Source organism: Hyla sarda, chromosome 7 (genome assembly GCF_029499605.1).
Source record: "Hyla sarda isolate aHylSar1 chromosome 7, aHylSar1.hap1, whole genome shotgun sequence".
NCBI classification, from domain to species: Eukaryota; Metazoa; Chordata; class Amphibia; order Anura; family Hylidae; genus Hyla; species Hyla sarda.
The window spans coordinates 66,947,282-67,019,370 of NC_079195.1; the positions used below are offsets into that span (position 1 = coordinate 66,947,282).

General features: G+C 44.5%; 2 protein-coding genes across 2 annotated transcripts in view; one reads left to right on the forward strand and one right to left on the reverse strand.

Annotated features, from left to right (window-relative positions):
• Positions 1-7,998: 7,998 nt before the first annotated feature.
• FFAR4 (free fatty acid receptor 4) lies at positions 7,999-60,188 on the forward strand. Its single transcript, XM_056529553.1, has 3 exons — positions 7,999-8,704; positions 55,110-55,238; positions 58,167-60,188. The coding sequence occupies exons 1-3, from the start codon at positions 8,171-8,173 to the stop codon at positions 58,563-58,565; spliced, it is 1,062 nt and encodes a 353-aa protein (XP_056385528.1). The 5' UTR covers positions 7,999-8,170; the 3' UTR covers positions 58,566-60,188.
• Positions 60,189-62,853: 2,665 nt separating this feature from the next.
• Positions 62,854-72,089, reverse strand: part of RBP4 (retinol binding protein 4) — a 12,279-nt gene continuing 3,043 nt past the window's right edge. The window contains exons 3-6 of the mRNA XM_056529482.1: positions 69,644-69,780; positions 67,960-68,066; positions 66,306-66,518; positions 62,854-63,159 (exon numbers count right to left, since the gene is read on the reverse strand). Of these exons, the coding sequence (XP_056385457.1) occupies positions 63,143-63,159; positions 66,306-66,518; positions 67,960-68,066; positions 69,644-69,780 (474 nt within the window). The 3' untranslated portion in view covers positions 62,854-63,142. The remainder of the gene's footprint in view (positions 63,160-66,305; positions 66,519-67,959; positions 68,067-69,643; positions 69,781-72,089) is intronic.

Sequence of the window (72,089 nt, forward strand, 5' to 3'; positions counted from 1 at the left end):
GTTACCACCAAACAAAAAAAAAATGGAAACACTCCTTTGGATAACGACTTATCCTGGAGAGAGGGAAAATGCAAGTGTGTGACTTAATAAAACAAAAGCAAAATCCTTAATATAAAAACACTGAAATGTATAAAAAAAAAAATTAAATAACTAAAACAAGACCTGTATATGTTGCCCATTCTTGTAATGACATTTACAACTGTCTGAGAGGATATACACCTAGCGTTTTAGAGCAAGAAATATTGTTGATCATAAACAAAGAGAAATATACTTACAGACCAATACATTTTAAAGGGGTATTCAGCCCTTAGACAATTTATCAGGGGATATGTTCGTAGTGGTCCCGCTGCTGGGGCCCCCCATCCCCACCACGATCTCCGTGAAGCACCTGGGTGTGCCGGTTGCTGCTTGTCTTGGAATTGCTGGGTTTCCGAGATGTGATGTCACACCACGCCCCCTCGCATGACTGCCTCAGCCAGCACATTGTTGAAACACGGTGGGGATTGGATTACTCTGTTAGAAATTGCAGGCATTGCAAAAGTACCTCCACCCACTCGAGGAGGTGATTGGTCTCAGGCACTGTTCATGCGCAAAGCGTTTTGTATCTTGTGATTGGATTTGCGATTTCCATAAGGCCTGAATTACCACAGTTATTTGGCTTACATGTACTGAGGTCTGTGTTTTTTTAATTTTTTTTATTTGGTTCTTAGTATTTCATACACCCTGTTCCAAATTATTATGCAAATTATATTTTTCTTATTTATCCAAATAATTGATGTAAATAACAGTCAGCATAATTCTCGTTTTCAACTTGTTAATTCTTGTTATCAACTATTAAGAGTATAATTCAAATTTTATTGAACAAACCACCTAATGATAACAGTATTTTTTAAACATAACTTACAATGCACTGTTCCAAATTATTATGCACAGTAAGTTTCAAAACACTTTATAGGTTGTAAAGAACATTTGTTGTGTTTGCAGCATATTTACTGAAATCAAAAGCTATTTCAATCAAACTTTTAACAACATATTTTAACTTTTTAAACATTTTAACAGGTCACATTACATTTTAACATAGGAGCCCTTATTTAATAGCAGATTCACAAGTCTTGCATCCGTTGAACTTGTGAGTTTTTGGACAGTTTCTGCTTGAATTTGTTTGCAAGATGTCAGAATAGCCTCCCATAGCTGCGGTTTGGATGTAAACTGCCTCCCACACTCATAGATCTTTTGCTTGAGGATGCTCCAAAGGTTCTCAATAGGATTGAGGTCAGGCGAGGATGGAGGCCACACCATGATTTTCTCTCCTTTTATCCCCATAGCAGCCATTGAGGCAGAGGTATTCTTTGCAGCATGATATGGTGCATTGTCATGCATGAAGATGATTTTATTACGAAAAGCATAGTTCTTCCTTCTGTTCCGCGAAAGATAGTGGTCAGTCAGAAACTCCACATACTTTACAGAGGTCATCTTTACACCTTCGGGGACCATAAAGGGGCCGACCAGCTCTCTTCCCAAGATTCTTTCCCAAAACATTACTCCACCACCGCCATGCTGACGTCGCAGCCTTGTTGGAACAGGGTGGCCATCCACCAGCCATCCACTGCTCCATTCATCTGGACCATCCAGGGTTGCACAGCACTCATCAGTGAACAGGACTGTTTGAAAATTAGTCTTCATGTATTTTTCTGCCCAATACAGCCATTTCTGTTTGTGAGCATTGGTTAGTGGTGGCTGAATAGAAGGTTTATGCACATTTGCAAGACTCTAGAGGACTCTACACCTTGATGTCCGTGGGACTCCAGAGGCACCAGCAGCTTCAAATATCTGTCTTCTGCTATGTAATGGTATTTTAGCAGCTGCTCTCTTGAGCCGATGCCTGGATCTGGCAGAAATCTTCCTTAATGTGCCTTTATCAGCACAAACCCGTATGTGCCCTGAATCAGCCATAAATCTCTTTCTAGTGTGATGATCACGCTTAAGTTTTCGTGAAATATCGAATGTTTTCATACCTTGTTCAAGGCATTGAACTATTTCACTCTTTTCGGCAACAGAGAGACCCTTTTTCTTCCCCATATTGCTTGAAAATGGTGTCTGCTTAATAATGTGGAACGTCCACCTTTAGTAGTTTTTAGTAAGTGTGTTAACCCTTTAGGTGTTTCACAGGAATAGCAGCAAAGTGAAGGAGAAAATTCAAAGTCTTAAATTTTTACTCACATGTTCTTGTAAACCCAGTTTTTGAATTTTTACAAGGGGTAAAAGGAGAGAAATCTTCCTAAAATTTGTAACCCAATTTCTCTCGAGTAAGGAAATACCTCTTGTGTATGTCAAGTGTTCGGCGGGTGCAGTAGAGGGCTCAGAAGGGAAGGAGCGACAGTGGGATCTCGGAGAGTGAGTTTTTCTGAAATGGTTTTTGGAGGGTATGTCCCATTTAAGAAGCCCCTATGGTGCCAGGACATCAAAAAAAAAAAAACATGTGGCATACTATTTTGGAAACTACACCCCTCAAGGAACGTAACAAGGGGTCCAATGAGCCTTAACACCCCACAGGTGTTTGACGACTTTTCGTTAAAGTTGGATGTGTAAATGACATTTTTTTTTTCACTAAAATTCTGGTTTTCCCCCAAATTTTACATTTTTACAAGAGGTAATAGGAGAAAATGCCCCCCAAAATTTGTAACCCAATCTCTTCTGAGTATGAAAATACCCCATGTGTGGGCGTCAAATGCACTGCGGGCGCACTACAATGCTCAGAAGAGAAGGAGTCACATTTGGCTTTTGTAAAGCACATTTTGCTGAAATGTTTTTTTGGGGGCATGTCCCATTTAGGAAGCCCCTATGGTACCAGAACAGCAAAAAAAAAAACACATGGCCTACTATTTTGGAAACTACACCCCTCAAGGAACGTAATAAGGGGTCTGCTGAGCCTTAACACCCTACAGGTGTTTGACGACTTTGGATATGAATTTTTTTTTTCTACTAAAATGCTGGTTTTTCCCAAAATTTTATATTTTCAAGCATGGAAGTACCCCATATGTGGACATCAAGTGCACTTTGGGCACACTATAATGCTCAGAAGAGAAGGAGTCACAATTGCAAATGTTGCTGAAATGGGAGGGGGGGGGCATGTCGCATTTAGGAAGCTCCTATGGTGCCAGGACAGCAAAAAAAAACACATGGCCTACTATTTTGGAAACTACACCCCTCAAGGAACATAACAAGGGGTACAGTGAGTCTTAACACCCCACAGGTGTTTGATAAATATTCATGAAGTGGGATGTGAAAATGAAAAATTAGATTTTTCTTACACGGGTTACCCCAAATTTTTCATTTTCACAAGTGGTTAAAGGAGAAAATGTCATTGTAAATGTGTAAATACATTTCTTTGGAGTAAGGACATACCTCATGTCTGGGCGTAAACAGCGTGCACACCGGTCTCAGAGGTGCCGGAGATCAGTCAGGGTCCTTGAGCTTTGGCTTTCTCCTATGGAGCCAGAACAATGGGACCCCCCCTCAAGGGGCATTACATGGGGTAAATAACTGGGGTACACTAAATAACTAAAATGGGGTACAGTGGGACTTAAAATTATAAAACAGATTATGTTCCCAGAATGATGACCCAGAGCATAGCCAAAACAAAAAAATATGCCCACCCCAAACCCTATGCTCTGAATCATCATTCTGGGAATGTGACGTGTGTGGCCGTCCCTAACCTGTTGTCTCAAATGCACACCCCGCTCAGGTGGAGAGAGCGCTGCGCATTTGAGGCAACATAAAAAGTCCCCGATGATAGTGACCCATGACCCATTTTTTATAAAAAAAAAATTACCCCCAGAGGTCTTATCAGTTTTTTTTTTTTTTTTTTTTTATTAAACATTTTTTTGGGCAATTTAGTGGCTTTACGGGGTTAAAACTTGGAATGTACTCTAGACTTGGTACATTGGGGTCAAATTGTGGAAAATTAAAATAAAGAGGGAAAATTTAGTACTCCATGGAAGTGTGATACTCCCTGAAGCAATCCTTAATGCAGAGGCCCGGATGATCGGGGCAAGTGTCACATTGAGTGATGATATCCTTCCGAATCCCCCTCCTGTAACACACTCTGCATCTTTTCTGGGCTCGTCCCTTCTTTCCAGTGTGGGGGACCTCACCTGGAAAGTGTTGGCCTGGGACAATCCTGGCACCTATAACTTCAGTTCCTTGGGAAGTCCGGCCTGCTCTTTCCCGGTCGCCAAAGATCAGGACCTTTAGGACTTCTTCTTGGAACTGAAGATATGTCCCTGTGTTGCCAGCGTACTGGGACAGTACAAAAGAGTTGTACATGGCAACCTGTACCATGTAGACCGCAACTTTCTTGTACCATACCCGTGTTTTCCGCATGGCGTTATATGACTTGAAGACTTGATCAGAAAGATCAACTCCCCCCATTTACCGATTGTAGTCCAGAATACAATCGGGCTTGAGGACCGTTGTTGTGGTACCTCGCACAGGTACAGGTGAGCTGCCGTTACCATGAATAGTGGTGAGCATAAGGACATCCCTCTTATCCTTATACTTGACCAGCAACAGGTTTTCATGGGCAAGGGCACGGGACCCTTGGGAATAGGTGTCTTAACAAAATTTAGAGGGAGGCCTCTCTGGTTTTTTGGCACGGTCCCACAAGCGGACGTGGATCTGGCGCCAAGGGATGTGAACAGAGGGATGCTGGTATAAAAGTTGTCCACGTACACATGGTAACCCTTATCCAGCAATGGGTGCACAAGCTCCCAAACGATTTTCCCGCTAACACCCAGAGTGGGGGAACAATCTGGGGTTCAATACGGGAATCTCGTCCCTCATACACTCTAAACTTGAGAGTGTACCCGGAGGTACTCTCACAAAGTTTATAGAGCTTCACGCCATACTGCACCCGCTTCGAGGGAATATACTGGCGGAAGATGAGTCTCCCCTTAAAACTGATAAGAGACTCATTAACCGAGAGCTCCCTGAGCGGTACATAGGCCTCCAAAAATTTGGCCCCTAAGTGATCGATGACCGGCCTCACTTTGTAAAGCCGGTCATAGGTGGGATCACTTCGGGGTGGACATGCCGCATTATCTGCATAATGCAGGCATTTCCAAATGGCCTCGAACCGCCTCCGTGCCATGATCATACTGTAAAGTGGAGTCTGGTAGAAGAACTCAGACAGCGGCGGGAGCTGCGGGAAGATGCTGTTAACCCCTCCCCTGCCGGCTGGTATTGGCTGAACGATCGTGACCCGCATCGCCGGAATAGCCGCAAATCGCATGTGTGAAATCGCCGACATGGGGGGGGGGGGGACATTTGCACGGGATGCCTGCTGAATGATTTCAGCAGGCATCCTGGTCCGATCCCCGCCCGGCGGGGACCGGAACTGCCCATGACGTAACTGTACGTCTTTGGTCCTCAAGACCCAGGGTGTCTGAATGTAACGTTACGTAGAAGATGTCCCCGCTCCAGTACTGTCTGACACTTGGCTTTTTGACAAGGTCCATATGCAGCAAGAGGCTCCAAAATGTCCTCCTTTCTGCTGCATCAATGGCGTACCATTCATTGGACCTGGCCAAAAAAGAATCAGGGTGGTGGGCGATAAACTGCTGGGTGTACAGATTCGTCTGCTCCACCATGTGATTGTCAAAACTGTCAGTGAAAAAATTACTGAAATAGTCAATTTCAGTGAATCCAGAATTGTCAATCCTGATTCTGGAATCGCCAACAAACTCCGGAACCCGTGGCTGATAACCCTCTGGGGGTCTCCAGACAGGTTCAACGGAAGGGGGATCCAGTAAACTTGTCTGGGGGGGGGGTCGGACTCCTAGTACCAACGGCATCACCACTCACACTAGCGCCGGCCACTGGGCCACTATCATGGGGGGTGCGTGGCCTCGCCTGGTGGTGTCTCCGCCGCCGTGCAGGGGGCTCATCATTACTGCTAGATGATGATGAGGACGATGAAGAACACAGAAATGTTGGATCTTCATCGTCCTCACTGGCAGATTCGGAGTCGGAAGCAAGAAAAGCGTATGCCTCCGCTACCGAAAATGCCTGGCGACCCATCACCTTTTTTCTACAGTGGCGGGGGGGGGGGGGTATGTATAACGGTATGTGATTAGAAATCACACACTGTTATATGGGGGGAAAAATGCTGCAGCCAAAAAAAGCCTGAAAAACTGCAGAAGACCCTTGGGGACCTATTAGGGGGTCGGAGGGGGGATTTTTAACTTTTTTTTTAACTTTTTACCCTACCTTTCCCTGGGCTGTATGCTTTCCCTGATCTATGGGGGGCTTCTTTTCTTCTGTGGGGGCTCCGATCTCTGCAGAGGGAGGTCCCTTGCTTCCTCCAGCAGCTCTGACAGCTGACTGAACTCAGACAGCGGCGGGAGCTGCGCGAAGATGCTGTTAACCCCTCCCCTGCCGTCTGCTATTGACAATAGCAGCGATCCTGGGGGGGTGGCGAAATCGCCACCTCCCCATAGATACAGTGGGTGATAGGGGGCGTATCATACACCCCCGATCACCTTGTATCTCTGGGTCAGCAGGTCACACGTCACCCGCATCGCCGGAATAGCCGCAAATCGCATGTGTGAATTCACATGCGATTTGTGGCGATTGCCGACATGGGGGGGTCTAATGACCCCCCTGGGCGTTTGCACGGGATGCCTGCTGAATGATTTCAGCAGGCATCCCGGTCCGATCCCCGCCCAGCACATGGCGGGGACCGGAACTGCCTTTGACGTAAATGTATGTCTTTGGTCCTTAAGACCCAGGGTGTCGGGACGTAACGTTACGTCATGGGTCCTGTAGAGGTTAAATTGGGCTCACCTGGCAATCTAATTATCACAGGTGTCCAAGATTGTTTTCAGTGATCAAAAGAGCCCTGAGACACAATGCCATCCATGAGTTAAACTGAAAAACAAAATATTTAATCTTTGTGACACTTAAATAGAATTCTCATAATAATTTGGAACAGGGTGTATTGTCAAATAGTGTTAGTTTATTTTGTAATATTTTGATAATTTGAACATATATGGGCTTTGTTTTTATTTCCTTTTTTTTCTTTTTTTTTTTTTTTATACATTTCAGCATCATTTATAGTTATGATTTTGCTTTTCACTTGGTATTTGTGCTGTTTAGCAGCTCATTTATTAAAGCCATACACTTGCATTTCCCCCCTCTCCGGGATGTGTCGTCATCCAAGGGGGTGTTACCATTTTTTTGTTGCTTGGTGGTAACACCCCCTTTGAAAAAAAAATTATTTGGTTTTTCAAACTTCCATGACTAAGAACCAACTGTCTCAAAATGTGTCAGCGTTTCTGTATCGTTTTTAGATATTCATTTTTTTTGTATTTTTTTGTATTTTAAAATGATCCATTACATTTTTGACTTAATGTAATGAGTAAGGCCAATGTATATACAAAGTTGCACAACTACATTTATTCCTTATGTAAACGGTAAAACTTTACTCAAAAGTGGATGTACTCTTTAACCTTTCCATTAAGGGAGTGAGACTTAAAAGCTAAAAATCAATTGAATCACACAAACTGCTGACAGTTGTGTCAGGGCTAACTTTCATGTTGTGCATGCTTTTAAGGGTAATTTTAATTTGTTACTTTTAAATTTTTTAGGGGGGGGGGTAACTTTAGACCATTTGTCAACAATTTTTCTGAAATAGACAAACTCGAACTGTTGCGCTGGTGACTTCATTAAGCAATGAACAGATGAGAAATTTATCAGAACAGGAAACACTTGTATCTTTTTATCTTTGCTTGTGAACACAATAGCAAGCAATTTTACGAGACTTTTACACTGTGCAAATATTGCATGTTACAGGAGACAATGAAACAGTTATTATTTTCTAATACAAGCAAAAGGCATCATAAAACTACAACACCTTCATCTTTGTTTTAGATGGGTGGATATTGACAAGAATGCTGTGTAACTTCCTTGTTTCAAATCACAGAGGGAACGACTGGCAGCAGGGCAGGACGGAGCTGTCCCTCATCACTTCAGAGCCTTCACCGCAGCATTCATCCACAGCAATGCCAACTGGACCTTGGGGCGTCATCACATGTCAAACCCCCTGACATCGCTAGATGTAGTCGCAATTCATGTGCTTTATTTCTGACTCCGTTTTTACCCTTTCTCTACAATGGGCTACATGATTGTGTCATGTCAGCCTGAAGAAAACTGCACCTTCTCATATTTCAATTTTTACTCGGAGTTTGACAAGACGTTGGCAGTAAAAGTGGTGGAGACCTTAGTCCTCTCCATAGTGTTCACATTCTCATGCTTTGTAAATATTTGTGCCATTGTCTTGCTTGTCAGAAAGAAGAAACTGGTCACTGCCAACTGCTTTGTACTGAACCTTTTCTGTTCGGACTTGCTGTTCATCAGCATGATACCGCTCATCTTGGTCATCCGCTGGACGGAGGTTTGGATCTTAGGGGATTTCTTCTGCCATTTGCTTTTTTATGTAATCTGCCTCAGTGGTTGCGTGATCCTGATCTCCCTGTCTGCAGTGAGCCTGGAGAGGATGATCTGTATCATGAAGGTGTCCCAGGCCACCACTTGTAATGTTAAATTGGTGGCTGTAGGAATTGTGACCATCTGGGGCTTCTCAGCCATGACTGCCTTACCTATGTGTCTGTTCTTCAATGTAATAACACAGAAAGTGAATAACCGGGTAAGTCACTTAGACTATGTATTCCAATATTTCTGATGAAACACTAAAATGTTTAAACTTAAAAGTAATCCACGGTAGTCACGCTTCTATTACTAGGTCTTGACAGTTGCCACTAAATTTCCCCTTTAGGAGCCTCTGCGGAGGTGATTTTTACTCAACCAGGAGTTTTCTAAAGGGATCAAAGCACTAAATTAGCGCTGTGACCCCTTTATTCTTAAGATTGGGGCAGCACCAGAGGTCAGACCCCACTGATTGTAAAGTGATGGTCATCACTACATAAGATAGGAAAAACCCTTCGAGGCCAGGTTCACACATGTCTGGTGAGGGGAGCTTGATCCATTTCGTCCGGCCTCTCATCTTGTGTCCCACAAGCTGAAATAGGGTGCAAACCTATGCAGGATAAGACATAGTTGTGCGGTGGTAACTATGCTGGATTTCTTAACATATATGAACCTAATCATAGCTAGAACTACAGTTGTCTTATATTAGGTTGTAAAAAGCCTATTTAATTGTTTTTGTTTATGTATTTGTTCTCAATGGGCAGCCATTACATTTACTACAAAGGTTGTCATCAGACTATGCCAAATCTATACAGCAAAGGGCAGAAAACTACTTGGGCTAAAAAAAAAAAAAAAAAAAAAATAACAGCAGCTACTTGAAGACTGGATGAAGAGTGTGTTTAGTCTCTAAATGTAAACAGTGACAGCTCCCCCTGCAGCACTCATCTTAAAGCATCATTTCTCCTTACATATAGCCCGGAGAAGTGTATGGCAGTGAACATTAATCACTTTAATCTCTTGCTACTATTACAGGAGTTGGACTCCATAGACTTATAATGGAGCCTGTCTCCAGCTATCAGATGAAGTGCACAGCTCTGTGCTTCTCCTGGCTTTATCTAATGACTGGTGGGGATCTCAGCACTGGGACTACTCCGACTGATCAAAACTTTTGTCATGTCTGCATTGAACTATGCCCGATTGTTGGCTGTAAGTGAGACCGTGACCGTAACCATCAAAATTACTCATAACCTTTTAAATAAAGTGTCTCTGATAGGACACCTCAGTATTTTTTGCCTATATCTAATTAGCTAAAACGGGTTCCCTGGACAAGATTTAGTAGGATTCGCCAGGAAGGTTTTTTGGCTGTAGTGGTTGATCTTCTATATCTTCTATGATCTCTCCACCAGAATCTAACTTGCAGAACAGACCCTCTTAATGTTACTCTGTTGGGAATAGAAGCTGAAGGAGAACAACATGCTATCAATATCCAACTCTCTCTCAGTGACTAGACTATTATCACAATGCTTTTATCCTCAGTGTTTGGATGACTTAAGTGTAACTGTACTATCTGGTAACATTTTAGGGTAAGCTGTATTGTGTGTTCGTGAGGAGTAGCACTATTTTTGCCCATTATATAACTTTTGTATATGGCATTTTTAATGGTTTTCCCCTCTGCAGGCTCCATCTATAATTTTCATTTGTCGCTGAACTAGTGGGTGGAACCTATTGTCTATGATGTTTACCATACAATGCACACACATGGAAGAGGGAATCCTCCCCTATATCTCTATAGCACACCCTAAAAAGCAGCAGCATGGATGACATTGCAGAGCAGTACTAAGCAGTGTAAGCTGTGTATCACAACCTGGGTTAAGATAGAACATTTACTAGAGATTTTACAGTAGGTACAGTGTTCTATTTCGTATGCTTAATTTTGTGTATGCCATCATAGAGCAGATGTGACCAAAAAGCTCCAGTTTTGGCTCACCTGTCCAAAGAACAGTCTCCCATAAGCTTTGTGGTTGTTCTTTGGACAGATAAGACAAATGAACACTGTACCCACTATGAAGCATGGAGGAGGCTCGGTTCTGTTTAGGGGCTGCTTTGCTGCATCTGGCACAGGGTGTCTTAAATCTGTACAGGGCACAATGCAATCTCAAGACTATTAAGGCATTCTGGAGCGAAATGTGCTGCCCAGTGTCAGGAAGCTTGGTCTCAGTCACAGGATAATGACCCAAAACACACAGCTTAAAACACCCAAGAATGGCTAAGCGCAAAACATTTAACTATTCTGCAGTGGCCTTCTTTGAACCCTGCAAGGAACTGAAGCATTCAGTGTGGAGGAGACACCTTCACACCTGAGACATCTGGAGCAGTATCTTATGAGGAGTGGGGCCAAGATACCTGCAGTCTGGAGGAGACATCTTCACACCTGAGACAGCTGGATCAGTATCTCATGAGGAGTGGGCCAAGATACCTGCAGTCTAGAGAAGACACCTTCACACCTGAGACAGCTGGAGCAGTATCTTATGAGGAGTGGGGCAAGACACCTACAGTCTGGAGGAGACACCTTCACACCTGAGACAGCTGGAGCAGTATCTATGAGGAGTGGGCCAAGATACCTACAGTCTGGAGGAGACACCTTCACACCTGAGACAGCTGGAGCAGGATCTTATGAGGAGTGGGGCAAGACACCTGCAGTCTGGAGGAGACACCTTCACACCTGAGACAGCTGGGGCAGTATCTTATGAGGAGTGGGGCAAGACACCTGCAGTCTGGAGGAGACACCTTCACACCTGAGACAGCTGGAGCAGTATCTATGAGGAGTGGGCCAAGATACCTACAGTCTGGAGGAGACACCTTCACACCTGAGACAGCTGGAGCAGTATCTTATGAGGAGTGGGGCAAGACACCTGTAGTCTGGAGGAGACACCTTCACACCTGAGACAGCTGGAGCAGTATCTTATGAGGAGTGGGCCATGATACCTGCAGTCTGGAGGAGACACCTTCACACCTGAGACAGCTGGAGCAGTATCTATGAGGAGTGGGCCAAGATACCTGCAGTCTGGAGGAGACACCTTCACACCTGAGACAGCTGGAGCAGTATCTATGAGGAGTGGGCCAAGATACCTGCAGTCTGGAGGAGACATCTTCACACCTGAGACAGCTGGAGCAGTATCTTATGAGGAGTGGGCCAAGATACCTGCAGTCTAGAGAAGACACCTTCACACATGAGACAGCTGGAACAGGATCTTATGAGGAGTGGGCCAAGATACCTGCAGTCTAGAGAAGACACCCTCACACATGAGACAGCTGGAGCAGGATCTTATGAGGAGTGGGCCAAGATACCTGGAGACAAGTGCATAAGTCTCATTGAGGCTATGTTCACATGGGCGAATGTCGGCACGGAAAAATTCTGTGTGGACATTCCCCCAACAGCGGAGCGCCGGCATTTTCATGCGGACTCCGCAGAAAGAAAACACATTTCTATTCTTTCTGCAAACTCCAGAATCAGGATTTCCACGGCAGAAACATCTGCCATGCAAATTCTGCCGTGTACACAGTGCAGCAGAATCCCATTGAAATCATTGGGACTCTGCTGCAGTGGAATGTCCATGCATAATTCCACATGGAAATTCCATTGTGTGAACATGGCCTCAGAGTTACACAAATTGCTTGATTTCAGTGACTGTCTCAATAGGTTGTGCAAACAAATATTAAAGAGGATCTGACACCCTGTTCACCCACACCAAACCCAATATAGTGCAGGTGAACAGCTTTACAAAGGGGTCACTTACTTGAATCCTAAATGATAAAAATATTGAGGCTCAGGGTCAATAGATAATGTACATACTTGATAATGTACATACTAAAAATCAGCCTGATAAACCTGGGATCACAGGGCCCTTGTGAATCCACAGGTTCAGAATGATTTAATAGTAAAATAGGGTTAAAAGTAATAATTGGATGATAAAAATAATAAATAATATATATATATATATATATATATATAGCAAGACCACTGTAATAAATAATGCACAGCTTGATGGTACTATATAGTTCAGCTGTAACAGCTAATCTCTCTCAAGCTGTCAAATGGCCAGTCATTAAAGCGCTGTGGCAGTCAGAAGAATTGTCCGTATAGCTATATGCACATAGAGTTACTATTTCTTGCAGTGTGACAATGTTTCACAAATTATGGTAATTCAGTATCCATATGCCAGATGATAGTTCATTAGAAAGTTGTGATCGGGGCAGTCTCTGGACACTTTCACCTTTCAATGAAGTATCGTGGATTATAACAGTATCTGCCGGCAATTGAAAAAGACTGTGCATAGTAAAAAATATGAAGGTAGCTCACCGGTCGGATGCAGGTTATAGATAGTATATTTACCACATATGTACCACTGGGAGCGATGATCCGCGGCCGTCCTATGCCCGCTCTCCGGCAGGAGAGCGCACCGCTGGAGTCTCGGCCGACTCCTATTGACGGGGGGCTTGAGGATGATGGGCAAAGTTCTTGGAGGCTGCAGCGCTTCCACGGGTGAGTAGTCACAGTGGCGTCCTCATGGTTGTAGCGCACGCTCGTGATCGCGCGCTCACCGGTGATTGACAGTTCTTAGTAAAGTTGTAAAAAACTTTTTCTATTGACTGCAAATGATGGTTAGAATACAGGTGGTCTGTCAAATCTCATGGGGGGGGGGGGTCGCTACACGCATTTCAGGACCCACTTAGGTCCTTTCTTCAGAAGCTTATCATATGTAGCAACTTACTTGAATCCATTTCGTATTTTCAAAGTTATAGCACTGAAATCCTTCAGCTCTGCTCTTCAGCTGACCCCTCTTTGTTAATCTGTTCACCCGCACTATAACCCAGTATATTGGGTTTAATGTGAGTGAACAGGGTGGCAGATTCTCTTTAGGTTCAGGTACCATAATTTTTGTCCAGACCAGTTTCATTATTTCAAAAGGATTCTGTTAAACCACAAAAGCAATGTCTGATTTTCATCAGTTTTTCAGTAAATTTTTATTCATTATTTTGTCAGTTTTAAGTTATTTCAGGTAGCTTTGTGGGGTTTTCTGTCTTTTATGGAAGGGTACCAACAATTGTGTTCACGTTGGTATATTTTTAGGGGTAAACATTAATTTCCTACTGACCCTTAATTAAGTTTGGAGCTTAATAGGGTTTAAAGTTTTATTTTTCTGGCTGCTGAGACCACCACTGATCAGTAGAAGGAAGGCCGATGAGTGCTGTGTCATCTTTCCAAGAAAAGACAAGCAAAGGGACACAATGCTCAGGAGAGTGCTTCTCTCACGTTGTCCTAGTGGTCGGTGGGGTCCCAGCAGCTGGACCCACACTGATCACTATTTCTGACATCTCTTTACAAATGTGGTGAGGATGTGATGAGGACAGATGGAATTACCCTAGGGGCAGATGGCATTAACCCCTTGTGTTTGTGATGCCAGAGCGTGGTTTATCCTCTATACCACCCGAAGGAATAACGCTGGATCCTGATCTAGGCACGGAGGCAAATAATGACTCAGACACCAAGTTACGGAACAACGGCAGCTTTACTGAGTCAGACAGGTGTAACAGTCTATACAGCTTGGCTGGGCCCAAGGAGGGGACCAGTGACTTCAGAGATCTCAGTGCTTGCTGGGACTTATGGTGGACTTGGACAATTAGCTGCAGAGCCATGCTGACTGAAGACAGATTGATTTGGACTGACTTGACTATGGCAGACTATGACTGACTTCACCCCTTCTGTAACTTACCAGGCTTTGACTTGACCTGTGGGGTACTGGACTTTGGGATCCATGGCTGTGGGGTTTAGGCCTCTTTAGGACCCCAGACACACACCTAGGACTTGACCTCACTGCAACTCAGCAAAGACTTAAAGAGAAAGAGAGTGAGGAGGCTCCACCCAGGGCTTATATGGGGGTGACTCTAGTGGGGTCCCATAGGTCACCGTTAGGTCACATGGTCACTGGTTCCTCACTGGGTTACAATTACATGACAACAGGTCTTAACCCTTGGGGACGGAGCCCATTATGACCCTAAGGACGGGAGAATTTTTTTCAAATCTGACCTCTATCACTTTAAATGGGCACTGTCACCAAACAATTTTTTTGATATGTTGTAGTACTTATGTACTACAACATATCTCTAATATAAATCTATAATTTTTTTTTTTCATTTAAATAGTTTATTTTAATGTTGAAAACCGGGGTCTCCCTCCTAGTGGCAGGCTGGCGTGACGTCACGCATAAATTCGGACTGAAGCCGGCCGGGCATCGGTCCTAATTCATTTAGCCTGCGCTCGCTCCCTGCCTGTCAATCAGACAGGGGGGAGCGAGCGCTGAGAGTGCATTGGCTCCCTGGCTTCACTCGCCGGCCCCGCCTCCCGGCATCTGCACGCTGCTGCTGCTCTGCACTCGGGTATGGCTGGGGGGGGGGGGTAGCGGGGTAGCGCTACGGCAACTTTTGATTTCAACGGGGGGGGGGATGGGGGTAGTGCTGCGGCATGCTGCAACTATTGATTTTAACGGGGGGAGGGGAGCAGGGTTTGGGGTAGCGCCGCGGCATGCGGCAACTATTGATTTCACCAGGGGGGGAGCGGGGTTCGGGGTAGCCCTGCGGCATCCGGCAACTATTGATTTCAACGGGGGGGGGAGGGGAGCGGGGTTCGGGGCAGCGCCGCGGCATGCAGCAACTATTGATTTCAACAGGGGGGGTTCGGGGTAGCGCTGCAGCGCTAACAAAGTTATTGTTTTCAACACTGGGTGCCTCCAGTTGTTTCACCACTACAACTCCCAGCATGCCCCGACAGCCAATAGATGTCAGAGCAAGCTGGTAGTTGTAGTGGTGAACCAGCTGGAGGCTCCCTGTATAGTGAACTAAGGGCGGAAGTGTCGGCCCCAGCAGGCATCAGTGACGTTGTGCCTGCCTGGTAGTGAGCACACTACCTGGCAGACAAAAAAGCATTTTTAATATAGTGAAAAAAAAAATGTAAAGGCAGGGAGGGGTTAGGGATAGATGGGCAATTGGCAGGGACAGAAAAAAAAATGGATGGTGGGAGCTACCCTTTAAACATTAATAACTCTGGGATGCTTTTACTTATAAATTTGATTCAGAGATTGTTTTTCGTGACATATTCTACTTTATGTTAGTGGCAAATTTTTGTCGATACTTGCATCATTTCTTGGTGAAAAATTTGAACATTTCAGGGAAAATTTTAAAATTTAGCATTTTTCTAACTTTGAAGCTCTCTGCTTGTAAGGAAAGGGGACATGTCAAATAAATTACATATCGATTCACATATACAATATGTTAACTTTATGTTGGCATCATAAAGTTAGCACGTTTTTACTTTTTGTAGACATCAGAGGGCTTCAAAGTATAGCAGCAATTTTCACATTTTTCACGAAAATTTCAAATTCAGAATTTTTCAGGGACCAGTTAAATTTTTAAGTGAATTTGAGGGTCTTTATGTTGGAAATACTTTATAATGGACCCCATTTTGAAAACTGCACCCCTCAAAAGTATTCAAAATGATATTCAAAAAGTTTGTTAACCCTTTAGGTGTTTCACATGAATAGCAGCAAAATGGAGGAGAAAAATCAAAATCTCCATTTTTTACACTAACATGGTATTGTAGCCCCATTGTTTTCATTTTTACCAGGGGTAAAAGGTAAAAAGGCCCCCCCAAAACTTTTAATTCATTTTCTCTCGAGTAAGGAAATACCTCATATGTGGATGTAAAGTGCTCTGAGGGTGCACTTCTGTGAGGGCTCAGAAGGGAAGGAGCGACAATGGCATTTTGGAGAGCGAATTTTGCTGAAATGGTTTTTTGGGGGCATGTGGCATTTAGGAAGCCCCCATGATACCAGAACAGTAAAAAAAAAACACAAGGCACACTATTTTTGAATATACACCCCTCAAGGAACGTAACAAGGGGTAAATTGAGTTTTTATACCCCACAGGTGATTGACGAACTTTCGTTAAATTTGGATGTGAAAAATAAAAATTAGATTTTTTATACTAAAATGCTGGTGTTACCCCAAACTTTTTGTTTTCAAAAGGGGTAATAGGAGAAAATGCCCCCCAAAATTTGTAAAACCATTTCTCTCAAGTAAGGAAATACCTCATATGTGGATGTAAAGGGATCTGTGGGTGCACTAGAGGGTTCAGAAGGGAAGGCGCGACAATGGGCTTTTGGAGAACCAATTTTGCTGAAATGGTTTTTGGGGGGAATGTCGCATTTAGGAAGCCCCCATGATGCCAGAACAGTAAAAAAAAAAAAAAACACATGGCACTCTATTTTGGAAACTACACCCCTCAAGGAACGGGAGAAGGGGTTAAGTGAGCTTTGTTACGCCGAGCGCTCCGGGTCCCCGCTCCTCCCCGGAGCACTCGCAGCATCCTCACATTCGCAGCGCAGCGCAGCGGTGCGCTGCAATATCTCTCTCAGCCGGGATGCGATTCGCGATGCGGGAGGCGCCCGCTCGCGATGCGCATCCTGGCTCCCGTACCTGACTCGTTCCCCGTCTGTCTTGTCCCGGCGCGCGCGGCCCCGCTCCTTAGGGCGCGTGCGCGCCGGGTCTCTGCAATTTAAAGGGCCACTGCCAGACCTCCTGCCGTTGCCCCTGACTACGATCCTTGCTGCCTGCCCTGACCTTCTGCTACGTCCGACCTTGCTCTTGTCTACTCCCTTGTACCGCGCCTATCTTCAGCAGTCAGAGAGGTTGAGCCGTTGCTGGTGGATACGACCTGGTTGCTACCGCCGCTGCAAGACCATCCCGCTTTGCGGCGGGCTCTGGTGAATACCAGTAGCAACTTAGAACCGGTCCACCAACACGGTCCACACCAATCCCTCTCTGGCACAGAGGATCCACCTCCAGCCAGCCGAATCGTGACAGTAGATCCGGCCATGGATCCCGCTGAAGTCCCACTGCCAGTTGTCGCCGACCTCACCACGGTGGTCGTCCAGCAGTCGCAACAGATAGCGCAACAAGGCCACCAGCTGTCTCAACTGACCGTGATGCTACAGCAGCTATTACCACAGCTCCAGCAACAATCTCCTCCGCCAGTTCCTGCACCTCCTCCGCAGCGAGTGGCCGCTTCCGGCTTACGATTATCCTTGCCGGATAAATTTGATGGGGACTCTAAGTTTTGCCGTGGCTTTCTTTCGCAATGTTCCCTGCACTTGGAGATGATGTCAGACCAGTTTCCTCCTGAAAGGTCTAAGGTGGCTTTCGTAGTCAGCCTTCTGTCTGGGAAAGCTCTGTCATGGGCCACACCGCTCTGGGACCGCAATGACCCTGTCACTGCCTCTGTACACTCCTTCTTCACGGAGATCCGAAGTGTCTTTGAGGAACCTGCCTGAGCCTCTTCTGCTTAGACTGCCCTGCTGAACCTGGTCCAGGGTAATTCTTCTGTTGGCGAGTACGCCATCCAATTCCGTACTCTTGCCTCCGAATTATCCTGGAATAATGAGGCCCTCTGCGCGACCTTTAAAAAAGGCCTATCCAGCAACATTAAAGATGTGCTGGCCGCACGAGAAATTCCTGCTAACCTGCATGAACTTATTTATCTTGCCACCCGCATTGACATGCGTTTTTCCGAAAGGCGTCAGGAGCTCCGCCAGAATATGGAATTTGTTTGCACGAGGCGGTTTCTCTCCCCGGCTCCTCTCTCCTCTGGTCCTCTGCAATCCGTTCCTGTGCCTCCCGCCGTGGAGGCTATGCAAGTTGACCGGTCTCGCTTGACACCTCAAGAGAGGACACAACGCCGCATGGAGAACCTATGCCTGTACTGTGCCGGTACCGAACACTTCTTGAAAGATTGTCCTATCCGTCCTCCCCGCCTGGAAAGACGTATGCTGACTCCGCACAAAGATGAGACAGTTCTTGATGTCAACTCTGCTTCTCCACGCCTTACTGTGCCTGTGCGGATATCTTCCTCTACCTTCTCCTTCTCTGCTATGACCTTCTTGGATTCCGGATCTGCAGGAAATTTTATTTTGGCCTCTCTCATCAACAGGTTCAACATCCCGGTGATCAGTCTCGCCAGACCCCTCTACATCAATTCTGTTAACAATGAAAGATTGGACTGTACCGTGCGTTACCGCACGGAACCTCTCCTAATGTGCATCGGACCTCATCACGAAAAAATTGAATTTTTGGTCCTCTCCAACTGCACTTCTGAAATTCTTCTTGGATTACCGTGGCTTCAACGCCATTCCCCAACCCTTGATTGGTCCACAGGAGAAATCAAGAACTGGGGTACTTCTTGTCACAAGGACTGTCTTAAACCGGTTCCCAGTACTCCTTGCCGTGACCCTGTGGTTCCCCCTGTATCCGGTCTTCCTAAGGCTTATATGGACTATTCTGACGTTTTTTGCAAAAAGCAAGCTGAGACTTTGCCTCCTCACAGGCCTTATGACTGTCCTATTGACCTCCTCCCGGGTACTACTCCACCCCGGGGCAGAATCTATCCTCTGTCTGCTCCAGAGACTCTTGCCATGTCGGAGTACATCCAGGAGAATTTAAAAAAGGGTTTTATCCGCAAGTCCTCCTCTCCTGCCGGAGCTGGATTTTTTTTTGTGTCCAAAAAAGATGGCTCCCTACGTCCTTGTATTGATTACCGCGGACTTAATAAAATCACGGTAAAAAACCGCTACCCCTTACCTCTTATCTCGGAACTCTTTGATCGCTTACAAGGTGCCCACATCTTTACCAAACTGGACTTAAGAGGTGCTTATAATCTCATCCGCATCAGGGAGGGGGACGAATGGAAGACCGCATTTAACACCAGAGATGGACACTTTGAGTATCTGGTCATGCCCTTTGGCCTATGCAACGCCCCTGCTGTCTTCCAAGACTTTGTTAATGAAATTTTTCGTGATCTCCTATATTCCTGTGTTGTGGTTTATCTGGACGATATTCTGATTTTTTCTGCCAACTTAGAAGAACACCGCCAGCATGTCCGCATGGTTCTTCAGAGACTTCGGGACAATCAACTTTATGCCAAAATGGAGAAATGTCTCTTTGAATGTCAATCTCTTCCTTTCCTAGGATACTTGGTCTCTGGCCAGGGACTACAAATGGACCCAGATAAACTCTCTGCCGTCTTAGATTGGCCACGCCCCTCCGGACTCCGTGCTATCCAACGTTTTTTGGGGTTCGCCAATTATTACAGACAGTTTATTCCACACTTTTCCACTATTGTGGCTCCTATCGTGGCTTTAACCAAGAAAAATGCCAATCCCAAGTCCTGGTCCCCCCAAGCGGAAGACGCATTTAAACATCTCAAGTCTGCCTTTTCTTCCGCTCCCGTGCTCTCCAGACCTGACCCATCTAAACCCTTCCTATTGGAGGTAGATGCCTCCTCAATGGGAGCTGGAGCTGTCCTTCTACAAAAAAATTCTTCCGGGCATGCTGTGACTTGTGGTTTTTTTTCTAGGACCTTCTCCCCGGCGGAGAGAAACTATTCCATCGGGATCGAGAACTACTGGCCATTAAATTGGAGCTTGAGGAATGGAGGCACCTGCTGAAGGGATCAAAATTTCCAGTTATCATATACACTGATCACAAGAATCTCTCCTATCTCCAGTCTGCCCAACGACTGAACCCTCGCCAGGCCAGGTGGTCGTTGTTCTTTGCCCGTTTTAACTTTGAAATTCATTTTCGCCCTGCTGACAAGAACATTAGGGCCGATGCCCTCTCTCGTTCTTCTGATGCCTCTGAAGTAGAGGTCTCTCTGCAACACATCATTCCTCCTGACTGTCTGATCTCCACTTCTCCAGCCTCCATCAGGCAAACTCCTCCAGGGAAGACCTTCGTTTCTCCACGCCAGCGTCTCGGGATTCTCAAATGGGGACACTCCTCCCACCTTGCAGGCCATGCGGGCATCAAAAAATCCTTGCAACTCATCTCTCGTTTTTATTGGTGGCCGACTCTGGAGACTGATGTTGTTGATTTTGTGCAGGCCTGTACTGTCTGTGCCCGGGATAAGACTCCTCGCCAGAAGCCTGCTGGCCTCCTTCATCCTCTGCCTGTGCCCGAACAGCCTTGGTCACAGATTGGTATGGACTTTATTACGGACTTGCCCTCATCCCGTGGCAACACAGTTGTTTGGGTGGTCGTTGATCGATTTTCCAAGATGGCACATTTTATTCCTCTTCCTGGTCTTCCTTCAGCGCCTCAGTTGGCAAAGCAATTTTTTGTACACATTTTTCGCCTTCACGGTTTGCCCACGCATATCGTCTCGGATAGAGGCGTCCAATTCGTGTCTAAATTCTGGAGGGCCCTCTGTAAACAGCTCAAGATCAAATTAAACTTCTCTTCTTATTATCATCCAATGGGCAAGTAGAAAGAATTAATCAGGTCCTGGGTGACTATTTACGGCATTTTGTTTCCTCCCTCCAGGATGACTGGGCATATCTTCTACCTTGGGCCGAATTCTCATACAACTTCAGAGTCTCCGAATCTTCTGCTAAGTCCCCATTTTTCGTGGTGTACGGCCGTCACCCTCTTCCCCCCCTCCCTACTCCCCTGCACTCTGGTTTGCCCGCTGTGGATGAAGTGACTCGTGATCTTTCCACCATATGGAAAGAGACCCAAAATTCTCTTTTACAGGCTTCATCCCGGATGAAAAGATTTGCCGATAAGAAAAGAAGAACTCCCCCCATTTTTGCTCCCGGAGACAAGGTATGGCTCTCCGCTAAATATGTCCGCTTTCGTGTCCCCAGTTACAAACTGGGACCACGCTATCTTGGCCCTTTCAAAGTCTTGTGCCAGATTAACCCTGTCTCTTACAAACTCCTTCTTCCTCCTTCTCTTCGTATTCCCAATGCCTTCCACGTCTCTCTCCTTAAACCACTCGTCATTAACCGCTTCTCTCCCAAACTTGTTTCCCCCACTCCTGTTTCCGGTTCTTCTGACGTCTTCTCCGTAAAGGAGATTCTGGCCTCCAAGACTGTCAGAGGAAAAAATTTTTTTTTGGTGGATTGGGAAGGCTGTGGCCCAGAAGAGAGATCCTGGGAACCTGAGGACAACATCCTAGACAAAAGTCTTATCCTCAGGTTCTCAGGCTCCAAGAAGAGGGGGAGACTCAAGGGGGGGGGGGTACTGTTACGCCGAGCGCTCCGGGTCCCGCTCCTCCCTGGAGCGCTCGCAGCATCCTCACATTCGCAGCGCCCCGGTCAGACCTGCTGACCGGGTGCGCTGCAATATCTCTCTCAGCCGGGATGCGATTCGTGATGCGGGAGGCGCCCGCTCACGATGCGCATCCCGGCTCCCGTACCTGACTCGTTCCCCGTCTGTCTTGTCCCGGCGCGCGCGGCCCCGCTCCTTAGGGCGCGCGCGCGCCGGGTCTCTGCAATTTAAAGGGCCACTGCGCCATTGATTGGCGCAGCAGGCTTAATCAGTGTGTTCACCTGTGCACTCCCTACTTATACCTCACTTCCCCTGCACTCCCTCGCCGGATCTTGTTGCCATTGTGCCAGTGAAAGCGTTCCTTGTGTGTTCCTAGTCTGTGTTCCAGACCTCCTGCCGTTGCCCCTGACTACGATCCTTGCTGCCTGCCCTGACCTTCTGCTACGTCCGACCTTGCTCTTGTCTACTCCCTTGTACCGCGCCTATCTTCAGCAGTCAGAGAGGTTGAGCCGTTGCTGGTGGATACGACCTGGTTGCTACCGCCGCTGCAAGACCATCCCGCTTTGCGGCGGGCTCTGGTGAATACCAGTAGCAACTTAGAACCGGTCCACCAACACGGTCCACGCCAATCCCTCTCTGGCACAGAGGATCCACCTCCAGCCAGCCGAATCGTGACAAGCTTAAACACCCCACAGGTGATTGACGAACTTTCGTTAAAGTGGGACGTAAAAATAAAAATTTCAATAAAATGCTGGTGTTACCCCAAATTTTTCATTTTCACAAGGGGTAATAGGAGAAAAAGCCCCCCAAAATGTGTAACCCCATCTTTTCTGAGTATGGAAATACCTCATATGTGGATATAAAGTGCTCTGCAAGCGAACTACAATGCTCAGAAGAGAAGGAGCGCCATTGGGCTTTTGGTGAGAGAATTTGGTTGGATTAGAAGTCTGGTGCCATGTGCGTTTGCAAAGCCCCCATGGTGCCAGAACAGTGGACCCCCCCACATTTTGGAAACTACACCCCTCACAGAATGTAATAAGGGATGCAGTGAGCCTTTACACCCCATTGGCGTTTGACAGATCTTTGGAACTGTGGGCTGTGCAAATGAAATATACAATTTTTCATTTTTTACGGACAACTGTTCAAAAAAATCTGTCAGACAAGTGGGGTGTAAATGCTCACTGCACCCCTTGTTACATTACGTTAGGGGTGTCGTTTCCATAATGGGGTCACATGTGGGGGGTTCCACTGTTCTGGCACCATGGGGGCTTTGTAAACACACATGGCCTTCAATTCCAGCCTAATTCTCTTTCCAAAAGCCCAATGGCACTCCTTCTCTTCTGAGCATTGTAGTTCACCCGCAGAGCACTTAACATTCACATATGGGGTATGTTCTAACAAATTTTGGGGTTTAAAATTTTGGGGGCTTTTTTCCTATTACCTCTTGTGAAAATGAAAAATTTGGGGTAACACACATTTAACACATTTCAGGAAAAAAAACTAATTTGAAATTTTCACGTCCAACTTTCATGATAATTTGTCAAAGACCTGTGGGGTGTTAAGGCTCACTATACCCCTTGTTACATTCCTTGAGGGGTGTAGTTTCCAAATTGGGGTCACATGTGTTTTTTTTTTTTGCGCCTGTCAGAACCTCTGTAGCTATCAGCCACCTCTGTGCAAATCACCAATTTAGGCCACAAATGTACATGGCTCTCCCTCACTCCTGAGCCCTGTTGTGCCTCCGCAGAGCATTTTACGCCCACATATGGGGTATTTCCGTACTCGGAAGAAATTGTGTTACAAATTTTGGGGGTCTTTTTGGAGGTCTTTTTCTCCTTTTACCATTTTTTATTTTTCTACACTAACATGCTGGTGTAGCCCCCAACTTCTCCTTTTCATAAGGAGTAAAAGGAGAAAAAAAAAAAAAACATTTGTAATGCAATTTCTCCCGAGTACAGAAATACCCCATAAGTAACCCTAAACTGTTTCCTTGAAATACGACAGGGCTCTGAAGTGAGAGAGCGCCATGCACATTTGAGGACTAAATTAGGAATTTGCAATAGGGGCAGACCCGGATACAAGGATGGCGCTTGTCTCCACCAAAAATCCTACGGCAGTGTTTCCCCAACAGGGTGCCTCCAGCTGTTGCAAAACTCCAAGCATGCCTGGACAGTCAATGGCTGTCTGGCAATACTGGGAGTTGTTGTTTTGCAACAGCTGGAGGCTCCGTTTAGGACACACAGCCATATGAGAAGTTTTTAATTTTTATTGGGGGGGACATGTAAGGGGGTGTATATGTAGTGTTTTACTTTTTATTTTGTGTAGTGTAGTGTCTTTAGGGTACATTCACACAGGCGGGGGTTCACAGTGAGTTTTCCGCTGGGAGTTTGAGCTGCTGCGGAAAATTTTCCGCGGCTCAAACTTGTATAAGGAAGCCCACTGTAAACCTCCCCCAAACCTTCATCTGTTGCAAAACTACAACTCCCAGAATGCACTGACAGACCGTACATCCTGGGAGTTGTAGTTCTGCAACAGCTGTAGGCACACTGGTGGGGAACCACTGAGTTAGGAAACAGACTCTAGCTTAGTGATTCCAACCCATGTGCCTCCAGCTGTTGCAAAACTACAACTCCCAGCATGTGCGGTCTGTCAGTGCATTCTTGTAGTTTTGCAACAGCTGGAGGCACACGGGTTGGAATTACTGAGTTAGAAAACAGGATTTCAGATGTTGAATCTGGGTTGCCTTGCAGGGCTAGCCAGATGTCCGAGGAAAATTCTGTCTTTTAGGCTTGGTAGGCACTTGCCCGAGGATGACACTAAGTCGGTGGAGATTTTAAGTCTTTATTTCCGTGCAAAACATTGTGCCCCTCCAGATGTTGCAAAACTACAACTCCCAGCATGCCAATACTGTCTAGGCATGCTGAGAGTTGTAGTTTTGCAACATCTGGAAACCACAGTTTGGAGACCACTGCACAGTGGTCTCCAATCTGTGGCCCTCCAGATGTTGTAAAACTACAACTCCCAGCATGCCCAGACAGTCAAAGGCTGTCTGGGCATGCTGGGAGTTGTAGTTTTGTAACTCCTAGCAGGCCACAGTGAAGATCACTCACCAAAGAGGATCTTCACTGTCGCCTCCTCCGGCGCCTCAGCTCTTACTGTGCCTGCTGCCGCTGCTTTTGAGCTGCCTGCCACCGCTGCCTGCCGTGTAAGACCCCTGTGCCACTTTCCAGAACCCCCCTGCTCTGCCCAGACTTCTATGGGTGGGCAGAGCGAGGGATCTAAACTTTAACCCAACCCGCTCCCCTCCTGCCATTGGTCAGTCAGTCCTGACTGACCAATGGCAGAGGATAGGAGGAGGTGGCATTCCTGTCACCTCACTCCTATCATTTAGGATGATCAGGCTGTCTCTAACAGCCCCGATCATTCTTATTTTCTGGGCGATCGGGTCACCAGAGACCCAATCAGCCTGGAAAAGCCATGATTCGCCGGTCAAAACACCGAATCACCGTGATCGCCATTATGGGGGGGGGGGGTCTCAGGACCCCCCTGGGCGATGTCAAGGGATGCATGCTGATAGATATCAGCAGTCATCCTGGTCCGATCACCGCCCAGCGAGCGGCGGTGATCTGAAATACGGAGGGCGTACAGGTACGCCCTCCGTCCTTAAGTATCGGGAGGCGAGGGCGTATCCATACGCCCTCCGTTCCCAACAGGTTAAAGGCATAACACATTTTTTATACAATACTCTATATAACAAGGTGCAGAGGGGGCCCAGGGGTCACTGTATGGAGGCTGTCAGACAGGGCAGCAAGGGTACAGGAGTGTGACTCCTGTACTGGGCCACCACACAAAACTGTGTAAATGTTTCGGTACACTTTAGGCTTAGAAATTGTGCATTTTGTGAAGCAAATAGATTAAAAAAAAAACACAAAAAATTATCTTGGGTAGAACACTGACAACTTTGAAATAAATATGGCTCTAGACCTTGTGACATAAGGACTTTGTTTGTCTTTAGTTTCTGCTATATGGTTTGATTTTCTTTTTACTATTTTTTTAATACTCTGGAATGCAGCTTATTGTGTTTTCTACCTATTCCTGGACATTGTTTCCACTTCCATTACCTTAATGCCTAGTTTTTGCCATTCTCCATATAATAAAGAGTCAATCTTCTGTTTGGCCGATGTGTGGTATATAATGTACACTCTCTCACGGGTGGTTATTTTGTCCCTTTCCCTTGTGCACACCTGTAGTTACTTCATGGCTTTACCTTGGATTTCCACTGACAATGGTCTCATAGCACATCAGTTGTACATCGTCTGTATTATGGCTTTGTGTCATATTTAGCATTTTGGATAAATGTCTAATTACTTGTTTCGGCCAAAATGTAAACAGGTGTTCCACATAAACAAATCCGGTTCCATCTTCAGGCAAAAAGTCATTTCTGCTTGTATTTGCATACATATAGGGGGATATTTATCAAAACCTGTCCAGAGGAAAAGTTGCTGAGTTGCCCATAGCAACCAATCAGATCATTTCTTTCATTTTTTCAGAGGCCTTTTCAAAAATAAAGAAGCGATCTGATTGGTTGCTATGGGCAACTCAGAAACTTTTTCCTTGGACAGGTTTTGATAAATCTCCCCCATAGTTTTCAAATAAATGTATTTGCTGTATTTGCAATATTGCAGGTTTATTGTAATGTCCGTTTTTGTGTTTTTATATCTTGGGGTATATCCAGACAATTGTATTCTTGTCTGGGCAGTTTCTGTTTGAATTCTTTCTAGGCTTGGAATAGTTAAAGGGGTACTCCGGTGATGATTTTTTTTTTTTTTATAAATCATCTGGTGCCAGAAAGTAAACAGATTTGTAAATTACTTCCATTAAAAATTCTTAATCCTTCCAGTATGCATTAGCGGCTGTATACTATAGAGGAAATTCCTTTCTTTTTGGATTTATTTTCTGTCACGACCACAGTGCTCTCTGCTGACACCTCTGTCCATTTCAGGAACTGTCCAGAGTAGCATATGTTTGCTATGGGGATTTTCTCCTGCTCTGGACAGTTCCTGACATGGACAAAGGTGTCAGTAGAGAGCACTGTGGTCATGACAGAAAAGAAATCCCTCTGCAGCAAACAGCTGCTAATAAGTACTGGAAGGATTAAGATTTTTTAATAGAAGTAATTTACAAATTTGTTTAACTTTCTTGCATCAGTTTATTTAAATAAAAATAAAAAAGTTTTTCACCGGATTGCAACTTGGGTGTGGCTATTTATACCCAAGCTGTGCTACACTCTGTTCTGGTGATTTGTACAATTCTGACTATGTCTGCGTAATCATGCATCTTGTATTTATATTGTAACATTTCAGAGTTCCTAACCATGGTTAATAGTCCTGTTTATTATAGATTTTAGTCTGTGCTACATTTGTCGGTTTTTAGGATATTGTATGTCCATTCTGCTTTAGCCTTGTTTCTTACTTAGTCCATGTTCACACTGTGAGAATCCTGACCTATGTCCCTTCACGTTGTAAAGTTTGATTTTCTTGTATCCGTTTTTATAGAGTTCACGATTGCTGATCTTTAGAGTTTATTGTACAGTCACTGATCATAGAGTACACGATCACTGATCTAGTGTTTCCTGTGCTTTACCATTGGTCTATATTGTCCTCTGTACTTACTGATCTGTGTCCTTTGAACTTAATCTGTTTATGTTAGTTATCTGAGTCCAGTGTGAACAGTGTCCTATGTTCCTGATCAGTTTGGTGTTTTGCATTCAGTTCTTCCGTTCATCCCCTGCATCTCCTGCATTCTGCTGTATACTTGTTATATACCTAGTCTTGTTCATTTGATCATGTCTGTCGTTTATCTGGATTCCGGTTTATGAACTGTTTGTTAGTACATTATATTCTACCTTGTTTGGCTGTATATATTCTGTCTTGTATATCTGCTTGTTTGATAGTTTTCCCGTTATGTTTCTGGACTGTGACCGACTATGTATCTTATTTTGTTTTTACGCCCACTTTTTTTTTACGCTGTACTTTGTAAAAACAAATACCAACAAGATGATAACCCCTGCCTGATAAGACGAAACCCAGGAGAATGGCCGGACTGTTTTTGGATGATAAGAAGGTGATGGTAAACATTAATAGGGTTTGAAGCTTTATTTCACTGATACAGAAATTCTAATTCCCTATCTAAATATAGAGGTAAAAGAAGACACTAACTCCTTGCTGATGTTGCCCTTGGCAGGGTTTGAACCCAGGACCCCAGTGCAGCAAGGCAACAGCAGTAACAAATAAGCCCCGATACCAACAGTGAAGAGCCGTGGAGCTGAGTGCATATAGATAGTCATTGAGCAGACCTTTTTGTTCCTGGTTCGGAATATGGCATCAAATCCATCCAGGCTTGTGTCAACAGTTTTAAGATGGTGTTGGGGGTAATGATATTGGCAAGGTTAATTATTATTATTATTGACCTGATATGTCCATGTAGCACCATAGTCAATCTTTATCCCATTTTTTTCTTGTAAATTTTCGCAGGATACATCTCTATGTCACAGAGCACATATCCTGGATCATAATCACTAAGGAATGTCCCAACTTCTTGTTGTTCACATCACAAAGAATTTAGATTTTTTTTTTTTGTGAAGCAAGACCAGTGTATCCCATAGACTAGCCTCTGAGTATAATACCGCACAGAGCATAATAAACCATCAAGATAATTATCGCAGGTTGATAAATGGAAGGAAATGGAACATGAAAGGTGTTTACAGGGTAATGGACCACAAACCTACAGAGCCAAATGATATATGTAGGAAACGTGGATGTAAGGGATATGAAATGATGCATGTATGGCAACAGACCAGGGACTTATGCAAACAAATACATGGTCTGATGGATGTTTATACCGTACCATATGGCTTGCTGGTGATGATAAATGGTATTATTCCTACCTGTATTAACATCTGAGCTTGCCTTGGTTTAGGGCATTTTTTTAAAATATTAAAACATTTTTATTACCGTATTTTTCGCCCTATAGGACGCACCGGCGTATAAGACGCACCCAATTTATAGGTGCAAAATCTAAAAAAATAAAGATTTTGAACCCAATAGTGGTCTTCAACCTGCGGACCTCCAGATGTTGCAAAACTACAACTCTCAGCATGCCCGGACAGCCGTTGGCTGTCCGGGCATGCTGGGAGTTGTAGTTTTGCAACATCTGGAGGTCCGCAGATTTAAGACCACTGCATAGGAGGTAATACTCACGTGTCCCCGCCGCACCGGACCCGTCAGCGCTGCCCTGGATGTCGCTCCATCGCTGTCGCCGTGTCCCCGTCACTCCAGAACGTCTCTGCTGCCGGCCGGGTATCCTCGCTCTCCGACGCCACAATCACGTCGTTACACACGCCGACGCACGTACGCGACGACGTGATGACGAGGAAGGAGAGCGCCGGCCATACAGGGGATCCCTGAACGGAGAAGACACTGAGGAGGCAGGTAAGGTCCCTCCCGGTGTCCTGTAAGCACTAACCCGGCTATTCAGTCGGGCTGTTCGGGACCGCCGCGGTGAAATCGCGGCGGTCCCGAACAGCCCGACTGGACAGCCGGGTTAGTGTCACTTTCCCTTCAGACGCGGCGGTCAGCTTTGATCGCCGCGTCTGAAGGGTTAGTACAGGGCATCACCGCGATCGGTGATGTCCTGTATTAGCCGCGGGTCCCGGCCGTTGATGGCCGCAGGGACCGCCGCGATAGGGGTGTATTCGCCGGATAAGACGCACCGACTTTTTTCCCCCAGTTTTGGGGAAGAAAAAGTGCGTCTTATACGGCGAAAAATACGGTAACTGTTCTAAAACCAAAAATAGGGAAGACGAGATGAATGCAGTGTAAGGGTTAAATGGAATCTCATACAAGAGAATTTCAATCCTAAAATACATAGATAAATGGCAAAAATAACAGTGCATGGAAGTCCAGTCAACTGTCAGTATCTTCTGTACCACATAGTTAGTAATCCAGGACCGGTAAACGGACCAGTGGGGGAAAATCAGGGGTAAAAGAGAAAAGGAGGGGGGGGGGGGGGGGGGTTCTGGGCACCCCAAATATCTGGATTGGCAGTAGTCTGAAAAACATCTGACGAGCAACAAGCTAGCACAAGATTGTTCTTAGTATATACACCAAAGCATCACTACAGATTATTTCTAATATGGACAGGGAAGAGTGGCAGGGATAAAGCTCAGATGAGAAATAAGTGTTTAAAGGGGTACTTAGGTGGAAAACGAATTTGTTCAAATCATTTGTAAAAGACTTCTTGTCACGATTCGGCTGGCAGGAGGTGGATCCTCTGTGCCAGAGAGGGATTGGCGTGGACCGTGCTAGTGGACCGGTTCTAAGTTACTACTGGTTTTCACCAGAGCCCGCCGCAAAGCGGGATGGTCTTGCAGCGGCGGTAGTAACCAGGTCGTATCCACTAGCAACGGCTCAACCTCTCTGACTGCTGAAGATAGGCGCGGTACAAGGGAGTAGACAAGAGCAAGGTCGGACGTAGCAGAAGGTCGGGGCAGGCAGCAAGGATCGTAGTCAGGGGCAACGGCAGGAGGTCTGGAACACAGGCTAGGAACACACAAGGGAACGCTTTCACTGGCACAATGGCAACAAGATCCGGCGAGGGAGTGCAGGGGAAGTGAGGTATACATAGGGAGTGCACAGGTGAACACACTAATTAGACCAACTGCGCCAATCAGCGGCGCAGTGGCCCTTTAAATCGCAGAGACCCGGCGCGCGCGCGCCCTAGGGAGCGGGGCCGCGCGCGCCGGGACAGGACCGACGGAGAGCGAGTCAGGTACGGGAGCCGGGGTGCGCATCGCGAGCGGGCGCCACCCGCATCGCGAATCGCATCCCGGCTGGGGGCGGTATCGCAGCGCACCCGGTCAGTAGATCTGACCGGGGCGCTGCAGTAGCGAGGATGTTGCGAGCGCTCCGGGGAGGAGCGGGGACCCAGAGCGCTCGGCGTAACAGTACCCCCCCCTTGGGTCTCCCCCTCTTCTTGGAGCCTGAGAACCTGAGGACCAGACTTTTGTCTAGGATGTTGTCCTCAGGTTCCCAGGATCTCTCTTCAGGTCCACAGCCCTCCCAATCAACCAAAAAGATTTTTTTCCCTCTGACCGTCTTGGAGGCCAGTATCTCCTTCACGGAGAAGATGTCAGAAGAACCGGAAACAGGAGTGGGAGAAACAAGTTTGGGAGAGAAACGGTTGATGATGAGTGGTTTAAGGAGAGAGACATGAAAGGCATTGGGAATACGAAGAGAAGGAGGAAGAAGAAGTTTGTAAGAGACAGGATTAATTTGGCACAAGACTTTGAAAGGACCAAGATAGCGTGGTCCCAGTTTGTAACTGGGGACACGAAAGCGGACATATTTAGCGGAGAGCCATACCTTGTCTCCGGGAGCAAAAATGGGGGGAGCTCTTCTTTTCTTATCGGCAAACTTTTTCATGCGAGATGAAGCCTGTAAAAGAGAATTTTGGGTCTCTTTCCATATGGTGGAAAGATCACGAGTCACTTCATCCACAGCGGGCAAACCAGAGGGCAAGGGAATAGGGAGGGGGGGAAGAGGGTGACGGCCGTACACCACGAAAAATGGGGATTTAGCAGAAGATTCAGAGACTCTGAAGTTGTACGAGAATTCGGCCCATGGTAGAAGATCTGCCCAGTCATCCTGGCGGGAGGAAACAAAATGCCGTAAATAGTCACCCAGGACCGGGTTAATTCTTTCTACTTGCCCATTGGATTGAGGATGATAAGCAGAAGAGAAGTTTAATTTAATCTTGAGTTGTTTACAGAGAGCCCTCCAGAATTTTGACACGAATTGGACGCCTCTATCCGAGACGATCTGCGTGGGCAAACCGTGAAGACGAAAAATGTGTACAAAAAATTGTTTTGCCAACTGAGGCGCTGAAGGAAGACCAGGAAGAGGAATAAAATGTGCCATCTTGGAAAATCGATCAACGACCACCCAAACAACAGTGTTGCCACGGGATGGGGGTAGATCTGTAATAAAGTCCATACCAATCAGAGACCAAGGCTGTTCGGGGACAGGCAGAGGATGAAGGAGACCAGCAGGCTTCTGGCGAGGAGTCTTATCCCGGGCACAGACAGTACAGGCCCGCACAAAATCAACAACATCCGTCTCCAGAGTCGGCCACCAATAGAAACGAGAGATGAGTTGCAAGGACTTTTTGATGCCCGCATGGCCTGCGAGGTGGGAGGAGTGACCCCATTTAAGAATCCCGAGACGTTGGCGTGGAGAAACGAAGGTCTTCCCTGGAGGAGTTTGCCTGATGGAGGCTGGAGAAGTGGAGATCAGACAGTCAGGAGGAATGATGTGTTGCGGAGAGACCTCTACTTCCGAGGCATCCGAGGAACGAGAGAGAGCATCGGCCCTAATGTTTTTGTCGGCAGGGCGAAAATGAATTTCAAAGTTAAAACGGGCAAAGAACAACGACCACCTGGCCTGGCGAGAATTCAGCCGTTGGGCAGACTGGAGATAGGAGAGATTCTTGTGATCGGTGTAAATGATAACTGGAAATTTTGATCCCTCCAGCAGATGCCTCGATTCCTCAAGTGCCAATTTAATGGCCAGTAGTTCTCGATCCCCGATGGAGTAGTTCCTCTCCGCCGGAGAGAAGGTCCTAGAAAAAAAACCACAAGTAACAGCATGCCCGGAAGAATTTTTTTGTAGAAGGACCGCTCCAGCTCCCACTGAGGAGGCATCAACCTCCAATAGGAAGGGTTTAGATGGGTCAGGTCTGGAGAGCACGGGAGCAGAAGAAAAGGCAGACTTGAGATGTTTAAATGCGTCTTCCGCTTGGGGAGACCAGGACTTAGGATTGGCATTCTTCTTGGTTAAAGCCACGATAGGAGCCACAATAGTGGAAAAATGTGGAATAAATTGTCTGTAATAATTGGCGAACCCCAAAAAACGTTGGATAGCACGGAGTCCGGAGGGGCGTGGCCAATCTAAGACGGCAGAGAGTTTATCTGGGTCCATTTGTAGTCCCTGGCCAGAGACCAAGTATCCTAGGAAAGGAAGAGATTGACATTCAAACAGACATTTCTCCATTTTGGCATAAAGTTGATTGTCTCGAAGTCTCTGAAGAACCATGCGGACATGCTGGCGATGTTCTTCTAAGTTGGCAGAAAAAATCAGAATATCGTCCAGATACACAACAACACAGGAATATAAGAGATCACGAAAAATTTCATTAACAAAGTCTTGGAAGACGGCAGGGGCGTTGCACAGGCCAAAGGGCATGACCAGATACTCAAAGTGTCCATCTCTGGTGTTAAATGCAGTTTTCCATTCGTCCCCCTCCCTGATGTGGATGAGATTATAAGCACCTCTTAAGTCCAGTTTGGTAAAGATGTGGGCACCTTGAAGGCGATCAAAGAGTTCTGAGATAAGAGGTAGGGGGTAGCGGTTCTTTACCGTGATTTTATTAAGTCCGCGGTAATCAATGCAAGGACGTAGGGAGCCATCTTTTTTGGACACAAAGAAAAATCCAGCTCCGGCAGGAGAGGAGGATTTGCGGATAAACCCCTTTTTTAAATTTTCCTGGATGTATTCAGACATAGCAAGAGTCTCTGGGGTGGACAGAGGATAAATTCTGCCCCGGGGTGGAGTAGTGCCCGGGAGGAGGTCAATAGGACAGTCATAAGGCCTGTGAGGAGGTAAAGTCTCAGCTTGCTTTTTGCAAAATACGTCAGCATAGTCCATATAAGCCTTAGGGAGACCGGTTACAGGGGGAACCACAGGGTCACGGCAGGGAGTACTTGGAACCGGTTTAAGACAGTCCTTGAAACAAGAAGTACCCCAGCTCTTGATCTCTCCTGTGGACCAATCAAGGGTTGGGGAATGGCGTTGAAGCCACGGTAGTCCAAGGAGAATTTCGGAAGTGCAATTGGGGAGGACCACAAACTCAATTTTTTCGTGATGAGGTCCGATGCACATTAGGAGGGGCTCCGTGCGGTAACGCACGGTACAGTCCAATCTTTCATTGTTAACACAATTGATGTAGAGGGGTCTGGCGAGACTGGTCACCGGGATGTTGAACCTGTTGATGAGAGAGGCCAAAATAAAATTTCCTGCAGATCCGGAATCCAAGAAGGCCATAGTAGAGAAGGAGAAGGTAGAGGCAGATATCCGCACAGGCACAGTAAGGCGTGGAGAAGCAGAGTTGACATCAAGAACTGTCTCACTTTTGTGCGGAGTCAGCGTATGTCTTTCCAGGCGGGGAGGACGGATAGGACAATCCTTCAGGAAGTGTTCGGTACCGGCACAGTACAGGCAAAGATTCTCCATGCGGCGTCGTGTCCTCTCTTGAGGTGTCAAGCGAGACCGGTCAACTTGCATAGCCTCCACGGCGGGAGGCACAGGAACGGATTGCAGAGGACCAGAGGAGAGAGGAGCCGGGGAGAAAAAACGCCTCGTGCGAACAAAGTCCATATCCTGGCGGAGCTCCTGACGCCTTTCGGAAAAACGCATGTCAATGCGAGTGGCTAGATGAATGAGTTCATGCAGGTTAGCAGGAATTTCTCGTGCGGCCAGAACATCTTTAATGTTGCTGGATAGGCCTTTTTTAAAGGTCGCGCAGAGGGCCTCATTATTCCAGGATAATTCGGAAGCAAGAGTACGGAATTGGATGGCGTACTCGCCAACGGAAGAATTACCCTGGACCAGGTTCAGCAGGGCAGTCTCAGCAGAAGAGGCTCGGGCAGGTTCCTCAAAGACACTTCGAATTTCCGAGAAGAAGGAGTGTACAGAGGCAGTGACGGGGTCATTGCGGTCCCAGAGCGGTGTGGCCCATGACAGAGCTTTCCCAGACAGAAGGCTGACTACGAAAGCCACCTTAGACCTTTCAGTAGGAAACTGGTCCGACATCATCTCCAAGTGCAGGGAACATTGTGAAAGAAAGCCACGGCAAAACTTAGAGTCCCCATCAAATTTATCCGGCAAGGATAGTCGTAGGCCGGAAGCGGCCACTCGCTGCGGAGGAGGTGCAGGAGCTGGCGGAGGAGATGATTGCTGAAGCTGTGGTAGTAGCTGCTGTAGCATCACGGTCAGTTGAGACAGCTGGTGGCCTTGTTGCGCTATCTGTTGCGACTGCTGGGCGACCACCGTGGTGAGGTCGGCGATAACTGGCAGTGGAACTTCAGCGGGATCCACGGCCGGATCTACTGTCACGATTCGGCTGGCAGGAGGTGGATCCTCTGTGCCAGAGAGGGATTGGCGTGGACCGTGCTAGTGGACCGGTTCTAAGTTACTACTGGTTTTCACCAGAGCCCGCCGCAAAGCGGGATGGTCTTGCAGCGGCGGTAGTAACCAGGTCGTATCCACTAGCAACGGCTCAACCTCTCTGACTGCTGAAGATAGGCGCGGTACAAGGGAGTAGACAAGAGCAAGGTCGGACGTAGCAGAAGGTCGGGGCAGGCAGCAAGGATCGTAGTCAGGGGCAACGGCAGGAGGTCTGGAACACAGGCTAGGAACACACAAGGGAACGCTTTCACTGGCACGATGGCAACAAGATCCGGCGAGGGAGTGCAGGGGAAGTGAGGTATACATAGGGAGTGCACAGGTGAACACACTAATTAGACCAACTGCGCCAATCAGCGGCGCAGTGGCCCTTTAAATCGCAGAGACCCGGCGCGCGCGCGCCCTAGGGAGCGGGGCCGCGCGCGCCGGGACAGGACCGACGGAGAGCGAGTCAGGTACGGGAGCCGGGGTGCGCATCGCGAGCGGGCGCCACCCGCATCGCGAATCGCATCCCGGCTGGGGGCGGTATCGCAGCGCACCCGGTCAGTAGATCTGACCGGGGCGCTGCAGTAGCGAGGATGTTGCGAGCGCTCCGGGGAGGAGCGGGGACCCGGAGCGCTCGGCGTAACACTTCTGTTTAAAAATATTAATCCTTCCAGTACTTATCAGCTGCTGTATGCTCCAGAGGAAGTTTTTTTTCTTTTTGAATTTCTTTTCTCTAGGACCACAGTGCTCTCTGCTGACACCTCTGTCCATGTCAGGAACTGTCCAGAGCAGGAGAGGTTTGCTATGGGGATTTTCTCCTGCTCTAGACAGTTCCTGACATAGACAGAGCTGTCAGCAGAGAGCACTGTGGTCAGACTGAAAAGAACTCCAGAAAGAACTGCCTCTGTAGTATACAGCAGCTGATAAGTACTGGAAGGATTAGGATTTTTGAATAGAAGTGATTTTACAAATCTGTTTAACTTTCTAGCACCAGTTGATTTGAATAAATTTGTTTTCCAATGGAGTACTCCTTTAATCCATTCCTCCTTGTATCCAGTCCATAAAAAGAGGAATATAAGCTTCTCAAGGAGAAGAGGGAGGGAAGTTAGATATCCAGCAATGGAGTATGGACTTCCATGCAACAGCAGAGATATAACATAGAAATTCCTTTCCATGGACAAATCTTACTGGAGAATGGTCTGGAAGAATATCAATTTCTAATGAGGGGTGAGGGGACCGGTGAGACAGAGGTGAGAAGCTGTATAAATCTGACCCCAGAAAGTTCAAGGTACACTCTGCCATTGATAGGACCACTCGGAAATGCGCCGTCTCCATAGACACAATGTATTTCCAAGCGGATCAAAGAATTAATTTGTCAGGTTATATAATATCCAAATATTAAAGTGTACCTGTCATCAACAAAAACTTTTTAAATAATGTAGATAATACCATTATATGAATATTTGTAATATACATTGGTTAAAAAATACATATATTTTTGTCTCTGCAGCTATTACCTGTGGGTCTCTATGAGGAGTCCAAATACAGGAAGTGTGGGTGGACAAGCAGGACTCTGTGCAGTGAGGACAAGCAGGGCTCTGTACACTGAGGACAAGCAGGGCTCTGTACACTGAGGACAAGCAGGGCTCTGTGTACTGAGGACAAGCAGGGCTCTGTACACTGAGGGCAAGCAGGGCTCTGTACACTGAGGGCAAGCAGGGCTCTGTACACTGAGGACAAGCAGGGCTCTGTACACTGAGGACAAGCAGGGCTCTGTACACTGAGGACAAGCAGGGCTCTGTACACTGGGGACAAGCAGGGCTCTGTACACTGAGGACAAGCAGGACTCTGTACACTGAAGACAAGCAGGGCTCTGTACACTGAGGACAAGCAGGGCTCTGTACACTGAGGACAAGCAGGGCTCTGTACACTGAGGACAAGCAGGGCTCTGTACACTGAGGGCAAGCAGGGCTCTGTACATTGAGGACAAGCAGGGCTCTGTACAGTGAGGACAAGCAGGGCTCTGTGTACTGAGGACAAGCAGGGCTCTGTGCAGTGAGGCTCTGTGACATGCTATGGGCTCAGACATGAGGATGATTTACAAACCAGGAGCCTGCACAGAGCCCTGTTTGTCCTGCCCTAACTTCCTGTATTTGGACTCCTCACAGAGACACATATGCAATAGCTGCAGGGACAGCATTTTTTTTCACTCAAAAATATATACAGTTAACCAATATATATTACAAATATACAAAAAAATGTTATCTACATTATATAAAAAGTTTTTGTTGACAACAGGTACACTTTTATGGAGTTGTGCCATCCGGGTGACACCTTTTCATATGCTCCATAAGGTCCTATTGCCCCACCCAACCTTTGACCCCTTAAGGACAAAGCCCATTTTGACCTTAAGGGCCAGGCGATTTTTCGTTTTTACATTTTAGTTTTTTCTCCTTACCTTCTAAAAATTGTAATGCTTTCAATTTTGCACCTACAGACCCATATAAGGGCTTATTTTTTGCATCACCAACTGTACTTTTTAACCTTTTAAGAATGTAGGGCATATCTGTACGCCCTACGCCCGGTCCCGGTGTTTAAAACAGGGTCACACTGTGTCAGTCCCGGCTGCTATTCATAGCCGGGACCCTGGGCTAACAGTTCGCAGCACCTATCGTTGTGCTGCACGCTATTAACCCTTCAGACGCGGTGATCAAAGTTGACCATCGTGTCTGAAAGTCAAAGTAAAAGCTTCCCGGCAGCTCAGTCGGGCTGATCGGGACATCGCAATAAAATCACGATGTCCCGATCAGCTAGGACGCGAGTGGAGGTCCCCTTACCTGTGTCCGCCACGTCCGATCTGGGTTTGATTGCTCCAAGCCTGAGCTACAGGCTTGATCAATCGAGCCCCTATCTTGCAGGGATCAGCATAAGAGATCAGTGTGTGCAGTGCTATAGCTCCCTATGGGAGCTATAGCACTGCAAAAAAAAAAGTGAAAAAAAAAGTTAACATAGGTCATTTAACCCCTTCCCTAATAAAAGTTTGAATCACCCCCCTTTTCCCATATAAAAAAAACTGTGTAAATAAAAATAAACATATGTGGTATCGCCGTGTGCAGAGTATTTTTGGTCACTTTTTATATCATGAAAAAATGAATAAAAAGCGATCAAAAAGTCTGATCAATACAAAAATGGTACAGATAAAAACTTCAGAACACGGCGCAAAAATTGAGTCCTCATACCGCCCCGTATGCGGAAAAATAAAAAAGTTATAGGGGTTAGAAGATGAGAATTTTTAACATATAAATTATCCTGCATGTAGTTATGATTTTTTTCCGAAGTACGACAATATCCAACCTATATAAGTAGGGTATCATTTTAACCGTATGGACCTACAGAATAAAGATAAGGTGTTATTTTTACCGAAAAATGCACTGCATAGAAACAGAAGCCCCCAAAATTTACAAAATGACAGTTTTTCTTCAATTTTGTCGCACAATTAATTTTTTTCCCGTTTCACCGTGGATTTTTGGGTAAAATGACTAATGTCACTGCAAAGTAGAATTGGTGGTGCAAAAAATAAGCCATCATATGGAATTTTATGTGCAAAATTGAAAGCGTTAGGATTTTTAGAAGGTGATGAGGAAAAAATTAAAATGCAAAAACGGAAAAACCCTGCATCCTTAAGGGGTTAAAGGAGTACTACAGTTTAAGACACTTATCCCCTATTCGCAGGATAGGGGATAAGTAATCGTGGGGGTTCAACCGCTGGGACTCCCCGCGATCTCCCGTATGAGGGCTCATTTTTTACGCCATGGTTTGTAGTTTTCGGTACCATTTTTGATTTGATGGGACTTTTTGATCGCTTTTTATAATTTCTTTTCATGGTATATGAAGTGACCAAAAATGCACAATTTTGGACTTTGGAGTTTTTTTTTTTACGTGTACACCATCGACCTTGCGGTTTAACTGACCTTATATTTTAATAGTTTGGACATTTACGTAAGCGACGATATGTTTATTTTTTATTACAATATTTTATTTAAAAAATGGGAAAAGGGGGTGATTCAAAATTTTAGTAGGGGAGGGGCTCATTCACATTTGTTAACTTTTTTTTATTTTATCGGTGCTCTGCTGCTCCAGCCTTCTGAGGCTGGAGGCAGCAGAGGATCACTGATGGGACGGCGAGGATGCAGGTAAGGGCCCTCCTGCTGTACTTTCAGCTGATCAGGACAACGCTGATCAGGAAATGTCATCGTGATCGTCCCGATTAGCTCTGCTAAGCTGTCGGGATCTTTTTACTTTCATTTTAGATTATGCAATTAACTTTGCATCGGCCTGATCGGTGATGCCCGGCATTAACCCTGGGTCCTGGCTGCTGATAGCAGTCAGGACTCACCGGGTTTAAAGTACGCTAAGCCCATGAGCGTGCTTTAAATGCTGAAAACGGGACCAGGGTGTACAGGTACGCCCTGCGTCCTTAAGGACTTGGGCACAAGGGCGTACCCATATGCCCTTCGTTCCTTAACAGGTTAAAGGAGCACTACCTGTCTGCCTCAGCTTTCCCTTAGCTCTTCGTCTCAGTCCTCCCACCCTGCCTACTCCCCTTTCACAGCACTTCTGCCAGTTCCCCACACAGAGCTGTTGCAGAACATCTTATTTCACAGCAGACTATCACACAATCAGTGACGTTACATCACCTGCTGCACTCATTCCTTGTCTACTCCTTAGCCTGTGGTATTGCTCAATACAAGGCAGCATGGTATAAACAAACCTCATTCTTCCCTGAATTTCTCAATAAAGATGTATTTAGCAGGAAGATGGTGATGTACCTGTAGGGTCAGATGTGATGACATCACTCAGGGTGGGGCTAGAGCTCAGAGACAAGACAACACATTCATATTGAAAGGACTACACAACTTCTTGTCAGGGAATAATCGCGCAAAAACATGCTGAAGCCAGTACAATTTGTGATAACACTTTATTAGGAATTATATATCTCTTTTTTTTTTTTTTTTTCTTCAAATACAATTTTTTGAAACTGGAATAGAAACCATAGTCATGGATACCTGACAAATTTTATGATTCACTGCATGTAATGTGGCCACAGCAAAGGTATGCACTTCCTTTTCTGCCCCCTGACCATTGAATAGAGGTAACCTTGGATTGTTCACTGACATTACCCAATGACATTTTGTGTCAAAGTTACCATATCTCTCCCATGTAAATATTCTTTTCATCTTGTATCTTATCTTTACAAATAAAATAAAATAAAAAGACCTGTAGTTCGTAACCAAGGCCACAAAATAAAGTTGTTTTACTAAATATTTCTTTCCATTTTCTTTTCTTGTGATAGTGTTCTTATTCTTCATGATAATCTCATTGATACTGATGAAAGAGTTAATTGCTGTAACACCCGATGTGGCTTGTATTACGCACATGCCTGCTATCGGGAAACAAGACGTATTCACTGATAGCGCCATGTACTAAACTCTAGGTAATGCTGCCAAGTCACACACAGCTTGGGGGTTCTCCTTTTCAAAATGTCTGTTTGTTTAGTAAGAAGTTGCTCTCCCAGTACACATACTGCATATAAATCCATTTACTGATCCACAAGCTCTCAGTTGTGACTCATGAGGAATAGGTTTACTTTAGGTTTATTCTTCATACACATCCGCCACACGGATCTTTAGCTTTCACAATAGTAAGCATTACCCTAATGCCGGTAGAGTCGGCTGCTCTATCTCCTAATCAGTTCTCTTTCACATGGAGTGATAAAATCTTCTATATAAATCAATTGAAAGGTCACTCACCTGGGAAAAGTTCATAAAACAATAGAATAAACACTTCCCTTCTTCCATAAAATGTTTCATTCCCTGATATTGCCACTAAAATACCAGGGGGTGTTATTAGAATATTAGGCACCTGGAGAGGAACGCTGTTGCTCCTAAAATATTCACTAGTATATCCATAAACTTTAACAGCCAAACATATGCCAAAAAGGTGTCTATTTTAATGGTGGTTTAAAGACGACCCGTGGGACGTCCCCCCCCCCCCCCCCCCCCCCAAAAAAAAAAGTTTATAGTTCGACAAATCAGGGAATCGGTCAGATGGGCGGAACCTACTTTAAAAATTTGAATTGTTCCACATAGAGGTAGACTAATATACACTGTGTGACTGTATAACCCCACCCATCACCTACCCATTATTAAAAATACGTTTCAAAGAAGCAGGAAAATAATCGGCAACTCACCGCAACCAGCTGAATAAATCTTCTTTTATTTCATACTCACAAATATGTTACATGGGAAGAGGGTAGTGGGGGGACACAGGATGGGGACCAAGCTCCGTTTCGCACGGTGATCGTGCTTCCTCCGGCCGATTATTTTCCTGCTTCTTTGAAACGTCTTCATGCACTATTGCCAATCAGAGCACCACCTCCAGCATTCCTAGCCCAAGTCTGCCATTTCATCATTGTTCTACACTCAAATGGGGAAGTAGTGACGTGCTGGCCATCTACGAACTGTGATTATTAAAAATACGTTCGCTCCCATCTGACTGAGTCCCTGAATTTATAGATAAAATCTAAAGACACATATCTCTGGAACGGAAGGGGTATCAAGAAACTTTAAAAAGGTGTGTGATCAGTGCAGCCTATCTATTTAATGATAAAGCTATCTTATTATTTTCAGGTCCTCTTTAAGATTGGGATCCTGCAGACCCAACGTAGATGATATACGTTTTTCTTCATGGTAGCTACTGACCTTAAAGGGGTTCTCCGCTGCCCTGCCTTCCGGAGCTCCGCTTGCAGCGTCCGGAAGTTTATTACTCCGAACGCTGTGTGCGGGCTTCCGTGTTCAAGGCCGCCCCCTCGTGACGTCACGCCAGCCCCCTCGTGACGTCACGCCCACCCCCTCAACGAAAGTCTATGGGAAGGGGGCACGACCGCTGTCACGCCCCCTTCCCATAGACTTTCGTTGAGGGGGCGGGTGGGACATCACAAGGGTGCGGCCTCGAACACGGAAGCCCGCACACAGCGTTCGGAGCTCCGGAAGGCAGGGCAGTGGACAACCCCTTTAACGCTCTCCCTCTGATATGTCTAAAAGAAAAATTTCTAACAAAGATCTGAAAATATAATCTGTATACTCACTGGGCCTCATTTACTAAGAGTGTAGTTTTTTTGTTAGTAGTTTTTTTTTTGTCCTCTTCTATTTTCCATTAGTTATTTACTATTTTGTCTCACGTTGTTGTTTTCTTTGACACACAAGGGTTTAATTTTGTCCACATCGGATAGGACAAAAAATAGAGTGAATAAACAACAGTGGCTCTTCTGGTCTGTGAGCAACTGAGGAAAGAGACCACACCACAACAACCAGACAGAAAAGAACAACTAAACTTCCTCTGTAGTATAGAACAGCTAATAAGTCCTGGAAGGATTAAGATTTTTTTAATAGAAGTCATTTACAAATCTGTTCAACTTTATGGAGCCAGTTGATATTAAAAAAATTGTGCTCCACCGGAGTACACCTTTAAATTTGGGTGCCAAATGTGCTTTTTGAACCATGGCAATATTATTTAAGAAATAACAAATTTTTTCCACTAAATTTTAGAAAAACTTTTAAGCATTCATTTGGACACTGAGGCTGCCAGCCATAGCGACAATATTCTACATACCAGATGAAAGAAAAGGATGAACACGGATTATATTAGCAATACAAACAATAAAGTTGTGCAATAGATATTGAATAAATCACAGATAAAATTAAAAAGTACTACTATGAAACAATGCAAACATCAAAGTAAATCGTATTTTAAAAATACATTTATTTAAAATCTCAACACATTTAAGGTATTAAAATATTTGTCCATATATCAAGTCAGGAATATAAGTCCTGATGAAAAGTGAGTTAAGTGAACCAGTCTTTTTAATTTTGGTGCCTAATTTATGCATATTGCCCATAATAACCATGCTTGGAGAAAAACCAACCATTTTACCTGTCTTTGCACCAGCCTCTGGCAGTCGGGTTTTCAGAATTTACTCTCCTCTTTTTCGTTGGGTTTTGGACAAAAAAAAACTGAGGGATTTTTGAAAAATGTCGGGTTACGCCCATTTTTTGATTTTTGATAAACTGTCAGGTTCAGCTTAGTAAATGAGAGACATTGTATGTGATGCAAACAGAATAAGAAATCGTCTCCATAATTCACAATTCTTCCCATTCCCACTTCCAGATTTTTTGTAGTTTTTAAACTGGCCATATACATGCGACTTGGGTCACAATGTGATTGATCAACAATCCATGAAATTGTTCATATGAATGATCACAGACTAAACTGGCCTGTTGCTTGCACTAAGTGGAGAATGATTGGTCATACTTGGCCAATTATGACATACACAAATTTTTTTTTTTAACAGACCACAGCTGAAAAAAATCTGTTGTGGCCGAGCACATTTTTATCAGACATTAGTCTGCCCTTGATGATCATTCGTTTGTGTTTAATTCATAGACAATGGTCAGCTAAAATGGCCAAAATTGCCAGTCTTGGCCGACCCAGTGGCGGATCCAGGGGGGGGATTGCTGCCCCTGCCGATACTATATTAGTGATGAGCGGGAGCTGTCAGCCACGGCTGCACTGTCCCCTCACCTGCAGCGTGTGAACCGCCGGGGACACCATTCTCTACAGGACACCATTCTCTGCAGGACACCATTCTCTGCAGGCCGAGCGGGCTGCCTGTCAGTGCTGAGAATGCTACGGTCTCAGCATCATTCAGTCTGCAGCCATTACACTGTGCAGGGGCTGGGAAGAGATAAGCTCCTCCCCCTCTCACCCCTCTCTGTTTACAGCAGGCCGGGCTCAGCTTATTGCCCTCCACCACAGGCCCGGACACCCACCCAATGCCTCCAGACCCCCCCCTGCCCACCCTGATGCTGCCCTTCATGGTAAGTAACTTTGGGGGAGGGGGGGGGGGGATCAGGCTCGGGAGACAGGTAAAGGGGAACTCTTATCAGTGTTTCCCAGCAGAGGCCTCTAACTATACTAAAACTACAACTCCCAGCATGTATTTGGCTTTGTGGGCATACTGGGAGTTGTAGTTTTACAACAGCTGGAGGCACCCTGGTTGGGGAACACTGATCTATCTGTCTTTCTATCTCCTATCTATCTCTCATATCTATGTATCTATCTATCTCATCTATCTATGTATCTATCTATCTCATCTATCTATCTATCTATCTCATATCAATCTATCTATCTATCTCAAATCAATCTATCTATCTATCTATCTATCTATCTATCTATCTATCTATCTCATATCTATCTATCTATCTCATCTATCTATCTATCTGTCTATCTCATATCAATCTATCTATCCATCTCATATCTATCTATCTCTCTATCTATCTATCTCATATCTATCTATCTATCTCTCTATCTATCTCATATCTATCTATCTTTCTATCTCATATCTATCTTTCTATCTATCCCACTGCTGCCAGCATCTATTTTTCATTTACTTACAGCCTATTTAGACGCCGAGACAGGGGAAAGTTATAGATTGTGGGGGATCCGAGCGCTAGGACCCCCTACAATCTCCCGAACAGGGCCCCTGCAGTCTGCTGGAAGGGGGTGCTGAACCCTGCACGGAGCTTCCTGCGGGGGACATTGGAATGGCCACTTCCGGCAGACCGACAGGGCCCTGTTATGTGCCCCTCACTTATAATGCCCCCCTGTCATGTGCCCCTCACTTATAATGCCCCCCTGTCATGTGCCCCTCACTTATAATGCCCCCTTGTCATGTGCCCCTCACATATAATGCCCTCCTGTCATGTGCCCCTCACTTATAATGCCCCCCTGTCAGGTGCCCCTCACTTAAAATGCTCCCCTGTCATGTGCCCCTCACTTATAATGCCCCCCTGTCATGTGCCCCTCACTTATAATGCCCCCCTGTCATGTGCCGCTAACAAATAATGTGCTCAGATTTATAATGCCCTCCTTTTATGTACCCCTTACTTAAAATGCTCCCTGAGGGTGCAGGACAGGGGGCATTATATGTGAGGGGAACATAACGGGGCATTATAAGTCGAAGCACATTATATATTAGCGGCCCAAGACAGGGGGGCATTATAAGTGAGTGGCACATGACAGGGGGGCATTATAAGTGAGGGGCACATGACAGGGGGGCATTATAAGTGAGGGGCACATGACAGGGGGCATAATAAGTGAGGGGCACATGACAGGGGGCATTATAAGTGAGGGGCACATGACGGGGCTCCTCATGTATAATGCCCCCCTGTCATGTGCCCCTCACATTTAATGCCCCTGTCATGTGCCCCTCACATTTAATGCCCCCTGTCGTGTGCCCCTTACTTAAAATGCCCCCTGAGGGTGCAGGACAGGGGGCATTATATGTGAGGGGAACATAATGGGGCATTAAATGTGAGGGGCACATGAAGGGGGCATTATAAGTTAGGGGCACATAACAGGGGGCATTAAATGTGAAGGGCACATGACAGGGGGCATTAAATGTGAGGGGCACATGACAGGGGGGCATTATAAGTGAGGGGCTCATAACAGGCCCTCACTTATAATGCCCCCCTGTCTTGGGCTCCTGACTTATAATGCCCCCCTGTCTTGGGCCGCTAACATATAATGTACTTCAACTTATAATGCCCCCTGTTATGTGCCCCTTACTTATAATGCAACCTGAAGGGGCAGGACAGGGGGCATTATATGTGAGGGGAAGATTACAGGGGCATTATATGTGAGGGGCACATGAGAGGGGGGCATTATAAGTGAGGAACCCCCTGTCATGTGCCCCTCACATATAATGTCCCCCTGTCATGTGCCCCTAACATATAATGTGTCCTGTCTTAGAATGCCCCCCTGTTATGTTCCCCTCACTTATAATGCCCCCTGAGGGAGCAGGATTGGGGGGCATTATATGTGAGGGGAACATTGCAGGGGCATTATATGTGAGGGGCACAGCACAGGGGGCATTATATGGTAGGGGCACAGGACAGAGGGCATTATTATTATGAGGGGGGACAGGACAGGTCTTAGTTATATGTGGGGGCACAGGATGGGGCATTACTACTATATATGAGGGGCACAGAGTATAAGGAATTTCTGGGGTAGTACAGTTTTCATTAGCCACAATACATCAGTATTGTATTCAGAGGGATATTTAGAGTGTACAGTGTGTGGCAGTATTATATTCTGAGGGTACAGTGTGTGGGCAGTATTATATTCAGGGGTAGAGTGTGTGGCAGTATTATATTCTAAGGGTACAGTGTGTGGCAGCATTATATTCTGAGGGTACAGTGTGTGGCAGTATTATATTCAGGGGTACAGTGTGTGGCAGTAATATATTCTGAGGGTACAGTGTGTGGCAGTATTATATTCTGAGGTTACAGTGTGTGGCAGTATTATATTTATTGGGTACAGTGTGTGGCAGTATTATTCAGTGGGTACAGTGTGTGGCAGTATTATATTAAGTTGGTACAGTGTGTGGCAGTATTATATTCAGTGGGTACAGTGTGTCAGAATTATATTCAAAGGATATGGTGTTTGGCAGTATTATAATAATACTTTTTTCATATAGAGGATCAGAATCCGCTGACACAGTGAGGAGCCGTCTGGGCATCAAGTTTTGCAGCGAAAATATTTAGCAGGACCCAGTGGTATGTACCATCTGAATTAGATAAGGAAAGACTATAGAGAAGACGTCACCTGTAGTCACTGATATCATTGTGTATTGTCCTGACTGTCCCATCAGAGCTGTAGTCACTTGTAAGTTTTGCAGTAATGATGGGTGAAACAACAACTCCCAGCATCTCCTCACCACTACTTAGGTCATACTGGGAGCTGTAGTTTTAAATGGTAATAACTTCTTTAGCACTTTCCCATTCTGCGGCAATTGGTATATTTGATTATTATACTGGATACATTTAATAATATTGTAAGTTCTTTAAGCAACACCTTATTTTCTGTCCACCAAAATTAAATTCTCTAATAGTGCCCCTCCCGAGACTAGACTCTGGATCCACCCCTGGGCTCACCATTATCTCATATGTAGTCAAACTTGTTGCCCTTAGCAACCAATCATAGCTCAGCTTTCATTTCTTAATAAGCTCTGGTGCAATGAAAGCTGATCTGTACTTGGTTGCTATTGGCAACAAAGGCAGTTTTACTATTGTTTTTTGATTATCTCCCCCATTGTATCAAGATAAATATTTTCTGAGCAGTTTCAGCAAAAAACAAAGGCGAGGTGCATTGGGTACAAATCTGTACATTTATGGCCTGTTGAGTGCTCACTGTTTTTAAAGGGGTACTTTTTTTTTAATCAACTGGTGCCAGAAAGTTAAACAGATTTGTAAATCACTTCTATTAAAAAATCTTAATCCTTTCAGTACTTTTTAGGGGCTGTATACTAAAGAGAAATCCAAAAAAGAAATGCATTTCCTCTGATGTCATGACCACATTGCTCTCTGCTGACCTCTGCTGTCCATTTTAGGAACTGTCCAGAGTAGGAGAAAATCCCCATGGCAAACATATGCTGCTCTGGACAGTTCCTAAAATGGACAGCAGAGGTCAGCAGAGAGCACTGTGGTCATGAAATGAGAGGAAATGCATTTCTTTTTTGGATTTCTCTTTAGTATACAGCCCCTAAAAAGTACTGGAAGGATTAAGATATTTTTAATAGAAGTGATTTAAAATCTCAAAGTTAGACGAAGAGGAAAGAAGTCGCACTCACCACTGGAAGCAGTATAAAAAGTCTTGTTCTTTATTCACACCGGCAGAGTGGAAAGGTAAAATGCGGTCACACACGCGGGGAGTGAGAGCAGCCGCTCTCAAGATGCGGGGGCACACCACCAACGGCAACTAGTTTCGCGTCACAGACCTGACACCTTGTTGGCCGGAAGAAGCGTCAGGTCTGTGACGCGAAACTAGTTGCCGTTGGTGGTGTGCCCCCGCATCTTGAGAGCGGCTGCTCTCACTCCCCGCGTGTGTGACCGCATTTTACCTTTCCACTCTGCCGGTGTGAATAAAGGACAAGACTTTTTATACTGCTTTCAGTGGTGAGTGCGACTTCTTTCCTCTTCGTCTAACTTTGTTATTTGAACTACCTACCTGTTTGGTCTGCACCTCCACGTAGCTAGGAAGATCTGCCTTTAAGGTCACAGCAGCGCTTTTCACCCCATGCATTGAGGCTGATATTTTGGATTAGCAGTGCCTGGTGCTATACTTGTTCTTGGAAACTTTACAGCTGATTTACAAATCAGCTTTAAAGCGGTACTCCGCCCCTAGACATCTTATCCCCCATCCAAAGGATAGGTGATAAGATGTCTGATCGCGGGGGTCCCGCTGATGGGGACCCCCATGGTCTCTGCTCCAAACTTTGCTCCATGCCTGATGACTGGCGATGCCGAACGGAGGCTCGAAACGTCACTGTCATGCCCTGCTTGTGATGTCAATGCAAGTCCATAGGAAGGGGCGTTACATCATTTATAATACTGAACAATTATTATTGTCGCTCAGAATTGATGATCATTGGCCAGTATAAAAGGTACTTAATAGGTTGTCCATGAACATGTCACCAGAAATATAAGTACAGTCCTTTATAATCTTCCACAGCTGTTCAGCCTGAAAATAACATTACCCTGCTATCTCCAACACTGTGTGAGTCCTGCTCCACACAGTCATCACATGACCACTAATGGTAAAATATCTGGTGTTCAAATATAGAAATGACCATGCAACAAGGATATGTGACCACTGTATAGAAAGAAAGTTCACACAAAGGCAGCCAGGGGAAATGAAAGAAGTTAGAAAAAGTCAGAAATATACAAACAAAAACCGCAATTGTGGAAACCCCTTTAGGCACCACAATTTTACTCGACGTAACCTAATACAGTGGTCCCTCAACATACGATGGTAATCCGTTCCAAATGAGCCCTCGTTTGTTGAAACCATCGTATGTTGAGGGATCCGTGCAATGAAAAGTATAGAACAGTGGTCTACAACCTGTGGACCTCCAGATGTTGCAAAACTACAACACCCAGCATGCCCGGACAGCCAACGGCTGTCCGGGCATGCTGGGAGTTGTAGTTTTGCAACATCTGGAGGTCCACAGGTTGAAGACCACTGGTATTGAAGGTTATACTCACGTGTCCCCGCCGCTCCGGACCCGTCACCGCTCCCCTGATTGTCGCCTTCCATCGCTGTCGCCGCGTCCCCGAAGCTCCGGCGAGGCCTCTGCTTCCCCGGCATCCTCGCTCTCACGTCGCCGCCATCACGTCGCTACGCACGCCGCTCCTATTGGATGACATGATGACGACGATGGAGAGTGCCGACGATGCAGGGGATCCTGAAGAGGACGCGCCGGAGCCCCGGAGACAGGTAAGTGATCATCAGCGGACCACATGGGGCACCGTAAACGGCTATCCGGTGGCAGCTGAAGCAGTCTGCGCTGGCGGATAGCCGTTTATGCAATGGCCCGACATACAAAAGCGCCGTATGTTGATGCTGAATTCAACATGCGATGGGCTCTGAGAGGCCATCGTATGTTGAAATGATCGTATGTCGGGGCCATCGTAGGTCCACTGTAATGATAATTTTAGATGTAGTAAAACACTTGTAGTTTTATATTGTATATCACTGTCTTAGGGTCTAGAGACATAGAGACATAGAGACGTATTTACAGGTGTAATCTTTAATTCTGGTAATGCCTTTGGTAATATCTAATCTGTTGAGATTCAAGGTACATAAGTGAGAGTAAATGACTATTGCTCAACAGAGCAGAACGTAAATCCCATTAACAAATAGTCTTATGTGCGGTTATTACTTGATGTTATGGATGAAGAAGATGAAGATTAAGACTTAATCCACTGACTAGACAATTACCTTTGTAGGGTTTCTACTTCATCATTTCCTTCGATAAAGCCAAGTTGTAACAGGCGTAAATATATCTACTACACTAGACCCAACTTGTAGAAACCTGTATTATTATTTATGATCACTGCACATATGGCCACCATAACACACGCTAATTGGACCCTATATTAGGTACACCTTGCTAGTGCCGGGTTGAACCCCCTTTTGCCTTCATTACATACTTTCTACAAGGTACTGGAAACATTTCTCCAAGATTTTGCTCCATATGGACATGATGACATCACACAGCTGCTTCCACCACCTCCCAAAGGTGACCTATTGATGGTGGAGGCCATTGGAGTCCATAGACCTCATTGTTATGTATAGATGGTGTGAATTTTGTCACATGGAGCATTATCCTACTGGAAGTAGTCATCAGAAGATGAGTCCACTATGGTCATAAAGGGATGGACATGGTCAGCAACAAAACTTAGGTAGGCTCTCATGTATATGCCATGCTCAATTGGTATTAAAGGGGTACTCCAGTGGAAATTTTTTTTGTTAAATCAACTGGTGCCAGAAAGTTAAACAGATTTGTAAATTAATCAACTTATCTTTACCCTTCCAGTACTTTTTTAGCAAATGCACACTAAAGAGGAAATTCTTTATTTTTTGAATTTCTTTTTTTTTGTCTTGTCCACAGTGCTCTCTGCTGACACCAGATGCCCGTATCAGGAACTGTCCAGAGCAGGAGAAAATCTTCATAGCAAACCTATGCTACCCTGGACAGTTCCTGACATGGACAGAGGTTTAAGCAAAGAGCAATGTGGACAAGACAAAAAAGAAATTCAAAAAGCAAAGAATTTCCTCTGTAGCATACAGCTGCTAATAAGTACTGGAGGGATAAAGATTTTTTTATAGAAGTAATTTACAAATCTGTTTAACTTCCTGGCACCAGTTCATTTAAAAAAAAATGTTTTCCACCAGAGTATCCCTTTAAGGGGCCAAAAATGTGCCAATAAAATGTCCCCCACACCATTACACCACCAACAGTCTGAAGTTATCATACAAGGCAGGATAAATCCATGTTCTTAACTGAAAGGAGTGGTACCCATTGTGGTCTTCTGCTGCTGTAGCCCATCTGCTTTAAGGTTTGACGTGTTGTGTGTTCAGAGATTGTAATTCTCATACTTTGGTTGTAACAAGTGGTTACCGTTCCTGTTCTGACATCTCACACCAGTCTGCCTATTCTCCTCTGAAATCAAGAAGGCATTTTAGTCTGCAACTGCTTTTCACTGAATATTTTCTGACCATTCTCTTTAAACCCTAGAGATTTAGGAGTAAAAATCCCAGTAGATCAGCCCGTCTGGCACCATCAACCATTTAAAGTCACTTAAATCTCCTTTCTCCCTAATTCTGATTCTCATCTTGAATTTAAGCAAGTTGTCTTGACCACATCTACATACTTATTTAATATTTGTTTATTAATTTATCAATAACACATAGTACACAATACAAATCAAACAACAAAAAAAGATAGAAAGCACAAAAAGGAACAAAAAGAAAAAAAATGCATATTGCTGCCATCTGATTGGCTGATTAGCTATTTGTGTTAACAAGCAATTAAAGGGGTACTCCTATCTAAACAAAAATGGCATCAATAAAACCTAAAGATCACAATGAAAAAGATGTGCCCTCCTACATCCCTGTATATGGAAAAATCTAAGTACCTATTATAGGGGTCAGAAGAGGAAAATTTTAAGCATACTAATTTTGGTACAAAATATAAAAAATTTTAAGTAGTAAAATTAAACAAAACCTATAAAAAATGGGAAAATGAAAGAGATCAGATCCAGCTCAATGCAGGTAAAATCAGGTTTAATCCATAGGACAAGGAAGGAACAAGTAACGCGTTTCAAGCGCTGTAAGCGCTCTTAGTCATACAACAAATGCATGTTACAAGTCGGCTTTGCCGACTTGTAACATGCATTTGTTGTATGACTAAGAGCGCTTACAGCGCTTGAAACGCGTTACTTGTTCCTTCCTTGTCCTATGGATTAAACCTGATTTTACCTGCATTGAGCTGGATCTGATCTCTTTCATTTTCCTATTGGCTAGTGCCGTCCAGCGCCTGGATCCGCGCTCTACTGTCTGGGGCGGGGTGAGCTGGCTTTCACCTTGTTTGCCTTCCTATAAAAAATGGGTATCATTATAATCGTATACCCCTATGGACCAAAATAATTTTCACCACAAAATGCACTGTGTAGAAACTACTCAAAAATTTTAACACAATAATGAAAAATGTCTGCGTTCTTGTGGGGATAAGGGGATAAAGATAGAATACATTTTTTCTGAACAACTTTTTCAATTTAGGAATTATTTTAAAAATAGAAATGAGGAAAGGAAAATAAAGTCACCAGTTTGAAGTATTTGTTTTTTGGAGAACTTTGAAATGACTCAGATGTTTTGTATTTCTAAATGTCATTTATAGAGCCCTGCGGACATTGTGGGTTAGGCACCTTGAAGTAAAACATGTAAAGCAGGAGCCCACAAAACCACAAGTCCCAATACCCTGTCCGGCTCCTGGTGATCAGTCTGCTGTTCAGCTCGGCTGCTTTCCCGTAAACTCTTTATCAGCTTTGGCAGTGTCCACTTCTAGTTCTCCAGGTCTACGATAACCAGTGTAACATGAGCTGAGATAAATATTAGGTTTGGTTAGCGCCAACCGAAGAGAAGTTATTTTTGTCACATAAACATTAGTAAACAGCTAATTTATTTGTAGATTAAAAAAATTAGCATGAAAATCCTTGACCTGTGTTAGAAAAAAAGTTAACTTAGACAAGGGACCTTATAGGCTAGGTTCAGACTATGGAATTTCCGCTTGCAATTTCGCTTTGAAATTGCAGGCGGAAATTCCGCCTGCTAAAATGTATAGTGTAGTGAATGGTTTTCCGTTCACAAATTCACACTTCGGAATTTGTGTACGGAAAATCCGCCTGGAAATTTCCGCCTGGAGAAAGGCGTTGCTCTTTCTTCAGGCGGAAATCCGTGCGGAACACATTGCAGTCTATTGGAGACTGCAGTGTCCACGCGGTCCTAGCGCCGACTGATTCAGTCAGCGCTGGCCGCACTCGGAATCTCGAAATTTTCTGCCCGGAGATTCCGTAGGCTGAACCTAGCCATGCAGTGCACATGGATCCTTCATATAATGGAGTCATAAGCACTAAGCAGTAAGATAACCCTTTGCCAGTGGCATAGCATTGGCTGCCATATCAAGGCAGGGAAAGTATTGTGCCCTCTAACCCAAGCCGTGCACTAGTCCTTCAGATGGCTTGTATCAAATTGCAGAGGAAGGCTGTAATCTGGCACAGTGGCCTTGTGGCCCCTTTGTCAGAAAATGCAGGAATACTGAACTTACTACCATTAATAGAGTACTGTGCGGAGAGCCTCGAGCTCTGTTTCTTATCTTACTTTAACTTGCCTTGGCTGGCTGGTTTTATTGTGCATTAGAGCACTGAGCCCAGATAGGCTATACAGATGTTGTAGACATGAACATGATTTTTGGGTCACTACTTAATTTCCATAGTGCGAGCCATGGCATGTATGAACAGGATCAGGGACTCCTGTCTGTTGCTGGCCTCCCTGTACAGAGGGGAGCGGTGATGCATACACTGGATGCAATGCTGCTCACAGCACGTTTACTCGATAAATGTGCTTTACACAAAGAGGATGCTGGCTATTTTATGAATGGGATGGGTCAAGTTTAGAATGGGACAGATTATTCTAGTTGAGGTGGTGCTAGAGGTAGGTAGCCTGCAGCAGTCACATGATCCATTCTACATGCCCCTCCTTTTTGCTCTATGCCTTAGAAATCTTGTACTTCTAAGACATTTGCACCCAGGGCAGCCACCCTATTGGCCCTACTCATGCTACCATGCCTTGCACAGCAGTAACAAAGAATACAACCTATGAATGAACTATGACACCATTTCCAATTCTGAATAAAATTGGGCACAAGATAGATCCATAATATGAAAATGTGCATGATTTCTACACATTCTCATTTCAGAAAGTTATTCCCTATGTACAGGATAGGGGATAACTAGTGGATTATTGGGGATCAGACTGCTGGGACCCCTGCCACCCCTGAGAACAGAGGGTAGACATCCTTTAAATAAATGTCGGGGCACCATGCATGCGCTCACCTAGACAATGTTGAGAAGCTCCAATGTTGAGAAGAAAAATAGAGTGTTGGTCTTGCATAGCAATTCTGCTCTACTCATTCATTCAGTTTTCGGGATTGGCGGGGGGGTTACCAGTGGTCAGACTCCCACTGAACTAGTTATTGTGTGGATAGGGGATAACTTTCTGAAATGATTATGCCCCAACGTTCGGAACATTTTGTTAAAAATGCTTGGAGAGGGTGGTGGGAGGTCACATCACACCCCCTCAATGCAAGTCTATGGGAGGAGGCATGGTGGTCGCCACGCCCCCTCCCATAGACTTGCATTGAGGGGGCATGGCATGACGACATGAGGGGCGTGGGTGTTACATCCCGACTCGCATCCAGCGTTCTGAACGAATGCTGGGTGCTGCACAGAGATTGCGGGGGTCCCAGCTGGGACCCCCGTGATCAGACATCTTATCCCCTATCCTTTGGATAGGAAATGAGATGTCTAGGGGCGGAGTACCCCTTTAACTAAGACATGTAAGAGCTGAGCCCACTGATATTATTTGGGATCAATAATGGCACTTGTTTTGGCTATATAGAGAAAAAAGGACAATGTATGTATGACCTGTTGGGATCTCCAGATTTGATCCAGTCTACCTAAAATGGTATGTTGTACTGATTGAGGGTATCATAGGGTATCGTTGTTACCTGTGACCTATCTGAGGATTTGCTTTATATGTCTGACACTTATTTTTGCATGTATGTTTTAGTCATTTGTTTGTATACTAGTTATTCCTTTTCTGTAACGTTACTAATTTACTAAAAACAAACAAATTAAGGGTCTATTAACATGTATAGGATTCTATGCAGATTTTATGCACAGGATTTTATGTTGTGGTACGTAAATTAGTTGACGTCAATTAGTTCACATTGAACTCTGCATCATAAAATCTGCAGCTTCTAATCCTGTGCACCATATATGTCTGAATGCATATACCCTAAAAATACAAAAAAGGTATACAGTAGTGTGCAGGGTTCAGGCGGCCCAGTATACGGCAACCAATATTACAGAATCTTTGTATTTTCACAGTAATAAGACATGTACCTGATTTGCAATGCTCTGATATTCTCATTTGTTCCCATCAGGATGTCCAGGTCTGCACTCTTGTTTGGCCAACGGCTGCAGAAGAAATTGCATGGGATATTTCATTCATAGTATTGGACTTTTTGATACCAGGATTAAGTATTATAGTCAGTTACACCAAGATCTTCAAGGTAATGACATACTTTACCTTTATGGTTAATAACTACTTCTAGAAATCGTAAACGACTTTCCCCATCTCAGACGTACACAACATGTCCACAAAGAGGAACATGTCCTACCATAGGTAGCCAGTTAATTAGTGTATTTTTGGATCTGTGTGAGGAAAACCAGAACATCACATAGACAATGATTATCTTGGAAACTAGATGTTCTCTATAGATTGGAGAACTCTTAAAGGAGAAACTTTTAAATGTAGTGTAGTATAAGTGTATAGGCAAAAATTAAAAATTGTACTCTAGACTGCTACTAGTAAATAAAATTTACTTCTATACCTCTACTAGTTGTCATGTCTGTTCTGGTCTGTGTTCACACACAGCTATTGGATTTGCTGTGTGTGAACAATTCTATGTTCTCTGGTCAGGGAATAGTTAATGTCTCTGGCTCTTTCCGCCTCAGCCTCTGTAGTCCAATTGCATTTAGGGTGTGTCTATTTAATGTCAGCCCAGTCTAGCCTCTGGGCTGGTGATTGACTTCATTTCATCCCGACTTCATTTACTTATGGACTTCCTGATGTCTAGCTTCTAACATGCTGGCTATGCTGCTAATGGAGGCTTGGTGAAACTCTCTTTGTTTGAGCTTTTAATCTACTGTCTTTGTTTTAGCATGCACTTTGTATTTTCTGGTTTTAGCCATGTTAGTTGGCATGCTCTTAGTGGATTTTAAGCTGTGTTTGTTTAGTCGGTTTTAGGATTTGTTTATCCTTTCGGCTATTTGTCTGTTCACACTGTGTTTTCTCTTGTATCAGTTTATGTGAAGTTCTGTGTTTTATATTTCTGTTTTCCTACTAGGCCAGCATCCTGACCACACGGTGGAGTGAGCCGCTGGCCAGTAGTCTATTTGGATTTATTATTAATGGCTACTCCTATAGTGAGTGGAGTGTCCAGTTTGTGTGTTCAGTAGGAACAGTGTTCTATAAATATATCCTGTGTATCTTGGCATCCCTGTTACCGCTCCATGGGACTCCTTGTCTACTGGAGGTGTTCTGAAGGGATTGCGAATATTCCTGTCTCATTTTCAGTGTGAACAGTGTTCTATAAATATATTCTGTGTATCTAGGCATCCCTATTACCTGTCCATGAGAACTTCGTGTCTACTGGAGGTTTTGCATAGGGAATGCGAATATTCCTGATTAGCGATAGATTCCTGTTTCTGGTCCATGGGGACTTTGTGTCTTCTGGAAGTTGTGCGGGATTATGCTATATTCCTGACTGTTCCTAAAGTCTGTTGACTTATCCGTTTTACAGTCTGGTGTTTTGAACTTTATGTTTATTAGTTCTTGATTTCAGATCTTTGGAGATCTGTACATGACTACTGATCTATAGTGTCCTCTGTTCATGACCACGGATCTATAGTGTCCTCTGTTCGTGGCCACTGAGTCCTCTGTTCATGACTGCTGAGCCATAGTGTCCTCTGTTCATGTCCGCTGTTATGTTTCTGGTTTGTGACCGATTATTTATTAGTATGTGTTTTTATTAGGCCCCTGCACTTTAGTTCAGGAAGGGACCGGCGCCCAGTTGTCGACCCACTGGTTCGGGTGGATGGGTAAGTAGGCAGGGAGAGCGGTTTTAGGGTCAGTTTAGGGCTCACGCGCCCTGTCCTCCGGTCGGTCCATGACACTGGTACTTTAAATATACTTCTATACCTCTACTAGAATATCCAATATACTTTTATACCTCTACTAATACATCAAATACACTTCTATACTCCTACTAGTACATCAAATATACCTCTATACCTCTACTAGTAGATCAAATATCCTTCTATTCCTCTACTAGTACATCAAATATCCTTCTATACCTCTACTAGTACATCAAATATCCTTCTATACCTCTACTAGTACATCAGATATCCTTCTATACCTCTACTAGTACATCAAATATCCTTCTATACCTCTACTAGTCCATCAAATATCCTTCTATACCTCTACTAGTACATCAAATGTCCTTCTATACCTCTACTAGTACATCAAATATCCTTCTATACCTCTACTAGTAGATCAAATACACTTCTATACCTCTACTAGTACATCAAATACACTTCTATACCTCTACTAGTACATCAAATATCCTTCTATGCCTCTACTAGTAGATCAAATACACTTCTATACCTCTACTAGTACATCAAATATCCTTCTATACCTCTACTAGTAAATCAAATACACTTCTATGTCGCTTCAAGTACTTAAAATATACTTCTAGACCTCTAGTTGTATATCAAACACACTTCTATACCTCTACTAGTACATCAAATATCCTTCTATACCTCTACTAGTACATCAAATACACTTCTATACCCCTACTAGTACATCAAATATCCTTCTATACCTCTACTAGTAGATCAAATATCCTTCTATACCTCTACTAGTACATCAAATATCTTTCTATACCTCTACTAGTACAGCAAATACACTCCTACATACACTTCTATACCTCTACTAGTACTAGTAGGGGATGAGCTGGGGTCAGAGGTCATTTGCTTCTGTGTCTGACAGCTCCCAAGCCAAAGTGCTGTGCCTGCAGTTGTCAGACATGATGAATGTGCTGAGATAAGCTCAAGCAGGGAACCTGATACCAGCATAGCTCAGGAACTTCAGCCACAGTACCATCACTGCTGCCTCTAAAGTAGAGCTGGTGGATGGGAACCACCAGCTGTCAACAAGAGAGAAGATACAAAGAGATACCTACAGAACCAGGCAAGTTTGCCATTGAATTCAATTGCAAACCTGTTGATGCTGCCATACTCTACCCAGAGGCACGCTTAAGGAGATAGGAATACCCCTTTATGTTTTATTTTAACCTAAACTTCAGTCTGTACATTGGTAAGCCACGGTATATTGCAGATAAATTAACAAATTGATACATTTTCTATTTTTTTGGAAGATCACAAAGGAAACCAGAGAGCGGATGATCAGCAGTACGGCTTATTCTGAAGTCCACCAGTGCCGAGTGTCCCAGCGAGACTACAGACTCTTCAGAACCCTCTTTATTCTTATGATCTCTTTTTTCGTCATGTGGACCCCTGTGTTCATAATTGTCCTTTTGCTTCTTCTTCATAACCTGACAAATCACTTTGTCTTACCACCTATGGTTTTCTTCTGGATCACTGTGTTTACATTTTGCAACTCAATAGTTAATCCAATATTGTACAACATCAATTTACTCAGGCAGAAATGGTGGAGGGTCATTTTCTGTGGAAACTCTGAGAACATTCTGGACACAGAGACCACCAATAAACGGAATGACGTGACGACTCAGAATAGGACATCGGATAACAAATAAAGACCTTGACATATCATAGAAAGACTCCACCAAAAAGAATATGGTCTTTTTATACTCCCGTTATGTGTGTTCCCTTTTTATTTTTGAGTTTATTTGTTGGCATTCCAAATCCTCAATATGCTACAGCCGAGAACAGTGGTCTACAAACTGGGGACATCCAGCTGACTACAGTGAAGAAAAAAAAGTATTTGATTTTGTACGTTTGCCCTTTGAGAAAGAAATGATAAGGGTATAATTGTAATGGTCATTTTCTTTTAACAGTGAAAAACATCCAGAAAGTCGCATAATCAATAAGTTCTGAATTAATTTGCCTTTTACTCAGTAAAATAAGTATTTGATCCCCTATTAATCAGAAAGATTTCTGTCTCCCAGGTATCTTTTATACAGGTAACAAGCTCAATGATTCAGAGGTTCATTGACAAACTTCAGACGGGCCTGAACATGAGCTTTTTTGAGAAGGGATCTGCAGGATTTCAGTCCTTTACATCATGATGTGTTCTTGGGGACTGTGGTTCCAGCTGCTTTGAGATCATTGACAAGATCATCTGTTTAGTTCTAGGCTAGGATTAGTAAATTACTTCTATTAAAAAATCTTAATCCTTCCAGTACTTATCAGCTGCTGTATGCTCCAGAGGAAGTTGTGTGGTTCTTTACAGTCTTACCAGAGTGTTCTCTGCTGACACCACTGTCCGTATCATGAGCTGTCCAGAGTAGGAACAAATCCCTATAGCAAACCTATCCTGCTCCGGACAGTTTTTGATATGGACAGAGGTGTCAGCAGAGAGCATTGTGGGCAGACAGAAATGAATTAAAAAAAAGAAAAGAACTTCCTGTGGAGCATACAGCAGCTGATAAGTACTGGGAGGAGTAGCATTTTTAAATAGATGTAATTTACAAATCTGTTTAACTTTCTGGCACAAGTTGATTTAATTAAAATTTTTTTTTCCATGGGAGTACCCGTTTAAAGCATATCCATGTCATTGGCTCTGCTTTCTATTATGTTGTTCTGCTCTTCTGGTTCATCAGCGGACAGACATCTATTATTATACCCAATTTCTGTTATTCTAGCCTGACCTCTTCAACAAACGTTCCTTCATTACAGGAATTCAATTTTTAAAAATGAAAAAATAGGGGGCGGCAAAGTTGTTTACAGCTTGTTCAATAGTGTGAATAATGGCATTCCCAAGAAATTGTCACTAAGACAATTCAACTGTAAACAGGGACACCCGTGGGTCCTTCCTACCTGTTGGTTGTTCATAGTAATGTTTAACCTTATATGTGGATAGTCAATATATGGCTAGTCGGACTGGACCTGTGACTTTCTTTATCCCATACCAAAAGGTGGCAGCCTATCCATGCCATTTTTTTACCGATATCATGCGGAGACACAACTTGAAATTCTGGTGCTAGGGCCTGATAGCAACTGCAACCTCTGCACCCTACGGCACCTCTATCACCCAGGTATCACACTTACTTGTTCCATGATCCAAGATAACAATAAAACAACTCACAATGTAAAATAATAACCCAATCCCCTGTGATTCTGCTAATTTGATAAAGGTCAACTAAATAATTTCGTCTGATGTTATGTACAGAATGTTGCACTCTTTTGTTACAGTGATAAAGTCTACAGGTTTACAAGAATAAAATCTTATATGTAAGGAATGTGTACAATATTTTTTTTGTAAAAAAAAAAAAATCTTTAAAATGTTTAAATTTGATTTTGACTCCTCTGTAATTATATAGAATTATTACAGGTATAGTGTGGGCCTATAGGAAGCTGTTGGCACAGAAATAGGTCTAAAAGACCCCCAGCCTACTCGGCAGCATGACCTCAGCAGATTAACCAGATTCCCAAGAAGCCCCCACAGTACCCTTGTCCCCCTCAGAAATGGATCCTGCCTCCCACTCCATTTGTTCCCACGCACTTCAATGCTGCGGCCCTCCACTGGAATTTTTTTTTATTAATTGGTGCCAGAAACTTAAACAGATTTGTAAATTACTTCTATTTAAAAAAAAATCTTAATTCTTCCAGTACTTATCAGCTGCTGTATGCTCCACAGGAAGTTCTTTTCTTTTTGAATTTATTTTCTGTCTGTCCACAGTGCTCTCTGCTGACACCTCTGTCCATGCCAGGAACTGTCCAGAGCAGGAGAGGTTTGCTATGGGGATTTGCTCCTGCTTTGGCAGTTCCTGACATGGACAGAGGTGTCAGCAGAGAGAACTGTGGTCAGACAGAAAAGAATTTCAAAAAGAAAAGAACTTCCTGTGAAGAATACAACAGTTGATAAGTACTGGAAGGATTAAGATTTTTAAATAGAAGTCATTTACAAATCTGTTTAACTTTCTGGAACCAGTTGATTTAGAAAAAAATGTTTTCCAGTGGAGTACCCCTTTAAGTTGGATTCAGGTGTCACTTACACCAGATTTTTTTAAATAATTATTGAGTAGACATTGCTCGGTCATGTTGTTCTTCTGTTAAGAAATTAATACCAGAGGAACTTCCAAGCGAAGGAGAATCAAGAATTCAAACGGCGCTGACCAGGAACAGGACATCAACGGTGATACAGGTAAGTGATTTTATTAACCAACATGCAATGTGTTTCACTGTGCTGTATGCTCCACAGGAAGTTGTATTTCTTTCTGGAATTCTTTTCTGTCTGACCACAGTGCTGTCACCTCTGTCAGACCTGTCCAGATTAGAAGCAAATCCCCATAGCAAACCTCTCCTGCTCTGGACAGTTCCTGATACGGACAGAGGTGTCAGCAGAGAGCACTGTGGTCAGACAGAAAAGAACTCCAGAAAGAAATACAACTTCCTGTGGACCATACAGCAGCAGATAAGTACTGGAAGGGTTAAGAGTTTTAAATAGAAGTAATTTACAAATCTGTTTATCTTTCCAGGACCAGTTGATTTTAAAGCATTTTTCCACTGGAGTAACCCTTTAATGGAAGTGTGCACAAAGTGACATCACACTTACTTGTTAAGCAAATAGAAAAGGATTTTCCTACGGCACTACGGATGGGTAGGATCACCGGTCCCTGGTTTAGGAAAGTGCTTTGCAGATGTGATGACGGTGGTGCTCTGGAAAGGAAAACCGGTGATGACGGTGGTGCTCTGGAAAGGAAAACCGGCCACTCACCATGTTCATCTTCCGGCCAATGGCCGGAAGAAGCACTTCACTTAGTGCGAAACGGAGCTTGTTGCTGCTTGTACCCCCCGCTCCTTCCCTCTCCCTTATGTCTGTATGTGAGTATTTTATGCAATAAAAGAAGATGATGAACATGGTGAGTGGCCGGTTTTCCTTTCCTTCACTTATACTTAGGCTGGGTTCACACTACGTTTTTCAACTACGGTTCCCGCATACGTTTTATTAGTGGAAACGTATGGAACGGTATTGAAAACCGTATACATAGACAAAGCATTGCAAACCGTATGCACCCTGATGCATACGGTTGCGTACGGTTTGCTTGCAATACGTTTTTAAACAGTACTCCAAACCGTGTTTGACCACGGTTTTGACTCCAGTTTTAAAACCGTATTGCAACCGCATACCTTTTTTTTTCACATGGACGTCAATGGGAAACGCACATGTATACGGTTCCATACGGCAAAACCGTATGCGTTTTTCCTTTGCACATGCGCATTTGCATCCTAAAGTCCCCACCCAAGACCCCTCCCATTAAAAATGGCATAATTTTCAAAAACGTATGTTTTTTTTTTTTTTATAAAAACGGACGGAACAGTATGCAATTTTAAAAACAGTATACTGTTTAAAAACGCATACGGTTTACGTTTTCAGATACTGTTCCATCCGTTTTTTTCCCATACGGTTTTTGATAGAAAACGTATGCGGGAACCGTAGTTGAAAAACGTAGTGTGAACCCAGCCTTACTTGTCAAGAATTACAATTTTTGCAGGACTGTGTCATGTACTAGATTTTAGAGAGGAATTTCGTAAAGTGGTGCTCAAAAGCACTATGGAATTTGACTTATTCACTAAAGGTGTAGGCTCCGTTTTAGTTTAGTTTTAGGATTAGGGCATCGATGCCAGCCCTAGGCTCCCACTTTGGCATTGGCTCCCAGTACATAAATCTTAGAGGTTTGGTTTTTGGAAGGAATCATATAAAATCCACAAAGCAGGTATTTTCCACACTGGATGCCAGAAGCTGCCAGCTCCTTATGGGGCTATTTCAGGTCTCGCTTTCAAACTGAGAAATGTTCTGTTACACTAAATCCATGTTATTGTGCGGTATGTGAAGCAATGGCATGAAATAAAGAACAACGCTTTCTTTAATATAGAAATGACTCTTTATTGCATCATTTCTGGAAATGGTGAATCAAACATAACACGGAAAGGTTCAGCTTATGTGTGAAGGGCTATAAACATCATACAATTAAACCATAGAAAATATTTACATTGCTTCCAGAATCATTCCATATGCCCCATATCCATGTTTCATTAGAGATTTATTTGCAAAAAAAAAATAATAATAATAATAGGATGCAGAGAGCGACAGGATCTTCTTCCAAACTCCAAATCAAAGGCCCCTTGTATATATATTATGTGAAATCTATCACATATCACAGAAACCTGCAGGGAGGGAGACAAGAAGGTCAGTCATGGAGGCCAATAACAGGATTTCTCATGAATGTGGGGTAGGAGGCATTAAATGTTCTCCATTAAAGGAGAACTCCAGCCAAAAATAACTTAACACTTAACACAGAAACGGGAATAAGTAGCCAATTGTGCGGGGTCCGACTGCTGGAACTACCTGTGATCTCCGTAACAGGACCCCGATTCTCTCAGTAAGAAGCCTGTCATCTACCGGTAGACTGCACATGTTCCATTCATTTCTATGGGAGTGCCGGACATGCCTAAGTGCTGTACTGACATATATCAACAGCGCCAAAAAAACTCAACCAACTATAATGGTCTTAATGAGTTACTGTCATGGTGTACATCATTTTACCAGACAAAACAGTGATTCATGTTTAAAGGGCATCAGGGGCAGCAAGTTATCCCAAATTCCCTGAATGGAGGATAACTTATTGATCAGAGAGGATCCAGCCGCTCCCCAGAACGCAGTAACAATGAAGCCCCGAGATATGCGGCCTGCTTAATTTATTCAGGCCCAAATTTAAAGGAGTAGTCCAGTCCTGAAAAACGTATCCCCTATCCTAAGGATAGGGGATAAGTTTCAGATGGCAGGGGGGGGGGGGGGGGGGTCCGACTGCTGGGGCCCACCACAATCTCCTGTACGGGGCCCCGGCAGCCCGCAGGAATGGGGCGTGTTGACCACGGCACGAAGTGGCGGCCAACACGCCCCCTCAATACAACTCTATGGCAGAGCCAGAGATTGCCGAAGGCAGTGCTCTGGCTCTGCCATAGAGTTGTATTGAGGAGGTGTATCAGCCGCTGCTTCATGCGGTGGTCAACACGCCCACTTCCCGTGGGCTTTCGGGGCCCCGTACAGGAGATTGCAGAGGGCCCCAGCAGTCGGACCCCCGCGATCTGAAACTTACGTTTTTCTGGACTGGACTACTCCTTTAACTGCATTCTTGTTATAGGTAGGGGTCTTAGCAGATAAGGGATAACTTGCTGAAATGAGAACTCCACTTTAAGGAAATTTTACTTGGTAATAAAGCCTAATGTTTACATGTTTTATAGGAGGAAACAGCGCCGCTATTGTCCCTAGGGTGTTTCTGGTATTGCAGCTCAACCAGATATAGGCTATGTGCATCCAGAGTATTTTAAATACAATTTTGGTCAGTTCATTTTACCAAAAGCAGGAATGGGTCCAAGATGCAAATCTTTCCATTGTGTGTCAGTTAAATTTTTGGTTTTGGTAAAAAGATTATTTGACGGCTTTGCTAAACACATTGGGGTGAATTCATCAAGGTATTTGCACTGGATATTTGGTGTATATTTGTCGCAAAAAAAGTTGCACGTGCGACTTTGTTAAAAAGTCGCACAAAAAGTCGCAAACGGCCTAAAAAGTCTCAAATCTACACCAAAGTTGGCTTAGAAAATGTCCCGCCCACATCTAACACCCACTGCCCGCCCGCATCCATCAGCCGCCTGCCCGCATCTATCACCCGCAGCCCGCATCTATCACTGGCTGCCGGCATATACCACCCGCAGTTGTAAGACTACAACTCCCAGCATGCCCTTACAGTGAGGACATGCTGGGAGTTGAAGTCATGCAGTAGCTAGCTGGCGGGTGTTATATGCGCGTGGTATAAGAGGGGGGGGGGCGATGTGGTGGCATACTGCGGGTGGTGGGTGTATGCGGGGGCAGCGGGTGATAGATGCGGGCAGGTGGTGGGGAGCGGAGCCGTCCGGGAACCATGAGTATAAAACTACGGCATAGTCATTTCCTTTTCCCCGCCTGGAGCTGTGATTAGCCAAGAAGGGGTTTCGGCCAATCACAGCTTCAGGAGGGAAATATGGAACTACAGTGCCGTAGTTTCATATTCATGGTAGCCGGCTGGGGAGTGGAGCATTTGTCACCTGTGCCGTATGACTACAAATCCCAGCATGCCCTTACAGTAAGAACATGCTGGGAGTTGTAGTTGTGGGGTGCGCGCAGGTGACAAGCGCTCCGCTCCCCGGCTGGCTCACAGGACTATAATACTACGGCACTGTAGTTTCATAATTCCCTCCTGAAGCTGTGATAGCTGTCATAGCTCTGGGCAGGGAATATGAGATTACAGTGACGAAGTTTTATATTCATGGTTCCCGGCCAGGGAGCGGAGCGCTTGTCACCTGCGCGCACCACACAACTACAACTCCCAGCATGCACTTACAGTAAGGGCATGCTGGAATTTTTAGTCATGTGGCGTAGGTGACAAGCGCTCCGGTCCTTGGCCGGGAACCATGAATATGAAACTACGGCACTGTAGTTTCATTTTTCTCTCCTGAAGCTGTGATTGGCCGAGACCCCTCGGCCAATCACAGCTCCAGGCGGGGAATATGAAATGACAATGCCATAGTATTATAGTCAAGGTTCCTTGCTGGCTCTGCTCCCGTGTGGAAGCAAGAAGAAGGGCCCGCCTACCCGCCCCTTTTGTTGTTTGGTTGGTTGGGTTGTGATAGGTGGTGAGGTGTGTGAAAGGGTCCCGGGGGAGGTAGTAGTTTAAAAGATAAATGTTTGAGATTGTTCAATTGGGCCTCCTGGCGGTGGCTCTGGGCCTCAGGAGTTTGAGGGATTGTGCAGAAGGTTACCTGGATGCCCATGGGCCAGGTGGTCGCAGCCAGGGGTAAGAGTATGGTGCACAAGTCTGGTTGGGGGAGGGGAGTGCCCTCCAGTGAACTTTGGTTATGTTATATGTAGAAGATATTTAAATGTTATTTATTTAGTTGTTAACTAAACGGGCCACATGGCACAATTTTTCCACAACATATGTTAGAGGGGAAGGGATATATCTAAAATCCCATCCAGTCATGTTTTTGATAAAAATACTGACCAAAATGAGATTCAAAATACTTTGTGTGCACATAGACTTAGCAAATGGGGTTGCGCTATGATACAAGACACAGGCCAAGGACAGGACTGGTATATAGAGTAATCCTTTCTTGTAATGTACTGTCATACACCTGCTTTTACAATGGCTATATATATGATGATGACTGTACAGTTATGGCATTTTTATGTTCCTCTCATCTTACAGGTCCCCTCACATTATAAAACATGTATTCTATAGGGTGTATTAGGATATTAGGATGATTAAACTTACCATTGTGGGCAACAACTCTGTATTTTCGATCCAAGCAGAGCTCCTCCTGCTTTCTCCTGACAATTCTTTGTGCCTCTGGAGTCAGGCCATTGGGGTCACGGGAGAAGATGAAGGAGTAGCTGTCTATACATGTTCCATCCTCATCTTCCTCACGGCATGAATAGTGGACGGCATAGTTGTCATAATCTGTATCCACCACCCAGTGGTCATCAACTGGAAGCAAAGAAGATGTCATTGAGATTTATGGTACATGGTAACTTTTATACCGTGACCGTTATAGTAAAGCTGAAACCTTATATGTACAATTATAGGATAATGCCAACATGTTTTCCCCATTAAAATCAATAGGAGCTGAAGTTTGTGCAGATTGCCTGCAAATTTTGGCTTCTTATAGGCGTCAGAGTCTGTGCAAAAATTATGCAGAGAGAAAATACCCATAAGTGGTTGCATGAAGTTGTATGAGTTTTTTTTTTTTTTTTCCAGAAACAGTGCCATTCTTATTCATGGCTGTGTAAAGTATTAAACTTGAAGGGGTAATCCAGGAATAGAAAAACAGAGCTAATTTCATTCAAAAACAGCTCCACATCTGTTCCCAAGTTGAGTGTGGTATTACAACCTGGCTCCATTCACTTCAATAGAACTGAGCTGCAGAACCACACCCAACCTGGAGACAGACGGTGAGCGGTTTTTGAAAGAAATTAACTCAGTTTTTCTATTCCTGGATAACCTCTTTAAAGGGAATCTGTCAACCCTATTTGTGGCTAAGAGCTAAAGACACCATTGGATAGCTGTTAGGGTATATAAGCTAACTGTACCTTTCCTGAGCTGATGGTGGTTACCAAACATATAAAATCATCTTTTTTTATTTCTCAGCCAAGTGTCCAGAAGGCAGGACAAAGCTGCTCAAGTGCCAGAGCCTGGCACGCCTCCTCGCTTACCTTCATCTCTTAGCCCTTCCTTGACCAATATTCCGGGCTCTGTACATAAATCAAAAAAGAAGCTTGAAGAAATGCGAGAAGGCATGCAAGGCTGTGGGACTGGAGCAGCTACATTTGGCAACTTACATCAGCTCCAGGAAAGGTACAGTTTGCTTTTTCCACCTATGGTTACTCAACAGTGTCGGCAGCTCTTAACAGCGAATACAGCGGACAGATTCCCTTTAAATGTTGAGGAACTGTAATACCAGAAACAGACTATGGACAACAGTGGTACAAAAAACAAAAACAAACTAACAAACTTAATTTTTCTCATTTTATATAACCTTAATATAACCTTTAACTCTTTAGGAATGTAGATCTTGGATTCAGTTGTGTTTTTTGCTATATTACTGGACACGCAGAAGGAACAAGGTAAAGATCTTATGGATCATGAACCATGGTTTATAACCAGCTTGTGGCCATGCAAATGCAATTTACCAATTCACCTGGAGCCCCTAATGTAGCTCATGACATATTAACATGTTTGGAGTTGTAAGTAGCTGTAATGTGAAATCTATAGAAATCTATAGGCCTCCAATCTCATATGGAGCTTTTTCCTCATAAAATTGTGGCATATTCCATGAGATGTTGTATGGAGGCACTTTATGGTAGCACAAGCAGTGTAATGTTGACCCATAGCGGCTCTGTGTGCCCCCGAATGTCACTGCATTACTCACATCCTTTTTCCAGGTAGGAGAGGACACCATAATACTTCATCTTGAATTTAGCGGGGTCATCGGTCTCTTGGAAGGTGCCCACCATATCAGCGCACATTTCCATAGTTCTGAAAAAATACAGTTATATGTATAGAAGAGCTGTGTAATGTTTCCTACTATATACTGATGGATATTACACTAGATACTTTTAGAATATTCAGATAATATTTACAGGGTCACTGTAAGGAAACATGTTCAGTATCTTATGTCTTAATACCTTCTGTCCCCCTCCTGTGACTACTAAGATCATTGGAGCACACATTTGTTAATCTGGACATACATTTCTAATAGCTATTGCCTGAATCTCCCCCAATCCCCCCATAAACACGCATGATCAATGACCAAGTATTCTGAATAGGGAGAGGGAGGTAAGCTGCTTCCAGGCACCTCTGGTGGTGTCTTATCTCCCTGTGAACCAATGGATAAGTCCATTAAAGTCCAACATGCCGATCCTTCTCTTTACAGACTTCATCTGCGAGGGGAGTCAGGAGGCCCCATACACAGTAGATGGTTTGACAATTCCACTGAAATCAGTGGGATCAGCCGACTTTCATCTAATATGTATGACCAGCTTAAAGGGTACTCCATTGCTAGACGTCTTATCCCCTATGCAAAGGATAGGGGATAAGATGTCTGATCGCAGGGGGCCCGCTGCTGAGACCCCCTGCAAACCCCTGCAGCACCCGCATTCTAAACAAACACCAAGTTCCTGTGGCAGTGCTCGTGACATCATGGCCACACCCCTCATGACGTCACACCACGCCCCTCCATTTATGTCTATGTCTACATACACCCCCCGTCCCATAGACATGAATGGAGGGGGCGTGGTATGACATCACGAGGGGCGTGACGCTGACATCATGATCACCGCCTTGGGCTCCGAGCGTTCTGAACGAAATGTTCAGAATACTGGAGCACCGGAGTACCCCTTTAAAGGAAATCTGTCAACAGTGTCACCTGCACTAACCTGTCGGTCCCGACGGTACTCACCTTGTCCCATTCTATGGTGGGGATCTCTGGTAATCCTCTCTATTAAGCTTCAGCTCCAGCCTGACTTGGGGCATGGGCGGAGCTTAGTGACGTCACTACTGCTCCCTACTGGGTCCCGCTGCTAGAGAACAGCAGTGGTGACGTCACTAAGCTCTGTCTGTGCCCCAAGCCGGGTGCCCGGAGCTGGAGCTAATGGACAAGATTACCAGAGATCCTCTCAACGGAACGGGACAAGGTGAATACCGTTGTCCTCAGTGTCACCTGCACCTATCTGTTGGTATTGACAGGTTAGTGCAGGTGACACTGGTGTCAGATTTCCTTAAAGTGCCGATATAGGTGGGCTCTAACTTTCTGTTGTTTTTTCAATATTGTAACAGGAAATAAAGGGGCGCACAAAAAAGTCAAGAATTAAATTGTGGAAGCAAAATGGTTACTTGACAGCTTATAGTAGTAATGTTAGCCTGCTGGAGAACAGTTGCATCATAATATGAAATATATACATGATCATCTAGCTCGGTCTTTAATGGGGTTATCTGCATTATTTGTTTTTGTTACAACTTTTGAAGATACGTTGATCATAGGGTGTCCGGCTGCTAAAGCAATAACTGAAGAAACCCTGCAACAAGTGATAAACTTCCAACATAGAGGTCCTTACTTGAAGAGGATGACTCGGCCTCTGGCTGTTGCCGTCATTTGTCCAGTTTCATCAACATAGAACTTCGCCACTATGTTGTCTAGAAGAAACAGGCCTTCTGGGTCCTTCTTGGCCACTGCATACCAAGTCCCTCCATACTGGAAGAATAAGAGAGAACACGCACCATGTTTTAGACAAGAAGGTTCTACATGCAGCAAAGACATTAAAGGGGTTATCCAGGAAAAAACTTTTTTTTATATATATATATCAACTGACTCCAGAAAGTTAAACAGATTTGTAAATTACTTCTATTAAAAAATCTTAATCCTTTCAGTACTTATGAGCTTCTGAAGTTTAGGTTGTTCTTTTCTGTTTAAGTAATCTCTGATGACACCTGTCTCGGGAACCGCCCAGTTTAGAAGAGGTTTGCTATGGGAATTTGCTTCTAAACTGGGCGTTTCCCGAGACACGTGTCATCAGAGATTACTTAGACAGTAAAGAACAACCTTAACTTCAGAAGCTCATAAGTACTGAAAGGATTAAGATTTTTTAATAGAAGTCATTTACAAATCTGTTTAACTTTCTGGAACCAGTTGATATATTAAAAAAATTTTTTTTTCCTGGAATACCCCTTTAATTCCAGACTCTAACCCCTTTGGAGTAGAGAAGTAATGAATCTGGCTGGGTTCACACCACGTTTTTCAAATACGGTTACCGTATACGGTTTTCCTCTAAAAAACATATGGCAAAAACCGTATGCAACCGTATGACTCCAAATTAAAACGTATACGGTTTTTCCCCGTATTCGTTTCCAAAATGTATGTACGGTTCTATCCGTTTGCATCCATTTTTGCCAACAGTTTTGCTATTTTGTTGGAGGGGGGATGTCTGGGATGAATTCTAGAAAGATCTGCGCATGTGTCAACTCCAAAAACGGATTCGAAAAACCGTGTGCAACCGTATTCTGAAATTCTGTGTATGGTTCTCATAGACAACAATGTTAAAAGAATCACATACGATTCGCATACGGTTTTCCAACCGGCGGCAAAAAACGTGGTCGACAGCGTTTTTGCCTACGGTTGAAAAATCGGCAAAACCGTATCCGAGGCAAAACGGATGCAACCGTACACAACATTTGGAATACGGTTTACAATGCATTCTCTATGCATACGGTTTCGGATGCGGTCGTATACGTTTTTTTTGCTGATAACCGTATACGGTTACCGTATTTGAAAAACGTGGTGTGAACCCAGCCTTAGAAATGGTTAACCACCGTGGCCATATTGCCATAGAGTGTAGAAATGTTCATTGCCAGTAGCCACAGACTTTTGTGTCACCTGTAAGTTGCTCAGTGATCTTCAACCTGTGGACCTCCGGATGTTGCAAAACTACAACTCCCAGCATGCCCGGACAGCCATCGGCTGTCCGGCATGCTGGGAGTTGTAGTTTTGTAACATCTGGAGGTCCACAGGTTGAAGACCACTGATCTAAGGGGTATGTGTGAGATTAGTAATAAACAGAATATGCCTGTTTTCCAGAAACAGCGCCACTCATGTTTATAGGCTGTGTCATGTATTGCACTTGGGCCCCCATTCACTGCAATCTACAGAAAAGAATGGTGCTGCTTCTGGATATAAATAAAAAGATAAAAATAGAGATGAGCGAACTTACAGTAAATTCGATTCGTCACAAACTTCTCGGCTCGGCAGTTGATGACTTATCCTGGTTAAATTAGTTGAGCCTTCAGGTGCTCCGGTGGTCTGGAAATGGTGGATACAGTCCTAGGAAAAAGTCTCCTAGGACTGTATCCACCTTTTCCAGCCCACCGGAGCACCTGAAGGCTGAACTAATTTTACGCAGGATAAGTCATCAACTGCCGAGCCGAGAAGTTCGCGACGAATCGAATTTACTGTAAGTTCGCTCATCTCTAGATAAAAACATAAGGATTTTAGAATACTATTTAACAAAAAATGAATATAAAGATAAATTGGTATAACTCCCCTGCACCTATGATATACGGGTAAAGTTCATCAGCAAAGATGATGTAACAGAATGCAGACGCTTAAAGGGGTACTCCGGTGAAAAACTTTTTTTTTTTTTTAATCAACTGGTGCCAAAAAGTTAAACAGATTTGTATATTACTTCTATTAAAAAAATCTTAATCCTTCCTGTACTTATTAGCTGCTGAATACTACAGCGGAAATTCTTTTCTTTTTGAAACACAGAACTGTCTGCTGACATCATGAGCACAGTGCTCTCTGCTGACCTCTCTGTCCATTTTATGAACTGTCCAGAACAGCATATGTTTGCTTTGGGGATTTCCTTTTACCCTGGACAGTTCCTAAAATGGACAGAGATGTCAGCAGAGAGCTCTGTGTTTCAAACTGAAAAGAATTTCCACTGTAGTATTCAGCAGCTAATAAGTACAGGAAGGATTAAGATTTTTTAATCGAAGTAATTTACAAAT

Bases quoted from the DNA above. Each gene is read 5' to 3' on its own strand.
- FFAR4 (XM_056529553.1), top strand. From the start codon at position 8,171: ATGGGCTACATGATTGTGTCATGTCAGCCTGAAGAAAACTGCACCTTC. The intron at 8,705-55,109 runs GTAAGTCACTTA...TGTTCCCATCAG, and splicing joins CACAGAAAGTGAATAACCGG to GATGTCCAGGTCTGCACTCT. The intron at 55,239-58,166 runs GTAATGACATAC...TTTTTTTGGAAG, and splicing joins GTTACACCAAGATCTTCAAG to ATCACAAAGGAAACCAGAGA.